The 72,089-nt window shown below is 42.6% G+C and overlaps 1 protein-coding gene across 1 annotated transcript; it reads left to right on the plus strand.

Annotated features, from left to right (window-relative positions):
* The first annotated feature begins 4,638 nt into the window (after positions 1 to 4,638).
* LOC120977257 (wiskott-Aldrich syndrome protein family member 3-like) lies at positions 4,639 to 52,576 on the plus strand. Its single transcript, XM_040405108.1, has 8 exons — positions 4,639 to 4,771; positions 20,359 to 20,493; positions 32,476 to 32,629; positions 38,943 to 39,060; positions 43,999 to 44,174; positions 44,525 to 44,785; positions 50,764 to 51,149; positions 52,419 to 52,576. The coding sequence occupies exons 1-8, from the start codon at positions 4,639 to 4,641 to the stop codon at positions 52,574 to 52,576; spliced, it is 1,521 nt and encodes a 506-aa protein (XP_040261042.1).
* Positions 52,577 to 72,089: the final 19,513 nt, after the last annotated feature.

A 72,089-nucleotide genomic window follows, 5' to 3' on the forward strand; every position in this document is an offset into this window, starting at 1 on the left:
GGAGTATAAATTATATTATTTTTCGTTTGTTTTACATCATAACATACTATTTGGCTAAAAATAAAAAATAAAAAGAATATACAATTATAATATACATTTTTATAAAAGATATAAGATATAAAATTAAAAATATAAAATATGTGTTAAAATGTGTATATCATTATCCATGAACTATACATATGTGAAGGCACAGACATACATTTTAAATATAATATCACAAACACTTTATTATATTATAAGAAAAAATTTATATAAAATATGACAATATTTAAAAAGTATTTGAAAAGATTAATACGGACTATCTTAAAACGGTGTTGAAAGCTGTATTTCATGATCCCTATTTATAGCCAATTTGTAACTTGATTGTAGAGTCATCGGAGAGTCCTCTCCGATGACTCTACAATCAAGTTACAAATTGGCTATAAATAGGGATCATGAAATACAGCTTTCAACACCGTTTTAAGATAGTCCGTATTAATCTTTTCAAATACTTTTTAAATATTGTCATATTTTATATAAATTTTTTCTTATAATATAATAAAGTGTTTGTGATATTATATTTAAAATGTATGTCTGTGCCTTCACATATGTATAGTTCATGGATAATGATATACACATTTTAACACATATTTTATATTTTTAATTTTATATCTTATATCTTTTATAAAAATGTATATTATAATTGTATATTCTTTTTATTTTTTATTTTTAGCCAAATAGTATGTTATGATGTAAAACAAACGAAAAATAATATAATTTATACTCCTATATATAAAGGACAACAAAACGCATATGCACTGGGAAAAACCGCATCTGCGTTTTGTAAAGCAAGAAACCGCATTGCTAACGCACATGAAAATATTGTATAATAAACTTGAGAAATGCTAGATAACATGATTTGCTGAAACTAGAGTTGAAAATCGAAATATGCCAGACAATGTGATGACTATAGTTGAGTTATGCCAGACAACATGATTACTTAGAATGATGGCAAAAACAACACTTCTCTGTATAAAAAGAACAATTATCTGGACTGATCCATGCCAGGATTTATGTATGACCAGATCCACTACCATATTTTCGCTCCACCTTACTTTAAGGGATGTTGGGTATAAAAGGAGGATTAAACCCCTCTTACAGACCACCACTGAGGAAGGGGCCAGGAAAGGACCCCGAAACGCGTTTGGTTTCTGTACACTTTGGACATCAGCTGATGAACATTTATGAGACCCTAACATCCCGACAATTGGATCCTAACTTTGCCGGAACAGTGACACCGTGCAAATACGAACAAAGTAAGACGCCTTGATAATTACCAACTAGGTCCAGGCTTGCAAGATCGGTGAAAAGCTACCAAGAGATCTCTCATGCTGAGAGCTACATGACCACCTTGAGCAAGCGACTAGACCCAGGTATTGCCTAATCTGATTCAGTGAGCCTCGTGGGACGCCACGGTTACACTCACAACAGACGGCATATAACAGGTGCATTCCTATTACTAGACTGTACGTTGATTTGTTCCTATACAAGCGAATCTATCTCTTTAAATACAGGGACATTTATCCGCTTTTATCATCGGACATTATACCTGGCATATTTCTTCACTGGACTGTGTAGTGGTTCATCGAATATATACTGAATACATATCGAATATATAAACCACTTCTACATTTTATATTGTCTTTTATACCATTTATATTACCATAGTTGCCCTTTTTTATCTCTTTTTAGCATTGTCTATGTTATATTATTGTATTTATGCAGGTGTTATTATTACATTCTAATTCGCTATTTGGGTACTACATCATTTTATATTAGCATTGTATTTGATATTTTATTGCTATAAGTTCAGGGCTATTTATCAATTTTCCACTAATAAATTATTCTTATATTATATATATTTGTTCTTGGTCTTCACTTGGTCCAGCTGGAGAGTGCTCAGTCTTTCTACTTACATATACCTTAAATCCCCTTTATGACTGGGTGAGTCATAGCAGACTTAGCAGCACCCACTTCCACAGCTGTGTACAGAGTGAGCCACCATACCTTAATTGCATTAAATATAACATTTCTGTCCCTTGTGAGTAGGAGTAACGCGCACACCAATTGACCCTTGTGTAGTGCCCACGCCTATCTAGTGGGACACTACACATACACGTCGCTGTTTTTCGCCTGCACGATGGCGCCCAGATCACCCACTGTTCAGAGATGCCACGATGCAAATAGCAACAGGACTGACAAAGTGGTGCATAAATACACAATGGCCATCAGTCACCAGTGCCTATACATGCCATTATAAATCCAGTGTATTCTTTGTTAGGCACTATAGGCCAAATGGTGAAATACTTTTTTGTTTGTTAGTTTTTTTGCCATTTGGGCTAACAGTACAGGAGACCTGTCATTGTAAGGGTGGGTTCACACTAGCGTTAGGTATTCCGTTATGGCTTTCCATTATAACATGGTTATAACGGAAAATAACGGAATCCATAAGACGGAAGGACGGATCCGTTCTTCTGCCTATATTATGACGGGATGCAAAACGGAAGCCTTTAAAAGGCATTCCGTTTGCTTTCCGTCCTAATAGAAGTCTATGGGAATCAAAACGGATCCGTCTGGTTCCCATTATGCAAGACGGAAAACAAAGTCCTGTCGTCAGGACTTTGTTTTCCGTCTTGCATAACGGGATCCAGACGGATCCGTTATGCTTTCCCATAGACTTCTATTAGGATGGAAAGCAAACGGAATGCCTTTTAAAGGCTTCCGTTTTGCATCCCGTCATATGTAGCCCGTACGCTAGTGTGAACCCACCCTAATATGTAGCCCGTCAACAAGGCAGCATGTTATGGTGTCAGATCCGCTTCAATTATGTATTCATTTACTATGGATTACTGCCTGGTCCACATTATCTGTAGACTTTTGCTAAATGTAAATTACCTTAGGTAAACGGTAACAGCGACAGTCATCTCTCACATCTCTCTTATTGTCACCCCTGATGTCCTAGAAGATTGCACCCTTTAATACGTGAAGTTAAAGGGAACCTGGCATGTTGAACATGGTGTCTGAGGTGACGGCAGCATGTTATAGAGCAGATTGATATATAGTTTTATGGGAAAACTTGTAAATAATCCGTTCATATCTGTGCTCATTCTGGTCTTTGAAGTCCAGGAGGCGGACCTATCAGTGATTGACAGCTATATCTGTATACGCAGTCATAGAGGGAAGGCTGTCAGTCACTGATAGGACCGCCTCCTCAACTTCAAAGACACGAATGAGAAGGAATTTAAATGTATAAAATGTAAATTTTACTGAATCCTTTCCCATAAAACTATATATCAGTCTGCTCAGCTCCTCCTGCTCTATAACATGCTGCCTGCAGCTAATTTTGCATATTCATGGTGACAGGTTCCCTTTAACTAAGCATGAAGTCCATTATAGCACTCATTTTACCGCCATCTCTTCAGCGTGACCAGCCGTTGTGCAGGACCAAAGATCCTACCGTAAAGATCCAGTCTAGGCTCTGTTTTGCATAATATTCTATGTACTCTGTGTATTATTTCCTCAACATTTTCAAGATCTCCATTTTCTCTCACTGGATTGAAACCTTCTTTGAAGCTGAAAGCCTGTCATGTCATTGTCATGTCCAATTAACACAGTTCATGGCTCATTACATCATATCAGAGGCCTATCTTGCAAGCTGTGACACCAGGAAAGGTTTTAAAAATGGATCTGTCAGCTTAAGGTTGTCCAGAATTAGAAAAAACATGGCTACCTTCTTCCAGAAACAGCCTCACACCTGCCCAAATGTGTTGTGTGATATTGCAACCCAATTCCATTCATTTCAGTGGGTCTGAACGGCAATACCACACACAACCTGTGGGCAGGTGTGGCACTGTTTCTAAATCTGGACTAACCTTTTCATAGCTGCCCTACATAAGAACAGCATATTGCAGCTACAGATCGGTACTACCAATATCCAAAATGGCACAGAAGATGCTATGCTGTTTGACTACAAGGGGAGCTAAGAGAATACACTAGACCCAGCCTGGTATATCCACATATATATCTATGTATATATATTCACAGGATAGGGGATAGCTATTAGATCACTGGAAATCCTGCTGCTGGTACCCCCACCGATCACAAGAACGGGGGTCCCGTATCCCCTGGAGCGGTTGGTCACACATGAGGGTGGCCACTCTATTAATTTCTATGGGAATACCGGAGATAGCGAAGTACATTGCTCGATTATCTTCAGAATTCCATAGAAATGAATGGGGCAGCCACACGCATGCCCGACTGGCTGCACTGTTCATTTCAGGGGGGCTGCAGGGGACACAGGGCCCCTGTTCTCGTGATCGTTGGGGGTCCCAGTGGTAGGACCCCCACCGATATGATAGGGGATAACTTCTAACAATCGAAATGCCACTTTAAGTGATGTTATATTAACTGGATTTTTACCAGACAGCAGGGAGTTAATGACATATGCATTATAAAGGTTAGCTGATTAACAAATCTTCTGTGTGAATTTCTATTGTTATTTATAGATTTGCTATTACAGATGGTGGAAACATTGGGTCTCTTTTATTGTCTTTTCAGTTCCCCTTTGATGTTCTGTACATCTGAACCCAACAGCAAAAAATGCCATTGGTTAAGAGAAATATAGAACCGCGGCATTTATGTCGTGGGATAGTGCCCGATGCAGTCACCAGTGAGTTGGAGTGTGTCACCAACAGTACCCTGGCCGCCATCATCAAGCAACTGGGAAGCTTAAGTAAGTGCAGATCTGTTATTCCGTGGGCATCTGTCAGCAGATTTGTACCTATGGCACTGGCTCACCTGTTACATGTGCACTTGTTTCCATGGTTACCACTAGTGTTGAGCGAACTTCTGTTTTAAGTTCGGCATCTAAAGTTCGGCTTCCGGTTAGCGGAGAATCCTGATATGGATTCCGAATTCCGTTGTGGTCCGTGGTAGCGAAATCAATAATGGCCGATTATTGATTCTGCTACCACGGACCACAACGGAATTCGGAATCCATATCGGGATTCTCCGCTAACCGGAAGCCGAATTTTAGACGCTGAACTTATAACAGAAGTTCGCTCAACACTAGTTACCACCACCAAGTAATCCAGCAGCAGTGGCCGTGCTTGCATGCTATACGAAAAAGTCCCAGCCTCTCTCATTACGGGACATGTTTCTATCATAGTTTTAAATTAGAGGGGCAAAGGTTTAAAAGTAATATCAGGAAGTATTACTTTACTGAGAGAGTGGTGGATGCATGGAATAGCCTTCCTGCAGAAGTGGTAGCTGAAAATACAGTGAAGGAGTGCATGGGATAGGCACAAGGCCATCCTTCATATAAGATAGGGCCAGGGGCTATCCATAGTATTCAGTATATTGGGCAGACTAGATGGGCCAAATGGTTCTTATCTGCCGACACATTCTATGTCTATTATAGTGTGCAAGCATGACCACAGCTGCGTGATTTCAGGGTGGTCGTAACCATACAAACCAGAAGTGTATAATGTGATGGAAAAATAAATCAAGCCAGCAAAGAAGGAAATACAGACAATCAGAATACATTAGTACGTGCCTTGTATTAACTTTATCTACATGATAAATGTGATTTGCTGAAGTGACACAACCCCCTTTAATATTAAACTGATTAGATAAATCCCATGCTTATCTATCAAATAGCCTTACAATTCTGGTTGTTAATGTGTACATGAAAATAATACCCATATCATGATGTGTTCTGGTATATTCTTTAAGGGGAGCTCACAGCTAGAGAATCCATGTTTGAAACCCAAAGCTAATAATAATAAGTCTGATAGCCAGGGGCGGATTGGCCATAGACCCTACAGGGAAATTTCACAGTTCTTGCAGGATGTGTATCCTGTAATTTTTAAAGTAATGTTGGGTGTGAAAATAGAATCTGGATTTAGAATTGTCCTATTACATAAGGGTTTTTAAATATAACAATTTTTTTCTTTGCTTTTTACATCATTATTCACTTTTGAGGTACAGGAGATGAAAAATAATTTATCAAATATAACCATATGGGAGTACATAAGGGAAAGAACATCAGGTTTTGTCCTACACTTCTAAAAGAAGAAGGGATTTTGGTGGGTTCACAGATAAGAAAAGTTCTTAAATTCCAGTGTGAACAAGTCAAATGAACTTCTTCAAAATCTGTGATTGCCACATTAGAACCACCCACCATACTTGTTCTGCTGATTGCATGGGTATAGCACAGTGCTTCTCAAATAGTGGGGTGCGCCCCCCAGGGGGGGCGCCAGGCTCCGTAAAGGGGGGCTCGTTCAGGGCCTGGAGCTGGGGGCCGGCAATAGCGGTGGGGCGGTGCGGTCACTGTACTATAGCCCCGCCCCACCGCTCCCTCCAGCCATGCTCCAGCATCGCAGGCTACGATGTATCAGCGGGGAGGGACTGGGAGGAGGAGCTGGGGGCCGGTGCGTTCACTGTGCTCCGGCCCCCAGCTCCAGTACAGTTATAGAATGTGTAAAATTAATAATGATTCTATTCATGAGGCCCCCTCTGTAGTAGAACATTCAATATATCCATCCTACTCACAGGGCTGTTATCGTAATCCAGGCCGGCCGGGCAGACGAGCGGCAGCGTCACTGACTGACGTCACGTGCCTGCGCCGCCTGCTTCATTCATAAAGTATGCCGGGCAGGCACGTGACGTCAGTCAGTGACGCTGCCGCTCGTCTGCCCGGCCGGCCTGGATTACGATAACAGCCCTGTGAGTAGGATGAATATATTGAATGTTCTACTACAGAGGGGGCCTCATGAATAGAATCATTATTAATTTTACACATTCTATAACTGTACTGGAACGGCAATGGGGGGGTCTGTGGATGGCACTGTTATGGGGGGGCACTGTGGATGGCACTGTTATGGGGTGGGGGGTCTGTGGATGGCACATATATAACAGTGCCAGCCACAAATCCCCCTGTAACAGTGCCAGCCACAGATCCCCCCCATAAGTGTCCGTCATCCACAGATCCCCCCATAAGTGTCCGTCATCCACAGATCCCCCCATAAGTGTGTGTCCGTCATCCACAGATCCCCCCCATAAGTGTCCGTCATCCACAGATCCCCCCATAAGTGTCCGTCATCCACAGATCCCCCCCATAAGTGTCCGTCATCCACAGATCCCCCCCATAAGTGTCCGTCATCCACAGATCCCCCCCATAAGTGTCCGTCATCCACAGATCCCCCCATAAGTGTCCGTCATCCACAGATCCCCCCATAAGTGTCCGTCATCCACAGATCCCCCCCATAAGTGTTCGTCATCCACAGATTTCCCCATAACAGTGTCCGTCATCCACAGATCCCCCCATAACAGTGTCCGTCATCCACAGATCCCCCCCATAAGTGTCCGTCATCCACAGATCCCCCCATAAGTGTCCGTCATCCACAGATCCCCCCATAAGTGTGTGTCCGTCATCCACAGATCCCCCCATAAGTGTCCGTCATCCACAGATCCCCCCATAAGTGTCCGTCATCCACAGATCCCCCCATAAGTGTCCGTCATCCACAGATCCCCCCCATAAGTGTCCGTCATCCACAGATCCCCCCCATAAGTGTCCGTCATCCACAGATCCCCCCCATAAGTGTCCGTCATCCACAGATCCCCCCCATAAGTGTCCGTCATCCACAGATCCCCCCCATAAGTGTCCGTCATCCACAGATCCCCCCATAAGTGTCCGTCATCCACAAGCGGCGTCCCACGCGGCGTCAGTTGCATAGCAACTCTACGGCTGGAGAGAGGGAGCCCCCGGCCCCCGACAAATGATACTATTTACAGTCGCGCGGGGGGCGCGAAATGTTTTCTTCTTCCTAGGGGGGGCATGACAGAAAATAATTGAGAAGCACTGGTATAGCAAGAGCCCCTGTTCAATCAGGAGTGGGTCAAGGTTTATAATATACAATTGCGACCCTGCTGTAATGGCGGAGAGCAGAGGAACCTTTGATCTTCCCCATTGGATGCCATGGTCAACAGCTACCAGGGCATCTAAGGTGTTTGAGAAAGGAAGGGGGTTCTCTTGTCAGCCTTTCCACCCCCAATCCCCACAGCACGATTGCAGGTTTTCAAGGGGTTGTTATGGCAGTCAAAGGCCTTACAATAGCCTTTTGGTCTTGCCAACTACGAAAGCCTGTTAGGCCCTGCCAGAGGTAGAGTCAGATAGGCTTCCTGTCAGTGTAAAACTAACCCCTCTACTGCAAGTAGTTTGTTTCAGCTATTGGTGTAATAAGTTCAAGATAAGTCCACTTTTGGGACTGAAAAATAAAATGTGAAAAATGTTTGATGTTGAATGTTAAAGAAACACAAAAATTGCCTTTACAGATTTATTATGTAAAAAAAAAAACAACATAAATCTACACATCAGTGATAGTGTCACATCTGGAATGACCCGAACAGTAAAATTACCCAATTAACCCACACTATGAACAGTGTAAAAAATAGAATAAAAAACAATGTCAGAATTACAGTTTTTTGTTAGACCCACCAGTGCTTCAAAATGGTAATAATGAAAAATCATAAAACAAGCCCTCACGCATCTATGTCAGCAAAAAAAAAAAAAAAAGTTATAGCTCTAAGAATATAGTGACAAAACAAATTTTTTGGTGACGTGCTTTTATTGTGTAAATGTAGTAATACATAAATAAACTATATATCACTGTAATTGTACTGGTCAGCAGAATAAAAACTATACCCTAAAAACAAGGCCCCAAAACGGTGATATTAGTGTTGCTTCCAGCTCCCCCCTCCAAAAAAAATTTAAGTTTTTCACAATATACTCGAAAATGATGGCATTAAAAATACAACTTGTCTTGTGAAAAACAAGCCCTCTTACAGCCAAGTTCGTGGAAAAATTAAAAAAGTTATAGCTCTCAAAATGTGATGAAAAAAATGCCAAAAAATACTGGGTCACTAAGACTCAAAGAGGCCTGGTTGTTAATTTTATTATTTATCGTTAAGGAAACAGAAAAGAGGACAACTGCTATATGTTCCATAGTGAAAGATCTCCTGGCCTGGCGAACTACAAAAAACTACTGTAGGTTGTAGAACGACAAATTCAAAATTTGCTTGGATTTCCACCTGCACATACTTCCACCTGAGACCCTTCCAGTGGGAGTTTATGGACCTATGGGAATACCTGATGGAATGAACAGGGCCTGTCAACTCTCCAGTCCCTACAGTATCTTGGTGGGAGAATTCCCCCAGTTAGAGATCTTTTCCACCGATAACTCAGAATTAGGCCTTATGCACACGACCGTTGTGTCCGTTGCATCCGTGTCCGTTGTTCCGTTTTCCGTGATTTTCTGCGGACCCATTGACTTTCAATGGGTCCGTTGAAAACTCAGAAAATGCACCGTTGTTCATCCGCGTCCGTGATCCGTGTTTCCTGTCTGTCAAAAAAAATGACCTGTCCTATTTTTTAATGATTCACGGACCCATTCAAGTCAATGGGTCCGTGAAAAAACACGGATGCACACAAGATTGTCGTCCGTGATCCGTATCCGTAGGCTACTTTCACACAGACGGATCCGCAGATCCGTCTGCATAAAAGCTTTTTCAGATCAGAGTTTTCACTTCGTGAAAACTCCGATCCGACAGTATATTCTAACACATAGGCGTTCCCATAGTGATGAGGACGCTTCAAGTTAGAATATACTAAGAACTGTGTACATGAATGCCCCCTGCTGCCTGGTAGCACCCGATCTCTTACAGGGGGCTGTGATCCGCACAATTAACCCCTCAGGTGCCGCACCTGAGGGGTTAATTGTGCGTATCATAGCCCCCTGTAAGAGATCAGGTGCTGCCAGGCAGGAGGGGGAAGACCCCCTCCCTCCCCAGCTTTAAATTCATTGGTGGCCAGTGCGGCCCCCCCTCCGACCCTCCCTCCCTCCCTCCCCTGTATTACATTCATTGGTGGCCAGTGCGGCCCCTTCCTCCCTCCCCTGTATTAAATTCATTGGTGGCCAGTGCGGCCTCCCTCCCCCCCTCTTAATTAAAATCCCCCCCCCCATCATTGGTGGCAGCGGAGAGTTCTGATCGGAGTCCCAGTTTAATCGCTGGGACTCCGATCGGTAATCATGGCAACCAGGATGCTACTGCAGTCCTGGCTGCCATGGTTACTTAGCAATTTTAGAAGCATTATACTTACCTTCGCTGTCTGTGACCGGCCGGGCGCTCCTCCTACTGGTAAGTGACAGGTCTGTGCTATAAGCAATGCGCCGCACAGACCTTTCACTTACCAGTAGGAGGAGCGCCCAGCCGGCCACAGACAGCGAAGGTAAGTATAATGCTTCTAAAATTGCTAAGTAACCATGGCAGCCAGGACTGCAGTAGCGTCCTGGTTGCCATGGTAACCGATTGTAGCCCCAGCGATTAAACTGGGACTCCGATCGGAACTCTCCGCTGCCACCAATGATGGGGGGGGGGATTTTAATTAGGAGGGGGGGGAGAGGGGAGGCCGCACTGGCCACCAATGAATGTAATACAGGGGAGGGAGGGGGGGCCGCACTGGCCACCAATGAATGTAATACAGGGGAGGGAGGGGGGGCCGCACTGGCCACCAATGAATTTAATACAGGGGAGGGAGGGAGGGGGGCCGCACTGGCCACCAATGAATTTAATACAGGGGAGGGGGGCCGCACTGGCCACCAATGAATTTAAAACTGGGGAGGGGGGTCTGCCCCCTCCTGCCTGGCAGCACCTGATCTCTTACAGGGGGCTATGATATGCACAATTAACCCCTAAGGTGCGGCACCTGAGGGGTTAATTGTGCGGATCACAGCCCCCTGTAAGAGATCGGGTGCTGCCAGGCAGCAGGGGGCAGTCATGTACACAGTTCTTAGTATAGTCTAACTTGAAGCGTCCCCATCACTATGGGAACGCCTCTGTGTTAGAATATACTGTCGGATCTGAGTTTTCACTATATAACTCAAATCCGATGGTATATTTTAACATAGAGGCGTTCCCATAGTGATGGGGACGCTTCAAGTTAAAATATACCATCGGATTGGAGAAAACTCAGATCCGATGGTATAATAGGGACTCCTGACTTTACATTGAAAGTCAATGGGGGACGGATCCATTTGCAATTGCACCATATTGTGTCAACGTCAAACGGATCCGTCCCCATTGACTTGCATTGTAAGTCAGGACGGATCCGTTTGGCTCCGCACGGCCAGTCGGACACCAAAACGACTTTTTCCTTCATGTCCGTGGATCCTCCAAAAATCAAGGAAGACCTACGGAATAAAAAACTGACATGGATCACGAAACTACGGAACCCGTTTTTGCGGACCGCAAAAAAAAAACGGTCGTGTGCATGAGGCCCTTACATAACTACAAAGGTCTTCCACTGAGGCTGAGGAGCTCATCTGGACAGTCCCGCTGTGAAATGTTCCTCCCAGGAGAGTCTGATGCCCACCGATCTTTGGGAGTTAAAAGCAGTCAGTAACAAGACCACAGCTGCAAGCAAAAGATAATCACACCAGCTCAAATGCAGAGGTCCATGCACGGAAAAACGTGGCACTACAACAAATGCAAACTGAAGAAAAAGTTCATTCCAGCCTCCGGATAAAACAATGGTATCCTTTATTGAAAAATAGTCATAAAATCCAGGTATGCCAAACACATAGTGCACAGAAAAATGCACCTCCTGTGATGCGTTTCGGATGTCAATTCGCATAAAACTTCGTTAGAATACTGTACGGAGCGCTCGCTCAGATGAGCTGAAGTTATTACTTTGCAAAGTCTCGCGAGACTTCGGGTAATAACTTCAGAAATTAATTTCTACTGTTAAAAACCTTTTACCGAACTCAGGTTCGGTTCCATGTTTTATGCGAATAGACTTCGGATGTTTTATCCGAAGTCGATTCGCTCATCCCTATATATAAAACACTCTTAGTCATTTGATTGTTTTATGTGGAGGCTGAAATAAACTTTTTCTTCAGTTTGCAATACCACAGCTGCCTCCTACATCAACAGACAGGGAGGTACAAGATTCTTCCTCTACTGAACAAGGCAGAGATAATCTTTTGTTTGGCAGAGAATTATCCGAATAGCCTTATTGCAGAGTATATTCTAGGCTTAACAGTGTCCAGAAGTGTTCCATCAGATCAGTTCGGAAGTTGGACGTTTCAGTGGTGGTTCTTATGGGGAAATGCAAAGCTTGTGGTCTTCTGCTCCCTGTCCAATGAAGACAGTCTACTGGTTCTGGACACTGTCAATCCCATGGAATTTTCCACTGTCATATATATTTCCTCCAGTAGCAATGATTCAGAGAGTGATACTAAAGCCCTTCAGGATGGTCTTCTCGCTTTGCCATAATCCCTTACTGGCCCAATAGAGCTTGTTTTTCTCAACTAATGCCATTGAGCCAAGGTCAGTTTTTGATACTCTACTCAGGCACAATCTGGTGTTTCAAGGCAGCCAGAAATGACACAACCTGCACAGCTTGAAGTTAGCTGGGTGGAGGTTGACAGAGAGCTCTTGAGATATCAAGGACTTTCTGAAACCCTATTCCAGACCCTAAATCATTCCAGGAGATCTTCTACCAACAAGGTCTATTCCAGAGTGAAGCCAGTCTTCATAAGATGGTATGAAAACAGAGGGATGACATCCAGTCCTCTATGAGTGATTTCACTCCTGGAGCGAACAAGGGTTTGACAGATGTCTTAGTCCATCTATCTTGCAATTCTGGATTGCCACTCTGCCTCCCTTGGCATAAAATATTCTCAAGATCATCTATTGAAGATATTTTATAATGCAGTCTCTAAACTCATGCCCAAAGTACTCCATCCTATCTCCTCCTGGGATCTTCTGTTGATCCTATTAAGGTTGTATGAGGGCTGTATTACACCAATAAATTTTCTGACCAATTTCTGTACAATCAGACCAATAGCTGGTGTGTATAACAAAAAATCTGTGTTTTTAAATGGCCATCTGACTAATGATAGTTCAAAAAATCTGTCAGATAATCTGTTGGTGTAAATGCACCCTAAGTCTCCCTTTGAGAATCTTCAGGAATCCTCTCTTGATTTTCTCTTGGAAGGTTTCCTTCCTGTTGGCAATAACTTCTACCAAAAGAGTTAGTGAACTTCCAGCACTTAGGTCATCAGAGCCATATACAAGGTACTTCTAAGGTTCAGTCTTGTTCAAGAGTATTCTGCACAGGAGGACATTCTGTGGTGTCAAGGTCCTCTACATTCCACTGGGTGGAGAATCTTTTCAAGGCCTCTAAGCCTCCATTTCTACAGACAGTTGATTCTGGACTTTTTTTTCCCTATGGAGTGAAAAAAAGTAGCAAATTACAGCACATGTTATATTTTAGACTTAATTTGTGACTTTTTGGGGGTCATCTATTAGAAATACACCTAAATTAGGCATGTTTCTGGCACAGATTGTTACGCAAAGGTCCTTTGCGTCGCAAGTTTGTGACTTTTCACCGCTCATGCCCATGCAGAGCCTACCTCTCCTCTCCGTGCCTGCTCCCCCCTAATCTAACATATGAATGCATATCTTGCTTGAAGGACAGGATGAATTGGAAGTAATTAAATTATCCTCCTCCATATTGTCAGCTGATGACATCAGTATACTCAAGAGAGGTTTAACCTTTTCTCCTACCTGCCAATTTGATCTGTACAGGACGCTTCTAGATGTCAACAGGCTGGCCCGCGCCCTCACTCTCCGTCGGCATTTTCAGGTGGGTGGTGATGAGGTATGTTCTGCGGAGGTTGGGGGCGCTGATCACCCTGTTGCGTCCACAAGTGGTCCCCTTGTCTTTGTCGATACAAGTACTTTAAATAACAGACACATGAGCTTTCTTGAAATTATGCATATATGTGAGCTTCAGGAGTCGAATACAGTCCTGGAGGATCTGGATTTGTATAATAGGTCCATGCATTTTCATACAAAGAATCGGGATTTCTATCCGATTCAGTCCAGATCTCCAGCACTGGATCGATACCAGAATCCTGGGGGTTGTAACAATGTTACTAAAAAAGAAAAAAAGGCAATCCAGGATTTGAAAACGAGGGTAGACGTTGTAATCAAACAATCTGATAAGGGGGCGGGGTTGTCGTGCTGGAGAGTGGTCTATATAGGACCCTGATTGAATCCATGCTCAGTGACACTACAGTATATGTCACTCTCAGTGACAATCCCCTCCCCTCTTTCCAGAAGGAACTGAGGGACATCTTGGACTTAGGGTTCCAACCAGGATTCCTAACTAACAAGGAATCAGAATATATCTACATTGTATCCCCGGTTATTCCAGTGTTTCACTCACTTCCAAAAACACATAAAAATGTTTTTCCACCTCCCCTCAGGCCAATTGTAGCGGGCATTGGCTCTTTTTCCGAAAGAATGTCACAATGGGTTGATTCCATACTTCAGCCACTTATACCACTAATACCAGGTTATCTCAGGGACACTATGTCCGTCCTGCAAACCATTGATAACATTGAATGGTCCTCAAATTATGTATGGATCACAGCGGACGTAGTGTCCTTGTATACCAATATTCCTCACGAATTGGCCATTAAATCCCTAACCTGGTTCCTACAGATATATGGGAACATTACTGTAGGTTTGCAGGAATATGTCCTGATGGTGGTGGACTTCCTCCTCAGGCACAACTTCTTCATGTTCAACAATAAATTTTACCTTCAGACATCGGGGGTTTTGATGGGGGCCAAATTCTCTCCCTCCATTGCTAACATATTTCTGGCATGGTGGGAGAGGTGTTTTCTCTTCATCGACACCCACCCTTTTTGGCACCACATCAGGTGGTATGGCCGTTACATCGATGACCTGATCCTAATCTGGACGGGCGATGTGGCGGCCATACCATCCTTTTGTGGTTACATCAATTTGCGCCTGAGGGGGGACCCTGCCACCAATCGGGTCTCCACCTGCACATATAGGAAACCTAAGGCAGGCAATACCACGCTATATGCAACATCCTGTCATCCAAAACATATAATTGCCAACATACACAGGGGAGAAATAATCTGTGCAAGAAGGAATTGCACGGAAGAAAAGAGCTTTATGGAGGAAGCTAGACATATCTCCCATAGATTGGGCAAAAGAGGCTATGGCGCAAAACTTGTAGAGGATGCTATAGCACAGGTGTCAACCATTGAAAGGGGATCCCTCCTTTATCCTAGACAGGAATATTTATTGCAAAAGGAGGCTCCATCTTCCGATACAGGCATAAGGCCTCTTTCACACTTGCGTTGTCCGGATCCGGCGTGTACTCCACTTGCCGGAATTACACGCCGGATCCGGAAAAACGCAAGTGTACTGAAAGCATTTGAAGACGGAACCGTCTTCCAAATGCGTTCAGTGTTACTATGGCACCCAGGACGCTATTAAAGTCCTGGTTGCCATAGTAGTAGTGGGGAGCGGGGGAGCGGTATACTTACAGTCCGTGCGGCTCCCGGGGCGCTCCAGAATGACGTCAGAGCGCCCCATGCGCATGGATGACGTGATCCATGTGATCACATGATCCATGCGCTTGGGGCGCCCTGACGTCACTCTGGAGCGCCCGGGGAGCCGCACGGACGGTAAGTATGCTGCTCCCCCGCTCCCCGCTACACTTTACCATGGCTGCCAGGACTTTAGCGTCTTGGCAGCCATGGTAACCACTCTGAAAAAGCTAAATGTCGGCTCCGGCAATGCGCCGAAACGACGTTTAGCTTAAGGCCGGATCCGGATCAATGCCTTTCAATGGGCATTAATTCCGGATCCGGCCTTGCGGCAAGTGTTCCGGATTTTTGGCCGGAGCAAAAAGCGCAGCATGCTGCGGTATTTTCTCCGGCCAAAAAACATTCCGTTCCGGAACTGAAGACATCCTGATGCATCCTGAACGGATTTCTCTCCATTCAGAATGCATTAGGATAATCCTGATCAGGATTCTTCCGGCATAGAGCCCCGACGACGGAACTCTATGCCGGAAGACAAGAACGCAAGTGTGAAAGAGCCCTAAGTAATATAAATATTAATAAAAATAAAAATCATAATATCAAGGACAAGGGCAGAAGAAACAATCTGTTTGTGACACAATACAGTACACAATACCAACAAATATGTCATATTGTAAAAAAGTATTTTCCCGTCCTGTCATATGATAAAGAATGGACTTACATAGTTGTAGATGGGGTCAAATGCGCAGCTAGAAGGGCGCCCACAATTGCAAACTATGTCAGCCCCAGCCTGTATCAAGAAGAGAAAAAATGGCAACCAGTGTGGCTTAGGACCAAGGGGAGTTATAGGTGTGGACATCACAGGTGCATTTGCTGCACACATATGTTAATATCCAAAACTTTCTCTTCAACTGCAAATAACAGAGTTTTCCCAATGAAAGCGTATCTCAATTGCAACACAACCCATGCTGTTTATTTAATTACTTGCACAAAATGTAAATTGCAATACGTGGGCTGCACTATTAATGCAATAAAATCCAGGATACGCAAACACATCTCTGATGTACTCCACCATGGCAGCCGCAATGTATCTGCAGCTAGTCTGCATTTTGCTGTTTGCCATGGTGGGGACACATCAGATATGGTAGTACAAGGCATAGAAAAAGTTTTTCTGCCTAAACGTGGAGGAGATTATAGAAAAAAATTATTAAACAGAGAGTCTTTTTGGATATTTTCATTGAACACGTGTCAACCTGAGGGGCTCAACAAACGCCTAGATCTGATCCTGCAGCAATAATCTAAATACCAATAATTTAGTGCAATAAATCCTCTCCTCCTCCTTTTCCTGGGAATATTATAGGAGCAAAATTTCTGCTGATTTGACTTCCATCACATTCCACCATATTCTACCAAATAACTGTTATGTATCCAGCATACACCTTATGCGTATCCTTTCTATATATATATATATACTTTTTTTTGCATAGTCATTATATATATATCTTTTACTATGTATATGTATGGTCTCATGCTTTTTGTTTTTCCTTTCATTTATTTTTCATGAGAAGAGTTAACTGAAGGTGTGGCACCTTTTCTTGGGGGCGGTTATAGACCTGTGGAAACAATCAGTGAACACAGGTGCACCCTCCCCCTTAAAAGGTCTCACTTTTAATGTCTTTCTGTGTCATGAGGAAGGGCTGGACTTGTCTCTGGTAGCCCGAAACGCATAGACAAGACTGCTATTTTTGTAATTCATGGATGAGTTTTTACTGCAAGCTAAAGAAATCTACATTCCTTTATTCAAGTGGAGCTGGATTTCTTTCAACCTTTTCTTGCATATGCTGCCCGTTACCTGACACGGGTCTTCCATGCTCACAGCTGAAGGAGGGGCAGGTGAGAGCTGCTGAACTTCCCTTTTCTTTATACATATCTTGCTTTGTTCTTAAAAACTATACCTTCTACATGTGCGCCACTGACTGTGTCCCAGCAACTAGTTAGCTAGTGAGCATCAGGAAGGTAGAGGTACGCATTGGCACTAAAAGCAAGTGTTACACACAGGGACACATGTAGGCTGTATAGGTTTTCAGTTCAAAGCAAGATATACACAGTCGAGTCCCATTATTAAGACCACTTCCTACTTTCAACATCGGCAGCTCATGAAGAAAGTCACGTGTGTAGAGCTGGCTTGGTGGATATATAAGGTGTGGATAGACTGTCTGCACACACATCTCTTGTTGCTGTCATGGTTAAAAAGTAGGGATCGACCGATTATCGGTTTTACTGATATTATCGGCCGATATTCAGGATTTTGAACGTTATTGGTATCGGCATCTATTTTGGCGATATTCCGATAACGTATGGGGAACACAGATCGCACTGCTGTCATCGCTCTCCGTGTTCCCTCAGCAGCACAGGGGAGAAGGAAGCAGTGTCTCCCTCCCCCTGTGCTGCCGCTGCCGCTGCCGCCAATAAGAGGAGTGAGGACAAGAGGAGGGAAGGGGCTGTGGCCACTGTGCCACCAATGAAGGTAACTCTCTCATTAATTCATATACAGGAGGCGGGAGCTGGCTGCAGAATCACATAGCCGTCTCCGGACCTCTATGAGGCTCTGAGCGGTAGCTGCGATCCACGGCAGTTAACCCCTCAGGTACCGCGCCCCCACACCCCAGTATTAGACATTGGTGGCGCAGTGCCCCCCCCAACCCCAGTATTAGACATTGGTGGCGCAGTGTCCCCCCCACCCCAGTATTAAAGACATTGGTGGCGCAGTGCGCCCCCCCACCCAAGCTCCCCAGTATTAATCATTGGTGGCAGTGGCCACAGGGTCCCCCTCCCCCCAACTTAAGTAATTTCATTGGTGGTGCAGTGGCAGTTCTGATCGGAGCCCCAGCAGTGTAAGCCTGGGGCTCCGATCGGTTACCATGGCAGCCAGGACGCTACTGAAGCCCTGGCTGCCATGGTCAGCTCCATGCTGCTGTGTGCACAAGGCACAGAGCAGCAGGGACAGTGTGAGATCCTATTTACCCTGATAGAGCTCTATCAGGGTGAATAGGACAAGGGTTCTAGTACCTAAGGGGGCTAATAGTTAGTAAAAAAGAAAAAAAAAAACACCAAAATATGTATAAATGAAAAAGAAAGATTTAAAAAAAAAAACTACACGTTAACAATAAACATTTTCAGCAGATTTGTGTAGGAGTTATTTATTTATTTTTTTTTTTAATTAAAATTCACAGAATAACTGTATAAATTATCGGCTATCGGCCTGAAAGTTCACAGATTATCGGTATCAGTATCAGCTCTAAAAAATCAATATCGGTCGATCCCTAGTAAAAAGGGCGATTTATCAGAGTTGCAAAAAGGGATTATTATTGGCTTTTGGGCCAAGGGTGGCAGTATTTTTAGAGGTGTATAAAGAGGGAACAAATGACACCATGGAAAAAAAAAGATGTGGAAACTACGGTGCACCACGTGCCATTGATGAGAGAGGTGAACGTATGAAGGTGCACAAGGGTGGACTGACACACTACAGGGGAGCATCTCACTACCAAAATGAACCAGGGGGCTGCCAGACATGTGTCTAAAACAACAGTTCAGAAAACCTTACTGTGTATGGGGCTCCGAAACAGACGGATTATCACTGCACCTCTGCTAACGAAGTTGCATAATCATCAAAGGCTTCAATTTTATTGGTTTTGGAATTGGACCTCCGCTGATTGGCAAAGGGTTAACATCTCTGATGAGTTTTCTGCTACATCAAACGGATAGACGTTGGCATGTCAGGTGAAAAACATCAGAAAACAAACACCCTGAAACCATTGCTGGAAGAACACAAGTTGCTGGTGGCAGCGTTATGCTATGGGGAATATTTTCATGGCATTCTCTGGGTCCACTCATCCATGTGGAAGGTATTCTCAACTGATTCATCCTTGCAGATCACGTACACCCATACATGCTGATTGTCTTCCTGCAAGACAATGCAACATGTCACATGGCTAGAAATGTCCTACATTGTTTGGAAGAGAAGTACCAAGACATCCAAGTACTACCCTAGCCCCTTAATTCCCCTACCTGAACCCAGTGGAGCATCTGTGGGACCACCTTGATCATCGTGTTCACTCCGCTCCGTAGATCCTCTGCCACGCACCCTCCAGCAGCCATGATATGCAGTGCAGTCAGCATGGCTCTAGATTCCTGTGACAACCTACCAGGAACTTACCTAGTCACTCCCAGCCCGTCTAGCTGCTGTCTGTGCTGCACACAGAGGTTACTCTGGATATTAGCTGGTGGTCATATTAATGTGACTCGACTGTGTATATGTTAGATGTAGGGAGGCAGCAGGCAAGGAGGGAAGATGCAGGCTGAGACGCCTGCCTCTGCATCTTACAGTTATCTGTATTCAGCGTACAGTACACGCTTTCTTTGGGATTTCTTTGGTAACGCTAAGAGAGTTGCTAAAGGGAACATTTTAGAGTCTGCTTTTTAATAAATGTTTGAAAAATTCCCTAATAAGTTACAGTATTTTACAAAAATTCATGAAATCACTTTTCCCACACCTTTAAAAAATGTATTGACAATTATATTTTCAGAATTATATTCCAAACTGCTGCTAACTCATAGATGCCCACATACTTTGGATGAGTATTAGAACTGCTGCCGTTATATTACCGATGTGTGATTCATAGTTGAAAAATGAGCCCAGTAGAGATTAACTATGATTATATGTGCACAGAGTTTATATGATATGATGAATTTATTAATTGTTCAATTAATTCATTAATTGTTGTAATTCAATCAATTTATTAATTGTTGAATTTCATAGTTTGCTGCACCATTTTCACTTCTGGTAATTGAATGAGTAATTTATGTATTTGCATTGCCCATGATGTAGGCCGACATGCAGAGGACATCTTTGGAGAGCTGTTCAATGAAGCAACCAGTTTCTACATGAGGATGAATTCACTGCAGGAGAGAGTGGACTTGCTTGTCATCAAAGTAACTCAGTTAGACTCCACTGTGGAAGAAGGTAATCAATTCACGTGATATCCCTGCCATTAATTATTATGTAGTAATTATATGACCAGTGATTCATGTAAAAGCTATTTTTACACGTATCTGTACCTTTCCTTTCAGCATTCAGCAATGTTCATTGTGTTAGGAGGGTTTCAGATTCAGATCATCCCTCGATTACAAAAATCCAAGACCATTTAAGGACTTGGTTGTCAGTGATACAATTAACTAAATAGTACTCTTCATAGGGCTATAGTGCGAGTAATATGATATAGTAACAGTGCAGGGGCACAGCACTTCCGACAGGCGGTCTGCACAAGTGACTTTATTTACTGACCCCCCATATCATAGACGGTTACTGCTGGTGGTGGCTCCAAAATGAAAGTGCATCAATAGCGTTTAACCCTTCATCAGCCATGTCCAAGTAGGTAAGCAATTAATTGTATTCCGTGCTGAAATCCACATGAAATCTGTGTGAAACCCATTGTTTACACGGCTATGTTTTTTCCACATGGACGTGAAGTCCACAACAAGAAGAGGAAACTGCAAGAGGTTAGGCTACTTTCACACTGGCATTTCTGTGGTCCGCCTGTGAGATCCATTTCAGGGCTCTCACAAGCGGCCCAAAACGGATCAGTTCAGCCCCAATGCATTCTGAATGGATAAGGATCCGTTCAGAATGCATCAGTTTGACTTCGTTTGGTCTCCATTCCGCTTTTGAGGCGGACACCAAAACGCAGCTTGCAGCGTTTTGGTGTCCGCCTGAGGATGCAAAGCCAACGGATCCGTCCTGACTTACAATGTAAGTCAATGGGGACGGATCCGTTTTCGCTGACACAATATGGTGCAATTGAAAACGGATCCGCCTCCCATTGACTTTCAATGTAAGTCAAGACAGATCCGTTTTGACTTAGACTTTTTTTTTTTTATGAATAATGCAAACGGATCCATTCTGAACGGATACAAGCGTTTGCATTATCGGTGCAGATCCGTCTGTGCAGATACAAGACGGATCAGCACCGAACGCAGGTTTGAAAGTAGCCGCATGCTAGTTGGCCCCACTGAATGCCTCAGATTCCATGTAAATACTAGTATTTCCACTATGTGAACATACCCCAATACCTAGCTGCTATCTACAGAACCCTATCATTGTGCCTCAGTATTGGTTGCAAATAGTAGTGCATAGAGCGGACTGTTGGCAGATATTACCGACACAGTGGGTTAAATCAATGGAGTAATGTCAGAAGTGTATTACGTTATTAACACAAAATAACAAATGTTGTGTTAGTTATTCTTTATTAACCACCTCAGCCCCCATAGCTTAAACACCCTTAATGACCAGGCCACTTTTTACACTTCTGCACTACACTACTTTCACCGTTTATTGCTCGGTCATGCAACTTACCACCCAAATGAATTTTACCTCCTTTTCTTCTCACTAATAGAGCTTTCATTTGGTGGTATTTCATTGCTGCTGACATTTTTACTTTTTTGTTATTAATCAAAATTTTACGATTTTTTTGCAAAAAAAATGACATTTTTCACTTTCAGTTGTAAAATTTTGCAAAAAAAAACGAGATCCATATATAATTTTTTCTCTAAATTTATTGTTCCACATGTCTTTGATAAAAAAAAAAATGGTTTGGGTAAAAAAAAAATGGTTTGGGTAAAAGTTATAGTGTTTACAAACTATGGTACAAAAATGTGAATTTCCGCTTTTTGAAGCAGCTTTGACTTTCTGAGCACCTGTCATGTTTCCTGAGGTTCTACAATGGCCAGACAGTACAAACACCCCACAAATGACCCCATTTCGGAAAGTAAACACCCTAAGGTATTCGCTGATGGGCATAGTGAGTTCATAGAACTTTTTATTTTTTGTCACAAGTTAGCGGAAAATGATGATTTTTATATATTTTTTTGTTTCTTACAAAGTCTCATATTCCACTAACTTGTAACAAAAAATAAAAACTTCCATGAACTCACTATGCCCATCACGAAATACCTTGGGGTGTCTTCTTTCCAAAATGGGGTCACTTGTGGGGTAGTTATTCTGCCCTGGCATTTTAGGGGCCCAAATGCGTGCGAAGTAGTTTGAAATCAAAATGTGTAAAAAATGGCCGGTGAAATCCGAAAGGTGCTCTTTGGAATGTGGGCCCCTTTGCCCACCTAGGCTGCAAAAAAGTGTCACACATGTGGTATTTCCGTACTCAGGAGAAGTTGGGCAATGTTTTTTGGGGTGTCATTTTACATATACCCATGCTGGGTGAGAGAAATATCTTGGCAAATGACAACTTTTCCCATTTTTTTTATACAAAGTTGGCATTTGACCAAGATATTTATCTCACCCAGCATGGGTATATGTAAAATGACACCCCAAAACACATTGCCCAACTTCTCCTGAGTACGGCAATACCACATGTGTGACACTTATTTGCAGCCTAGGTGGGCAAAGGGGCCCACATTCCAAAGAGCACCTTTAGGATTTCAAAGGTCATTTTTTACACATTTTGATTTCAAACTACTTACCACACATTAGGGCCCCTAGAATGCCAGGGCAGTATAACTACCCCACAAGTGACCCCATTTTGGAAAGAAGACACCCCAAGGTATTCCGTGAGGGGCATGGCGAGTTCCTAGAATTTTTTATTTTTTGTCACAAGTTAGCGGAAAATGATGATTTGTTTTTTTTTTTTCTTACAAAGTCTCATATTCCACTAACTTGTGACAAAAAATAAAAACTTCCATGAACCCACTATGCCCATCATGAAAATACCTTGGGGTGTCTTCTTTCCAAAATGGGGTCACTAGTGGGGTAGTTATACTGCCCTGGCATTTTAGGTGCCCGAATGCGTGAGAAGTAGTTTGAAATCAAAATCTGTAAAAAATGGCCGGTGAAATCCGAAAGGTGCTCTTTGGAATGTGGGCCCCTTTGCCCACCTAGGCTGCAAAAAAGTGTCACACATCTGGTATTGCCGTACTCAGGAGAAGTTGGGCAATGTGTTTTGGGGTGTCATTTTACATATACCCATGCTGGGTGAGATAAATATCTCGGTCAAATGCCAACTTTGTATAAAAAAATGGGAAAAGTTGTCTTTTGCCAAGATATTTCTCTCACCCAGCATGGGTATATGTAAAAAGACACGCCAAAACACATTGCCCAACTTCTCCTGAGTACGGTGATACCAGATGTGTGACACTTTTTTGCAGCCTAGGTGGGCAAAGGGGCCCACATTCCAAAGAGCACCTTTCGGATTTCACCGGCCATTTTTTACAGATTTTGATTTCAAACCACTTCTCACGCATTCGGGCCCCTAAAATGCCAGGGCAGTATAACTACCCCACAAGTGACCCCATTTTGGAAAGAAGACACCCCAAGGTATTTCGTGATGGGCATAGTGAGTTCATGGAAGTTTTTATTTTTTGTCACAAGTTAGTGGAATATGAGACTTTGTAAGAAAAAAAAAAAAATCATCATTTTCCGCTAACTTGTGACAAAAAATAAAAAATTCTAGGAACTCGCCATGCCCCTCACGGAATACCTTGGGGTGTCTTCTTTCCAAAATGGCGTCACTTGTGGGGTAGTTATACTGCCCTGGCATTCTAGGGGCCCTAATATGTGGTAAGTAGTTTGAAATCAAAATGTGTAAAAAATGACCTGTGAAATCCTAAAGGTGCTCTTTGGAATGTGGGCCCCTTTGCCCACCTAGGCTGCAGAAAAGTGTCACACATGTGGTATCGCCGTACTCAGGAGAAGTTGGGCAATGTGTTTTGGGGTGTCATTTTACATATACTCATGCTGGGTGAGAGAAATATCTCGGCAAATGACAACTTTTCCCATTTTTTATACAAAGTTGGCATTTGACCAAGATATTTCTCTCACCCAGCATGGGTATATGTAAAATGACACCCCAAAACACATTGCCCAACTTCTCCTGAGTACTGCGATACCAGATGTGTGACACTTTTTTGCAGCCTAGATGCGCAAAGGGGCCCACATTCCTTTTATGAGCGCATTTTTAGACATTTGGATCCCAGACTTCTTCTCACGTTTTAGGGCCCCTAAAATGCCAGGGCAGTATAAATACCCCACATGTGACCCCATTTTGGAAAGAAGACACCCCAAGGTATTCAATGAGGGGCATGGCGAGTTCATCTAAAAAAAAATTTTTGCCACAAGTTAGCGGAAATTGATTTTTATTTTCTTTCACAAAGTCTCCCTTTCCGCTAACTTGGGACAAAAATTTCAATCTTTCATGGACTCAATATGCCCCTCACGGAATACCTTGGGGTGTCTTCTTTCCGAAATGGGGTCACATGTGGGGTATTTATACTTCCCTGGCATTTTAGGGGCCATAAAGCGTGAGAAGAAGTCTGGAATATAAATTTTGACACAAGTTAGTGGAATATGAGACTTTGTAAGAAAAAAATATATAAATTCCGCTAACTTGGGCCAAAAAAATGTCTGAATGGAGCCTTACAGGGGGGTGATCAATGACAGGGGGGTGATCAATGACAGGAGGGTGATCAGGGAGTCTATATGGGGTGATCACCCCCCTGTCATTGATCACCCCCCTGTAAGGCTCCATTCAGACGTCCGTATGTTTTTTACAGATCCACGGATACATGGATCGGATCCGCAAAACACATACGGACGTCTGAATGGAGCATTACAGGGGGGTGATCAATGACAGGGGGGTGATCAGTGAGTCTATATGGGGTGATCACCCCCCTGTCATTGATCACCCCCCTGTAAGGCTCCATTCAGACGTCCGTATGTTTTTTACAGATCCACGGATACATGGATCGGATCCACAAAACACATATGGACGTCTGAATGGAGCCTTACAGGGGGGTGATCAATGACAGGGGGGTGATCAATGACAGGGGGATGATTAGGGAGTCTATATGGGGTGATCACCCCCCTATAAGGCTCCATTCAGATGTTCGTATGTGTTTTGCGGATCCGATCCATGTATCCGTGGATCCGTAAAAAACATACGGACATCTGAATGGAGCCTTACAGGGGGGTGATCAATGACAGGGGGGTGATCAGGGAGTCTATATGGGGTGATCACCCCCCTGTAAGGCTCCATTCAGACGTCTGTATGTGTTTTGCGGATCCGATCCATGTATCCGTGGATCCGTAAAAAACATACGGACGTCTGAATGGAGCCTTACAGGGGGGTGATCAATGACAGGGGGGTGATCAATGACAGGGGGGTGATCAGGGAGTCTATATGGGGTGATCACCCCCCTGTCATTGATCACCCCCCTGTAAGGCTCCATTCAGACGTCCGTATGTGTTTTGCAGATCCGATCCATGTATCCGTGGATCCGTAAAAAACATACGGACGTCTGAATGGAGCCTTACAAGGGGGTGATCAATGACAGGGGGGTGATCAATGACAGGGGGGTGATCAGGGAGTCTATATGGGGTGATCAGGGGTCAATAAGGGGTTAATAAGTGACAGGGGGGGTGTAGTGTAGTGGTATTTGGTGCTACTTATTACTGAGCTGCCTGTGTCCTCTGGTGGTCGATCCAAACAAAAGGGACCACCAGAGGACCAGGTAGCAGGTATATTAGACGCTGTTATCAAAACCGCGTCTAATATACCTGTTAGGGGTTAAAAAAATCGCATCTCCAGCCTGCCAGCAAACGATCGCCGCTGGCAGGCTGGAGATCCACTCGCTTACCTTCCGATCCTGTGAACGCGCGCGCCTGTGTGCGCGCGTTCACAGGAAATCTCGCGTCTCGCGAGATGACGCATATATGCGTGACTGTGCGCAGAGCTGCCGCCTCCGGAACGTGATCCTGCGTTAGGCGGTCCGGAGGCGGTTAAAGGGGTTTCTGGGAGTTTGATAATGATAGTATATCCATCATCTGATTGTGTGTCTCCAACTTCCGGCACCCCTTCCAGTCAGCTGTTTGATGAGACTGCAGTGCTCCAGTGAGCGTCACGGCCTCTTCCTAGGACAATGGCGTCACGTTCATTGGTCACATGGCATATTTACAGCTCAGTCCCATTCAGGTGGGCTGCAATACTAAGCACAGCCACTATACAATGTACGTTGCTGAGATCCACAGCCTCTTCAAACAGCTCATTGATGGGTGGACCCCCACCATCCTGATATTGATGAACTCCTGAAAAACCTATTAATCTGCTACCAGCAATATCAGATTGGCAGGGGCCCGACGTCTCACACTCAGCACTGGGAGTCTGCTCCAGAACTACAGTACACAGCTCAGTCCGTTGTGTAGTGGATGGGGCTGGTAACTGCAGTGTTGCTCCCATTCAGAGGAATCAGCGCTGCAGTTACCAGCTCCATCCGCTACACAATGGAGAGAGCTGTGTAGTCCCAGCTCCAGAGCTACATAGAAACATAGAATGTGTCGGCAGATAAGAACCATTTGGCCCATCTAGTCTGCCCAATATACTGAATACTATGAATAGCCCCTGGCCCTATCTTATATGAAGGATGGCCTTATGCCTATCCCATGCATGCTTAAACTCCTTCACTGTATTTGCAGCTACCACTTCTGCAGGAAGGCTATTCCATGCATCCACTACTTATTGCCTTTTTTCACTAACTGGGCTCATTTCTCTTCTGCCTGTGCTTTAGAAGCTCTTATAACTTGTTTGGCCTCTCTCTGCCTAATACATATAAATTTGATATAAATTTGCCTGTCATCCTCGTTTTTTTTATTTTTATAATTACTAAATGCTATCTTTTTTGTTTTTAATGATTTTGGCCACTTCTGCTGAGTATCACAGTGGGGGGATAGATGCCCGCCGGTCTAATATTGATGGAGTATCCTTAAGACAGACCATCCTGTACAACCCCTTAAAGTTGTCTTAATTCTGTATCATGTGTGATTTGTGTGCAGATTTTTCATGCGTATCTGACGCATAATAATAATAATATTATTATGCAGTATGTTTTTTATCATAACTTTGGAGTCTTCATTTGCCTCTGAAATTAAACTGTATTTTTTGTATTAGTCAAATGAAATGAATTCTGGCACGCCTCTAAGAGACGATTGCTAAAATATCTTAAGTAAACTAAATTACCCATGTATCTTCAAAGCCTGGCAGTAATTGATCAGATGAGAAGTTCAATTAACTGAGGCACTTCTGCCCTTTTGGCTCAGAATCGGTGGTGAGACCCAGGCATTTGTTTCTGGCATGCTCCATTTTCCTGCTATGGGTCCCGTTCTAAATGAATTAATCAGACTATGTGTTCATTAATTGGAAGATGAGTAAACTGCTATAATGTAATGGCACTTCTTAAGGAGAGACCAAAATTAGCAAGGTTGTGTCATCGGCACATTACAGATCATAAAACCTTCTCTAGATATATCCCTGTTTGATATGTCAGGGCGCTGTAAGATACCCAGCGCATCATTGCTCCACAATTTGTTGTCTTTATGTGTTATACTGTACATCTTTATTGGACTGATGTAGGATACCTAAATGTAATCCATCCCAAACAATTGTCCAAAATGTTAGAGAGATGGTTGCAATGTGTATAATACCACCCGGGAGCATTTGATTCTAGGAAAAAGGAAAGAAATGCTAAAAGGAATGTCACTAGGATAATTAGTATCAAACCAGGAACCATGCCTGGTAGAGCTTCCTCAGTAAAATCGATGGATACCTTTCTCCCTTCTCCCATCTGTTGCACCAGTTCAGAGAAAAACAGCTATTAGTAGATATGGTAATCAGATCTAAAGTGCACTGAGGTCGGGACGTTTTTCTATAGAAACGACACAACAGATGGAGGGGAGAAAGGTATGCTAATACTGTGTAATAGTAAGACAGTATCAGATCGGTGGGGGTCCAACTCCCAGGACCCCCGCCCATCAGCTGTTTTAGCACTGCATACTCTTCACTGTTTATCTGCACACAGTCTAGCTTGTATCAGCAGACGGTGTAATTGTCACTGAATTGTAGTTACACTGCATCACCGCCAGGGGCGGATTAAGTGCATCATAGGCCTGGGGCTGTTTCCCTAACTTGGGCCCCTTTCCTCTATTTATCTATGACCCGACCCGACCCCCATTCTGTGTTCTGCCCCATAGTTAATTCTATTTATAGTAAATATTTAAGAAGAAATATACAACATAAAATTCTTTCCAAACTTCAACCCTTTATTCAAGTTTTTATAACAATGGTAAATGGTCATTCAAATAATATATTAAATTAAAAAAAATTTATTAGAGGGGAAGATTTAGCAAAACTGGTGATAAAGGAAAACAATTGAATTCCACCTTTCATTTCCCAAAGGAGATCTGAAAAATGAATGGTGGAATCTAATTGGTTGCTAGTGACAACAAAGTCAATTTTCCGTAGAACCAGTTTTGAAATTTCTCCTCACACATGCCCAGCCCGGCGAGTGTTTGACCATCAAAATGGTGGATTATTAATCCCTGTGTCATTCAAAGATTAATAATTCACCATTTTGATGTTCTAAAACTTGGTGTGCTGGCCTGGGCATCTGTGAGGGGCTTTGGCCGCAGTACTCACTCTGGCATTCCTGGCTGCTGGCAAGATGGAGGTTGCTGGTTGCTGTTGCCGCTCCCGCACTGCACACAGACCCAAACCACGGTCTGATGAAGCTGGCTGGCGCTGAGAAGGAGGGGCGGGCATTAGTGAGGTCACAGATGGGGTGGGCATGGCGGCTGGCGAGGATAATCAGCTTCGCCTTCTGTGCTGGAGGAGGTACAATGAGTCACGTGCCCTGCTTCGAGACCTCACTCTTCTCACTCTTGTTCATGTTCTCACTCTTCCTTACTCCTGGCTTCCACCGCTGACGGGGACAGGGCCCTGCTGTTACTGCAGCAGGCAGCGCATCAGCGTATTGCCAACTGCAGAGCGCAGACATATTACTTCATGTGGGCTGTGTTGTTGAACTTTGTGGTGCAAATGGGACGTTAGGGATGGCGAATTGGCGATGGGCCCTTCACTCACCCTGGGCCCGGGGCTGCCGACCCAAACGCCCCTATTATAATCCGCCACTGATCACCGCAACAAGGGAGACCACGTGCAATGAAGACAACGCCGTGGCCTATTGAAATAGCTGATCAGTGGGGGTCCAGCTTCCTGGACCCCACCGATCTGATTTTGGTGACATATTCTAAGGATAGGTCATCAATATGATAACACTGCTCAACCCCTTTAAACTGTGCTAAACTTGGTATACTTATAGCCTGCCTAGTCAAACTTAACCCTAGTGTTGGCACATCTTTTGGCACACGGTGCCACATTTAAAATTGTTATTTGCAAATACAATTAACCTTTAGCATTTTACAGGTCAAAATTGTAATTTTTTTAATTGTCACAGACTTTCTGATATTATACATAGTGTCATAAGGCAGTGGGTGTCTTCAATTATAAAATGACTAAAATTATGTTTGACTACAAGGCATTTTCTGTACCTGCACTATACTAAAAATCATTGTTTCCTAAACCTGTCTTCCGGGAACCCTAACATTCATATATTAAGAATTTCCTATGGAGAAATTAACTATCTAGTTAGTCTCATTAAATCATTGGTGCAATTTTAAAAGGGGTTGTTCAACTCACAAAATGAATTAAGGACTGGAATGCGTTTAAAAGAAAGAAACCCACTTACCTATTTACTGCTTGCTCTGTTCCAGCACGGGTCCCATCCGTGCTGCTTCTGGTCACCTGTGGACGTATGATGTCCCATCTGTGGTCACATGCAAGGCTGGAGCCATTCACTGGTGATGTGTCCCTAGTGGCCGCAGAGGGTCAGTGGTGAAGTCCTTCTAGGAAAAATGTCACCGCTGTTGTCAGTGAATGGCTGTGGATGGTAGCGCATGTGACCATGGACAGACATCACACTTCTGTACCACAGGAGACCGGAAGCAGTGTGGGACAAAGCTGAGGATCAGAAGGGAGATTATAACTCACAACTACAGTCTTTGGTAAGAAGATTACCTTTTCTAAAGTTTACATCATTCACCTTTCTAACAGGTCAGAGAATAAACATTTTTGTGGGAGTGCTTCTTTAAGCAAATCTTCAGATTTGAACCATAGAACCAGTCTTAAACTGAACCCATCACATTGTACATGCAGGTCAATCGGCCAGCAGCATGTCATAGAGCAGGAGATGCTGAGCAGTTTGATATATAGTTTTAAAGCAAAAGATAACTTGTAACTTATTGTTTGACACCCCTGCATTCTTTGGGCTTAGGGGTCCAGTGGGCGTTCCTATCAATAATAGGACTGCCCACTGGACTCCCAAGCCCAAAGAGAGCAGTGATTTCGATCAATAAGTCACAAAATTATGCTGAATCATTTCCCACAAAACTGTATACCAATCTGCTCAGCCAATCCTGCCCTATAACATGCTGTCTGCAGATTGGATAACATTTTCATAGTGTCAGGTTTCCTTTAAATATTGCATCAACATCCACAATGAAATTTACATGTTTTTGCACTGCAATGAATTAAATCTCTGGGGAAAATCCACGGCATTCCCACAAAAGATAGGGCATGCTGCAGATTTGCTGCATGCCTATAATTATGCCCACTTGTTAACATTCCACTGTATTTGGTTGTGGAAGTACGCAGTGTGTGAATCTGCTCCAAAAACATGGCCTATTGGGGTTCTTTGAGGACTTGGTTTGGAAACACTGCTCTGATTGAGTAGAAGTTGAGCAAAACTAAGCATTATTGCACGAGAGACATGCATTTATGTAACATTGTTTTATATTGAAAGATAACTGTCATATTTTCATTAAAGAAATTTTTTTTTGCATGTTACTGCTGCAGCAGCATTATGCATAAAGCAATCTTTAGTTTCTTCACTTACCACTGTTTTCCTTGAGTTTTCCCCTTAGTTACAGCTGTTTTGAATCCTACATTATGAGGATCTTTTCAAGATGGCTCCTCTGCCAGTTCTCTGAGGCCAAAACTGCATTCCCTCAGGTCACATACAAACATGCTGTAGCCGGCAGCATATCAGATTGGATTACTGAGAGACACCCCCCCCTCACTCTGAAGCCTAATGCAGGCATGCAGTGTGAAGGACCGCCCTCTGTCTTCCTAGCCGGAGACAGATGAGCCATAGCAATGGTCTTTTAAGAGAGTAGTGGAAAGGGACAGGAGACATTAATGAAAGCTGTTATTCTAAGGTAATTGCAGATCTTTTGGCCATTATTGACAGACTAACTCAGGTATACATGCATAGGTCTAATAAACTAGCAAATAAATAAAAATATGACAGTTATCCTTTAAGGCTGTTAAGGTGGCCATACACATTAGATAGAAGTTGGTTGATGATTGAACCGCAGTTGAACAAACAAACATCTGGTGAATGATGATTTCACCGACATGGCCATACATACTTCAGTCCATACTGGCCATTACAGTTATTCAAACTGGCCATACATGTTCAATGAAACCAGTTGATGGACAAAAGATCTTCTGAGAACAGTTCTTCCCTAGAAACATCTCGTTCACAAACAATCTTTCTTTGAATGAAAGATCTTTTGTCTGACTGCAGAAAATGTCAAACACAGCTGAATTCTTTTCAGACGATGATGGTCTGTCACCTTATTTTTCACCTGACAAAAGATTGTAATGGTTGAAATCTTTAGGCTCATGTGTATGGTTAGCTTTAGAGAAGTTCTACTGTACATTTGGCTGATGCAAAGCCATAAAGTTAAGCTGGGCATACACATCCAATAACTGTTGGCTTATCTCCCCCGACATCATCTGTCAGGGAGAGTTGATGGCTCCCCATACACATCAGAGTGTTGGCCGAACCTGACGTTCTCGGCGGGATGGGTTGACAATACACTAATGCGTATGGGAGCCTTTAGTTGAAGCTTTTTAACAGCTGTGAGCTGCTTTAGTTATTTCATATGTACAGAATTGTTATGATATGTATTGTTTTCATTCTGCAACTGTATGCAGTAGGATCTTGTGTAACACATCTCTTTCTCTTTGGGCTTCTTTTGTGCTTACAGTATCGTTGCAAGACATAAATATGAGGAAAGCATTTAAAAGCTCCACAGTGCAGAATCAGCAGGTGGTATCTCGAAATTCCATACCAAATCCAGTTATGGAGATGTACCAACGAGGTGACAAGCCTCCACCACTCAACATCCTGACCCCATACAGGTGATATATAGAATATAAAGCCATGAGGCATTTCCATTTGTTTATATGGCACCAACATAGTCCGCAGTGCTGTACCAGAGATATACCAATCGTATACACATGTATACACAGCACATGATGTATGGTACTATTATGGTATATGGTATTGTTATAATACTATGACTACTATATGGGCTCTTTAGACCCAAGTCAGCCATACACTGCAGTTCAGGTGTCCCTAAATCCTATTACACTACCCGATGTTTGGGTAGGACAAGCACCGATTGTTGATAAACTTATTGATTGCCGCTTGTTTGCACTGGCTTGGCTGTGTTTATTGGGAGGGGGGATGGTTGCTACCACAATTTTCCTCCCCCATTTAGTTGTGCTGATTATCAGCAGCACATTCCTGATTACGCAGAGCAATGTGATAATAGGACATGCTTCATGAAAGATGCAATCAGCCGACAATCAGGCGTTCGTTCGCTCGTTTGTTGGCTGATCTGCAGCACAGTTGCACTGACCAATCATTGGGAGCAAGTATTTCCCCTAATTGGCCCGAAAATCAGGAGGGGAAATAGACCCTTTACTACAAGGCCAGCCAACCATTTTTAGGCAAATACGACTGCACACTCACTAGCTCATCGGGCCACAGTAACAGCCCTGGTTTTCTCTATGGACTGGTACAGTCCACGTACAGTAAGTGTTGCACAGTAGATATAATAGAGACATGTGTAAATATCTGTCTGTAGAGGTGCGCTGTGCATTTTCCTACACAGATGAAGATAAAATTGCTCTTCATACATCCTGAGAATGCTTAAAGGGGTTGTGCAAGAATGGGGTGGTTTTTGGTAAAACCCTCAGTCTGCCAGACCTACAAAGGGAAAATGACTTACCTGCTTCTCGGCACTGCAAGCTCCTTCTCCTGCAGGACTACAATGCTCCCCTGGGCTCCATCGATGTCAGTTTCTGCTTTGACATCGCTGCAGCTAATCATAGGCCACAGAGGTGTCCGGCTCCCCTTGTAACATGACAAATGTTGACTAGTTGATCAGTGGACCCCAGTGGAGCATTGCAGGCCTACAGGAGCAGGAGGGGGGAAGCAGGTAAGTTATCTTCACTTTGCAGGTCTGGCAGAATGGAGGGGTTTGCCAAAAAAAAACTCCATTCTTGCGCAACCCCTTTTATGGGGTTTTCTGGGATTTTCTGAAAGTTTGCTAAAAGCAGGAAATGGTTTAAAAATAAAAAAAAGTAACCATTATTTACCTGTTACATCTGCTGCCGCACTGAGGTCCTCTCCGATGATCCTGCAGTGATGACCATAATTGACATGACCACTGCAGCCAATCACTGACCTCATTGGCCATTGCCGTTCCTGAAAGCATCCCCACTTGGGCCAGTCATAGCTTGCAGTGGTCATGTGAATGATGTAGATAACATCATTTCTGCAGGATCAGCAGGGTCTACAAAAGCAGTGGCACTACAGCAGTAGGATGTAATGGGTGAGTAATGGTTATTTTTTTATACTATTATCTGCTCTTGACCAACTTTTTTTTAAATTCTGGAATCTCTTTCAACATAAGTTCAGAGTTCATTCACTTCATACTGCTCAAGAAACATCTTTTTCTATCATTTATTTATAAAGGCCAAGCATATTCAGAAATTCTGTTGCAATGCAATTAAAAACTGAGCAGGCGTAAAAATTGTAGTGAGATCCCTGCTAATGAGTGAAAATGGAAGAATAAAGCAAAATGTAGCCTCGTACACAGCAGTGGCCGATAGTTATTAATGAGGTTAGCTGGCGAACTGATCAGAGCGGCAGAGACTCTTAGCCTTTTCATTTTCTGCAAAAAGGGCAGGTATTATGTTTCATGTCGTCTCTGCGAAGTGGCATTGCGGCAGCTTCTGACTTCTTCTATAAGGTATAGGAATTAGAAGGGCATTAGGTAGCTGCAGATACTATAGTAAAATGTATAATGTGCACTTTGAAGTCTGTTAGAAATAATGAAGGACACATAAGTATAGGCTGCTTCTGGTCTGCAGGCCTTTGATAGTCATACTGCTTTTACAAGTATATCAAGGGCAGGATCAATAACTTACACAAGGGGAGACCCCATAGAAGAAATAAAAGAGTCACCTTCCTGATGTGGCTCCTAACTACCTTTTCCCTATGTAACCAGAACTGTCATAATGTAAAGAAGCATGAATACTTTTATGAAAGCACTAATGGCAGGATGGAAAGTAGTACCTGTAGATAAAATAGTATGTATGGTGGGTAACCTATTTAAAGGGAGTCTGTCACCTCCATATGGCCATATACAGTGCGTACATGGCTCTGTAGCACACCTATACAGGATTGTAACGGTACCTTTGTTCTTTTCTTTAGACTTGCACCAGCAGGAAAAAAACGAAGTTTAATTCATATGCAAATGAGCACTCACAAGTGCCCAGGGGCGGCGTTCAGTGTGTAGGTGCCCAGGCTGCTCTGCCTTCTTTTCACTTTACTCCTCCCCAGTCTCTTCCTTTGCCCGCCCTCCTATTCTCTTGCCTCATCGATAGGTCTGGACTTGGAGGGCAGGCAAAGGCAGAGGCTGGGGAGGAGTAAAGTGAAAAGATGGCAGAGCAGCCTGGGCACCTACACACTGAACGCCGCCCCTGGGCACTTGCGAGTGCTCATTTGCATATGAATTAAACTTCATTTTTTTCCTGCTGGTGCAAGTCTAAAGAAAAGAACAAAGGTACCATTACAATCCGGTATAGGTGTGCTACAGAGCCATGTACGCACTGTATATGGCCATATGGAGGTGACAGACTCCCTTTAAACAACTGGAATTAAGGTGCTTTGCTATATGGAGCTTCATCCAAAAGCTATGGAGGTACTAATAGTGGCTGATTAATTAACAAGCACTCCCAGCATTTGAAGTTAAAATATTAATCATAAAATTAAAATTGTAAAAAAAATTGTCCAATTGGAGTTAAACGAGAATGCACCAACAGTATATTATCCTCAGTAATTCATCAAATTATATCACTCATTAAATTATCAACATAACATCACATAATTTCATATAAAACTTCATAAAAAACTCATATAATTGTTGTCAACATAAATTATCAATCTCATTTTTCTTTAATTGTATGAGTTTTTTATGAAGTTTTATATGAAATTATGTGATGTTATTTTGATAATTTAATGAGTGATATAATTTGATGAATTACTGGGGATAATATACTGTTGGTGCATTCTCGTTTAACCCCAATTTGACAATTTTTTTTACAATTTTAATTTTTCATTTGCAAATTTTTATTTTATTTTTTTAATGCAACTTCAAATGCTGGGAGCTGGGAGCTAATCAGTCACTATTAGTACCTGTAGCTATAGATGTTCTTGGAAGGAGGCTGTGTTCCGTCAGCCTCTCCGCCTTAAGCCTAATTCACAGTCAGTGTCAGTAAGGCCTCATGCACACGACAGTATTTTTTCATGGTCCGCAAAACGGGGTTCCGTTGGTCCGTGATCCGTGACCGTTTTTTCGTCTGTGGGTCTTCCTTGATTTTTGGAGGATCCACGGACATGAAAAATAAGTCGTTTTGGTGTCCGCCTGGCCGTGCGGAGCCAAATGGATCCGTCCTGATTTACAATGCAAGTCAATGTGGACGGATCCGTTTGACGTTGACACAATATGGTGCAATTACAAACGGATCCGTGCCCCATTGACTTTCAATGTAAAGTCAGGAGTTAATATACCATAGGATCGGAGTTTTCTCCAATCCGATGGTATATTTTAACTTGAAGCGTCCCCATCACCATGGGAACGCCTCTATGTTAGAATATACCATCGGATTTGAGTTACATAGTGAAAACTCATATCCGACAGTATATTCTAACACAGAGGCGTTCCCATGGTGATGGGGACGCTTCAAGTTATAATATACTACGAACTGTGTACATGACTGCCCCCTGCTTCCTGGCAGCACCCGATCTCTTACAGGGGGCTGTGATCCGCACAATTAACCCCTCAGGTGCCGCACCTGAAGGGGTTAATTGTGCGTATCATAGCCCCCTGTAAGAGATCAGGGGCTGCCAGGCAGCAGGGGGCAGACCCCCCTCCCTCCCCAGTTTAAATATCATTGGAGGCCAGTGTGCGCCCCCCCCGGCCCCCCTTCCCTCCCTTTATTGTATTATCATTGGTAGCCAGTGTGCGTCCCCCCCCGGCCCCCCCTCCCTCCCTTTATTGTATTATCATTGGTAGCCAGTGTGTGGCCCCCCCTCCCTCCATTTATTGTATTATCATTGGTAGCGAGTGTGCGCCCCCCCGGCCCCCCCTCTATTGTATTAATATCATTGGTGGTCAGTGTGCGGCCTCCCCTCTTGCCCCCCCCCCCCTCCGATCATTGGTGGCAGCGGAGAGTTCCGATCGGAGTCCCAGTTTAATCGCTGGGGCTCCGATCGGTAACCATGGCAACCAGGACGCTACTGCAGTCCTGGTTGCCATGGTTACTTAGCAATATTAGAAGCATCATACTTACCTGCTGCGCTGTCTGTGACCGGCTGGGAGCTCCTCCTACTGGTAAGTGACAGGTCTGTGCGGCGCATTGCTTAATGATCTGTCACTTACCAGTAGGAGGAGCTCCTGGCCGGTCACAGACAGCGCAGCAGGTAAGTATGATGCTTCTAATATTGCTAAGTATTAGGGGGGGGAGAGGGGAGGCCGCACACTGGCCACCAATGATATTAATACAATCGGGGGGGGGGGGCGCACACTGGCCACCAATGATAAACCAAAAAAGGGAGGGAGGGGGGGCCGGGGGGGACCGCACACTGGCTACCAATGATAATACATTAAAGGGAGGGGGGGGTCGGGGGGGCCGCACACTGTGCCACCAATGATATTAATACAATAGAATGGTATGAAAGTAGCCTATGGACACGGATCACGGACATGGATGCCAATCTTGTGTGCATCCGTGTTTTTTCACGGACCCATTGACTTGAATGGGTCCGTGAACCGTTGTCCGTTAAAAAAATAGAACAGGTCATATTTTTTTGACGGACAGGATACACGGATCACGGAGGCGGATGACAAACGGTGCATTTTCCGAGTTTTCAACGGACCCATTGAAAGTCAATGGGTCCGCAGAAAATCACGGAAAACGGAACAACGGCCACACAACGGTCGTGTGCATGAGGCCTAAGTGTTTGGTCAGTGATTTCCATCAGTGATTTGTGAGCCAAAACCAGATGTGAAGACTCCACAGAGATAAGGTATAAGGGAAGGATATGCACCTGTTCTGTATTTAGACCTGCACCTGATATTGGCTCACAATCATTGATGGAAATCACTGACCGAACACTGACAGTGTGAATGAGGCCTTAGGCCGGATTCACATGTCTTGATCTATGATGCATTGTTAAACCCAAGCAGGGAAATACGTCTGGAATATGGACTTGGGAATCCAAACATATGAATCTGGTCTTATAGCAGATGCTACAAATGTAGTTCCACCCATGTGCCTATGTGCACCTTCAGCCACATACAAGACTTAGGCCTCTTTCACACGACAGTATGGCTTTTTCAGTGTTTTGCGGTCCGTTTTAAACGGATCCGTTGTTCCGTTTTTTGTTTCCGTTGTGTTTCCGTTTCCGTTCCGTTTTTCCGTTCCGTTTTTCCGTATGGCAAATACAGTACACAGTAATTTCATAGAAAAAATTAGGCTGGGCATAACATTTTCAATAGATGGATCCGCAAAAAACGGAACGGATACGGAAGACATACGGATGCACTTCCGTATGCATTCCGTTTTTTTGCGGACCCATAGACTTTAATGGAGCCACGGAACGTGATTTGCGGCCAAATATAGGACATGTTCTATGTTAAAACGGAAAAACGAAAATACGGAAACGGAATGCATACGGAGTACATTCCGTTTTTTTTGCGGAACCATTGAAATCAATGGTTCCGTATACGGACCGTATACGGACCGCAAAAAACGGCCCGTAAACGGGGGAAAAAAACGGTCATGTGAAAGAGGCCTTATACTCACACTCCTTAATTTGTGATGATTAAAGGGGTTGGAGGATCCTAGGAAATGAATTAAATGAGTTTAGCCCAGTAATAGCTGTCTATAAATGCCATCTGCAAAATGTACTGTGATTCCATCATGATCTCTTCTAAAAAAAAATATATACACTTTACAGCAGTGCATCTTGGTAGCCATCTTCATCACTATGTGCTTGCTGGTGGGGTCTATCTATATCTGACACTAGTACGTTTACCCCCAATGATTTCCAGATTTGTGTTTGGTTCACCTAAAATAATTGTTTTCTATATTTTAGAGATGATCGGAAAGATGGTCTTCGATTTTACACAGATCCTTCATATTTCTTTAATTTGTGGAAGGAAAAAATGTTACAAGCTACTGAGGACAAGAGGAAGGAGAAGAGAAGACAGAAAGTAAGTGTTACAAAACCTGCGCTATTTTTTCCAATCTCATCTACAAAATCTTTAGATTAAGGCCTCTTGCAAATGACCGTAGTTTCTGTCTGCATCAGATTTGCATGTCTTGCGGATTGGATGCAGACCTATTCATTTCAATGGGGTTGCAAAAGATGAGGACAGCACACCGGTTTCCATCTGCACTTCCGCTCTGCGGCCCCGCAAAATAAATAGAACATGTCCTATTCTTGTCCATTTCTCAGACAAGGATAGGACATTTCTACAGAAGTTAGAAAATAAATGGTGGCATGCACTCGGCCGGGATCCATGTTTTTCGGATCCGCGATTTGCGGACCACAAAACACTTACAGCTGTTCGCAGGAGCAGACAGAGTTATTCCACCCAGAAGCATTCGTCCTCTGTCTCTGAAGCCGTCGGCACGTTTGCTTCCGGGTGGAATGACTTTTTTCGGCCCCAGCGCACTGTGAGTGCAAGCACTGAGTTTATGAGGCACAGCGTAGGTGTCAGAAGACAGCGCAAATAATTTAGCATTACTGTTCCCAAATATAATTGGGGTTCTGTGGCCAAATTTGTGAACACCATAACTAAATAATAAAATTTCTGTGCTCGAACTATGATATGGGCATAATAACAGATACACCCAATATATACAACATATACATGTGATACATAGACCATTACCACACATTCACCCTGTGCCTGGGTCATTTTCTAACTTGGCATGAGTGGTGCTATGTATGAGAAGACAGGCATGTATTAGTGGCAGTGCAGCACCAACTGGACACTTTAGTAGGCCTATCTTGCACTTACACTTTAAAGGGGTTGTCCGGGTTCAGAGCTGAGCCCGAACATACACAGAATTTCACACAGGCAAGAGCATCCTTTGCATTTCATCCCCTGACAAGAGCATCCTTTGCATTTCATGCTCCGATACTCTCCTTTGCTATGGTAAATAAAAGAGCCCTTTCCCTGCGCGATCCTGCGCACGGCAAGGGAGACTCCGGAGCATGACATGCTTCGATGCTAACATAAGAGGGCTGCCTGAGTGAAAATATGGGTAAGTCCGGGACCAGATCTGAACCCATACAGCCCCTTTAACTTATGGAGCAGTAGGTGGCAGGCTGTACCTGCCTTTAACTGCTTCTATCAGACTGGCCCCTCAAGTAGTGACCAAATGTGTTCAGACTGCCCCTCTTTTACATACACTCACCTAAAGAATTATTAGGAACACCTGTTCTATTTCTCATTAATGCAATTATCTAGTCAACCAATCACATGGCAGTTGCTTCAATGCATTTAGGGGGGTGGTCCTGGTCAAGACAATCTCCTGAACTCCAAACTGAATGTCAGAATGGGAAAGAAAGGTGATTTAAGCAATTTTGAGCGTGGCATGGTTGTTGGTGCCAGACGGGCCGGTCTGAGTATTTCACAATCTGCTCAGTTACTGGGATTTTCACGCACAACCATTTCTAGGGTTTACAAAGAATGGTGTGAAAAGGGAAAAACATCCAGTATGCGGCAATCCTGTGGGCAAAAATGCCTTGTGGATGCTAGAGGTCAGAGGAGAATGGGCCGACTGATTCAAGCTGATAGAAGAGCAACGTTGACTGAAATAACCACTCGTTAAAAAGGTATGTGTTTGAGGTAGTTGCTTAGGGTGAATGGCTTGATAGACAGGAGCAGTCCTATGGAAAATTTTCATTGACAAAACAGTTCTCCCATTACTATGCTGATGATAGAGATCATGACAGGAACAGAACAGTGTGTATTGTGCAGGGAACATATGGCACAATACTTTCAGTCTGACAGTCCTATTCTACTTCTTCTAATAGCACAGGAACGCTGACACTTTTGGGGCGGGATAATAACAACCATGAAATAAACAGTGCGGATCTGTGTGGCAGAAAGTGTAGTGCGCATCTCTCTGATGATTATATGTTGTGACGTGTTAGCGTCTTGTCACCTAGACATGTCACGCAATGCCATTAGGAACATTGTCTCCAGCTTATCTGTGTGCAAAAAGGAAGCAGTGTGGATTTCAGCTCCAGGGTCTTGTCTATCTTATCTTTTTACATGAATTTTAATTTAGAAATAGAGATGATGAGATATGTATATTTCCAACATCTTAAAGACTGCACCACTTACAGTCTTTGTGTGCTGAAATGTGCATCCTGATCCTATCCTTTTCTTATATGAGGGTCTAAGAGCTAGAATTTAGCCCACAGACGCCATCGTTCTGGCTCAGTTTGTGACAAATCATTGGCGCACATGTCTTGTCCCACTGTTATTATATGTTTTAGGGAATTTTTGCACCTTGCTAGACAAGCGGCATGATTTAAAGGGGCTGTCGCATCTCAGCGTTACTAAGGTGAGATGCGACTAAGTAGGAAACAGCGGAGCGGCCCAGCGCACTGTTGGATCAGTAGCTTCTATTGCAGTGCATTGGAGCTATGGAAACAGTGCAGTGCAGCACAGCTATACCGTTTCCAAGTTAGGATACATTCACATGACCATTAAAAATGGATAAACTGTCAGTTTTTCATGGCCATTTTTCATCAGTTTATGGATCCATTTTCTGGCCGTCCATTTATCCGTTTTTAGTGCCCGTTTTAGGGGGGTACTATCTCTCTTTAGGGAGAGAGCGCCTTAATCAGCGTGAGGAGTCTTATAGGACATACATGCTCCTCTGGAATTCTGGGAGAAAAGGGATGCAAATGAGCTCTTAACAAGCTCCGCCTCTAATGCCACCAGATGTAAGGCAGATATCCTAGAAGTCAATGTCTTAGTGCCCGTTTTGCATCCATTTCTAACAGCCATTAAAAATTAATGAATTTCATATGCTTTTATCTTTTTTTAACATCCCCACCCCTGCAGTGCCCTCACAGTATACATAATGCCCCCCTAGTGCCCCTGGAAATCAAATGACCACCATAGCCCCCCAATGTAAATAATGTACTGTACTGTGCCACCCAGTATAAATAATGCTCCCAATTGTGGCCCCCCCTCCCAGTATAAACAATGCAGCCTATAGTGCCCCCAGTATATATAATTTCCCCCTCTCAGCTGCCCCACCCCGGTAGTGCTGGCAAAACAAATATATTAAAAATTCTCACATCATTCACTTGCACGCAGGGAACACTTGATTCGCACTGAAGTGACCAGGACTTGCCTCTTCCAGCGTAGTGATGTCACGTCACGGGAGCTTCAGATCCTGCTGCCTCCAGTGTGGATAAAGCGTTCGCTCGAGTGCAAGTGGTTGAGGTATTTTTTTGAACCTCTGAAGGGCCCTTTTTAACATAGTGTACCTATTTTTTATGGTCGTTAGACGGGTGTCAAGTGGAAAGTATTCAACAGTAAATAATGTCACAATAGCAAAATGACAATGACTTGGGTAATACATGAAGAACATCAACACCAAATATACAGAATAAGAAACAATCATGTAAATGCAAAACGTGTTATAAATATGTTGTACCATAAATGATGGTTGTGGAGGGAAAAAACACAGGGCTAAATAATAGTGCCACAGTAAATCCCAGCCTGGTCCAAGTTTACGATGTCTAAATCAGGGATCAGCGAACTCCGGCTGTTCTGACACTACAACTCCCAGAATACTCCATTCACTTCTGTGGGAGTTACAAGAATAGCTGAGCAAATGTGCATGCTGGGAGTTGTAGTTTCACAGCAGCTGGAGTGCCGAACGTTGGTGACCAATGATCTACTGTACATATTAGACAGGATTAGTAAATCCGTCCTAATGTATGGAATCCTGACAGGGCAGCACAAATACATGGTAATCTCTGAAATCATAGCTATACAATGATGCAATTCTTATTGTCTGCAGCCACCACTGAATGTGTACAGCTTATATTAAACTCAGGGAAAGCTGTATAAATTCATATGCAGTAACCTCTCGCTATTGTTGGCTGCAGGTAGCCTGCATTTTATAATTTAACTCTATGGACAAAATCAGTAGAGCAGGGGTGCACAACCTGCAGCTTGGGGGCCACATGCATTCTGTATGGCCCCCAAACATTTGGACATAGAAATGCTTTCCTATGTGTGGGTTCATGTATGGTTTCCATGTCAGAGAGTAGTGGAAAACAGCTCAGGAGCCGGGACCGGCAGGTACTGATGGTGCACTGTGTATATGAGTTAGTGACTCGACCATATATACAAGTGACTCTCTCCACTGTAGTTTATGGAAATTGTAAAATGTTAGGCTGTTAACACAACACCCTTAGGGTCCATTTACACATCCGTGGAATGGGTCCGCATCCGTTCCGCAATATCCGAAACGGGTGCGGACCCATTCATTCTCAATGGGGCAGGAATGGATGCGGAGAGCACACTATGTGCTCTCCGCATCTGCATTTCCGGAGCGCGGCCCGATCTTCCGGTCCGCAGCGCTGTAAAAAAATAGAACACGTCCTATTCTTGTCCGCAATTACGGACAAAAATTGGCATTTCTATGGGGGTGTCGGCAATTTTCGGTTCCGCAATGCACTACGGACGTCTGAATGGAGCCTTATCTACAAGAGCCACTTGCATGCATGGTCTTCCCACCTCTAAATTGCTGACTGGGGAGAAGGGGACCCCCATTCTACTGAAAGATGGGAGTCCAAGAAGTGGAGCCAGCACCAATCAGACATTTATGGCATATATTCTTGATATGCTATAAATGTCTAAGATGGTAATACCTCTTTAACGTTTACTGTGGCCCTTGGGGTTTAATCTGACAGTGCAGCCCTCAGACCAGAAAAGGTTGGGCATTCCTGCAGTAGAGCTTCTGAGCAATGCATGTCCAGGTTGAGAAAGACTGCTGTAGCCTGCGCGCCCTGTCTCTCTGGTTCTGATGTGGTTTCTGTCAAACAATATAGTTTACAACTTTCCTTATCACAAGATGTGTATGAGTAACCTCTTGTATGTCTCCAGGAGCAGAGGCAAGTGGAAGATCCCACCCGGGAAGTGAAGAAGGTTCGGAAAGCTCGGAACAGGAGGCTAGAATGGAACATGATGGCCTATGATAAGGAGTTCAGGCCAGATAACAGGTTCTCACCATCTCCATATCATGTGACTTCATCCGAGGGATCACTATCCCCTGATAATAGGCAGGTTCCACACACAATATGTCCACACTGAAATATCTTTTGGCTGTGAAACAGACGGTAGTTTCATATTTTTGGGGTTGTTGGAGGGGATACGCTCCTCATCATGTCCCAAAACATATGTTAAAATGTAAGCAACGTTTACCATGTAAATGCATATGTGTATGTTCTAGTCCTACCTTTCTATAAAATATACATTTTGCTGTTGTATTCCCAACAACATGCATTTTATAAATAATCTTTTCTGTATTTGGAGCGTAGCATATTTATTTAACCCCTCTCATCCTGGGTGGGACGTCAGCACCATTAGATATAACTGATCCTATGTACTTCCACATATTGTATTTCTGCAGGTCGCATGCTTCAGATCTTGATCACTCGTATCCGGCCAGTCCCAATCACCCCACTCAGCAGATCCTGGCTGCTATCCCTCACCTGACCGCAGAGAACAAAGAGATCATACTAATGGCCAGTCAAGCACAAGAGCATGGCTACCGCTCATCCGCCCCGGGTAGCCGGCAGAACAGTCTGAACAGAGCCCAGCAGGCGCATGTACCACAGCCACCAGAGGCCATTCTCAATGGCCCACGGCCTCAGGTCTTGAAGGATTATGGGTAAGTGACACATTCGATCATGTCTGAAGAGAGGAAGGAGACAGCTATTTTTATTAACTGCTTCAGCACTGAAACAAACCTACGTGTAGGTCCTTGCAGTAGCTGAATTTGCTGGATAGTTGTGTTCCATTTATTATGAAGTACATTTGCATCTTCCTATTTTCCAAATCTGAAGTTTATTACTGATGTGTGATTTGCAATCTGTGATATTTAATTGTTAAGGATTTCTTCATTTCGTCTCATAGATGTTAGATATTTTAAATACCGTGACCAATAGATCCATTTATTTCAGGCCATAAGAGACCATTAACCCCTTGAGGACCTCCGACGTACATGTACGACGTACATTTACGACGGAAGTCCGTATCGCACGTGCAGCAGGCACCATAGCCGCCGGGTTTCTGCTATTTTAAATAGCAGACACCTGCGGCACATGTATGTGATAAGCCCTTTCAGATGCCGAGGTCAAATGTGACCACGGCATCAGAGCAGTCCGGAAGTGGAAGGTAACAGCTTTCCCCGGCTGAGATCGGGGAACCTGTTACAGTATTCTAATAGACCGAAGCCTCAAGCAGGTTTCAGAGTCTATAAGATGAATATACCAATACATGCCACTAGGTGGCAGCACTGTATTGTTATATTGAAAATTAAGTGTTCAATGACGGCTATATAGCCGTCAATGAACACAATAAACAATCTAAGGATTGCCAATTATAGTCACCCAGGGTGACTTAAAAAGAAAAAAGGAAAAAAAAGGTTTTACAAATAAAAAAAAATATATAAAAGTTCATATCACCCCCCTTTCCTTAAAATAAAAATACTTACAGGTGTGGTAAAGTTGTAACCGTACTGATCTCGAGAATGAAGATTGGTCAATTTTAACGCATAGTGTACAGTGTGGAACAATAATTCTACCTCATTTTGAATATTTTTTTTCCACTTCCCACTACCTGGTATGCAACCGTAAATGGCGCCATTAGAAAATACAACTTGTCCTGCAAAAATTAAGCCCTCATAAGGCTATGTGAACAGAAAAATAAAAAAGTTAGTACTATGGGAAAGCGGGGAGTGAAAAACAAAAACGCTAAAATGGAAAATCTCAGGGTTCTCTAAGGGTTAATGTTTACTCCCAAAAAAATAAAACAAAAATGCAAACTATATTAACTACCAGGTAATGTTATAAGACTGATAACACATGGTTCCTCATATAATATTTTGCCCCTATTTTTTTCAGCAGCTCATCAGTGTGTTGTTTTTACTACATCCTATGTCTGACAGTTCTTCTGACAGAATACAGGTTACCATAAACAGCAGCCTGCCATCTGCTGAAGGGTCCCTTTTCTCTACATCTCTTGCAATTCTTCCTTAGAGTTCATTCACACAACCTTCCTTAGGGTTCAGTCACATTGATTTTAATGGGTTTGTGATCTGCAAGATGCAACAAAAAATAGGATGTGTTCTATCTTTTGAGGCATGCAGGCACAGACCTGAAAGCACGTGGAAGGGCTTCCATGTGTTTCCACGTCCCTGCCTCCACGCCGCAAAAGATAGGACATGTCCTATCTTTTGTCGCATATTGCAGATCACAAACCCATTGACGTCAATGGGTCCTCACTGAAATGCGGAATGAGCACTGCCAGTACCCATGTTTGGCGGATATGCGGTTTGCATTCCGCAAAACGGTCATGGCCGTCGCACAGTCATGTGAATGTGACCTTACTAAGGGTTCCGCGCATTTTTCAGTATACTTAATAGGAGGAGAAGAGGGGAAAGGTAGAGGCAGAGAGAGCAATGAGAATCTATCCAGCATCTGTGCGGTGACCTCAACACCACTGGACAGATAACCAATCTCCGCATACCTTTCTCTACCGCTCCCGTCTAGCTGCTACATGAGAGACCATTTTATGCGCCTCATAAACACATAGACACCATCTGACATATTTTCATGTATTCCATAAAGTATGGACATCAGTGGCCGAAGAGTTGTGCACCCCATAGACATACAGCCCTATCTCTGCAGCAGTGAGAATGGAGCTCTTGCCATATCTTAAAAGCTATGGACAACTTTGGGTGTAGTTTTATCATTGCATACTACTCATTTTGAGCTAAAATCTTTTTTTCAGTTGTTTTTTATGTTAAAAAAAATGCCAACAGTTTTTCCTCTACAGCGTTAAACTTTCAGTGCATTTGCAGACTATTGTTTCCTATTTCTCAGTGAATCCATCAGAGAGCTGCCCTGATGGCACTACCTGTAGCCCTTATCTCTGAACTGACAGCTCATAAACCCCTATTTTAAAAGGGTTGGCCCATCTGGGACATTGATGACATATCGCTAGGATATGATAGGTGCATGTGCAGTGTCCTCTCCTTCACTTTGTGGGGCCCCGTTCCCTATATACAGGTACGACTTGACATTGATGGTATATCTTAGTGATATTCCATCGATGTCCCAGATGGGCCAACCCCTTTATGCTAAGTTCCTAAACTGATAAGTATTTAGTGCTTATGAGCTGTTAGGAAAGTACAGAAAAGGGCTACAGATTGATCCATTAGCGCAGCACTGGTCTGTAAATGCACTGGAAGTGAAAGCTGTTGAGGAAAAACTGTTGAAAATCTTTAAATCAAGACCAATTGAAATTACCCCTAACATGAGCGGAATGAAAAGATTTTCAAAAAATCCCCTTAAAGGTGTCCATAGGCTTTAAGGTACAGTAAGGGCTCCATTCTCCCCGCTGCACAGATAGGGTATGTCTGAAGATTGTACGACTACTCTGCCACTGATGTCCATAGTTCACGGAATTCGTGTTAGTCCTGTAGGAGACAAGTCTTCAGCACCTTGGAGAGCTCACTACCTCTTTCTACAACCTGTGACAGCTGTAAGCATTAAAGGGCTTTTCCAGGATTTTAATATTGATGACCTATCCTCAGGATAGGCCATCAATATCAGATCAGCAGCACCCCCGCCGATCATCTAGTTAAAGAGAAGACTGTGCTCCATGCCAGCGCAGCCTTCCCTTCATTCTTTAACTCTTCGCCGTCGACAGCGCAGCGGCGAGCAGATGTAATTACATTCACTTCTATGGAAGGGCTCTGTAGTATACACTTGAATAGGAACGAGTCGTCCGATTGAAATTAATGCGATGGCTTGTAATTACTCCTGCTCGCCTCTGCGATTTGCAGGTAAAGAATGCGCTTACACAGAGAGCAGCCTTCTCTTCAACCAGCTGATCGGCGAGGGTGCCGGTGTTGGGCCACCGCCAATCTGATATTGATGACCTATCCTGAGGATAGGTCATCAATATTAAAATCCTGGAAAACCCCTTTAAATCCCAGAACGAGAACCAGATGCCATTCAGACTCATTACCAAGAGGCATTTAACTAACCTCAGTGACAGATATAGAAATTTGAGCGTGATGAAACCATGGGCCCATAGAGAAGACTAGTGCACAAGACGTGGACTGTGTCCGTCTCATTCAGTGTAATATTTTATAGGATGTCACATATTGTCCGTTTCCTGCTTTATTAATAAATCGACTTGAGAAGTTGGGGCATATATCTATATTATTATTAGGCAGTCTTTTGTCTTATGCATGTTGGCTGCTGGCGAGCAGGGACGTGGTCGGTCTGTTGTAGAAAGGGCTCTATTTGTATGCATATAGATATGCTGTAGGGTCCCTTCTACCTGCAGAAGCTCAAAGGACAGCCTTTAACCTATGGGCTCACTACTAGGGATACTCACCAAGGCAAAGCTAGGCTTAAGAGGACCTGTCTCTTTCCTGACATGTTTTAGGAAATACTTTCTTGAGCATCTTTCCTTAGATCTCTGCATTGGGTATGTTTTTCCTCCCAGAGATGTATAAATATATTGTGATCTGGATGTTCTTGTAAAATAATACACCCCCCAAATGGTAATACTGTACCTTGTTATCAATGAATTTTTAAAAGGAATATGTCACCAGCTGTTTGCATAGACACTGTGGTTCACCTGGTTAAAACAACGTTTTTTTTTTGTGTTGATCCAATGCCCATTCCCGAGTTTTGATGCTTTTTCGTAATATGCAAAATAGGCCTTTGGTGCAATGAGGGTGTCGCCCCTTGCTCTTGTTGCACCCAAGCTTCACTCCTTTCTGTGGTCAGCCCCTCCCTCACTGCTTTGATTGACAGGAGCAGGCAGCGGCAAAGCAGCAAGGGAAGCGATAGCCACAGAAAGGAGTGGAGCTTGGGTGCAACAAGAGTGACGTGATGCCCTCATTGCACCAACAGTTTAATATGCATATTAAGAAAAAGTATCAAAACTCAGTAACGGAGCCTGGGATCACCTGTTTTAGTCAGGTGAACTACAGCTATGTGTCTATACAAATAGTTTGATAAGGAAGTAGCTGGTGACAGATGTCCTTTAAGTTTCTAGGAGGAGTAAGAGAGGAACAGCACAATGCAGAGTTAAAAAATATGCTCCAGAATTGTCATATTAGTACACAATAATTTATTAAAATAGACATGTGAGAAGAGATGACTGGTCCTCTTTAAAGGAAAAACCTGGACACAACTGATACATTGTTGTAGGGATGTAGGCTTAGTGCAGGGTCTGAGGGTGCGGTGCATGACACGGGGATTATTTCTGTGCTGTTATTGTCTGTTGTGTCATGCAGCACCACCTCAGATCCCACATGAGGCATAACCCATGGGTGTGCCCAGGATTTTGATATTGATTGCCTATGCTCAAGATAGACCATCAATATCAGATTGGCGGAGGTTCCAACATCCTTCTCCCCTGCCGATCAGCTGTTGTAGCTCCAGCATCAGAAGTCTTCGCTGGGACTACAGCTCTGTCTGCAGCACTGCTACCATTCACCAGCTCCATCCACTACACACTGGACAGAGCTGTGTTGTTACAGCAATGATGCTACAACAAAACAGCTAATCTCCAGATGTGTGGGTGTAAGACCCGCTCCAATCCGATATTGATGGTCTCTCCTGAGGCTAGACTATCAACATGAAAAGCCTGGATAACCCCTTTAAGTCTTAGGCTAATTTCAGACAAGCTTGTCCACTGTGGAAAACATGCTCCGCCATGGACACTGCTCCTTTCACAGGACAACACAGCATTATAATGATTTATAATGCTGTGCGTCTTTGCCCGATCTTACATCTACTGAATTGTGCTGACATAATGCTGTCAGTATAATTCAGTAGATGCAAGGTCGACCAGAGACACACAGCATTATAAATCATTATAATGCTGTGTGGTCCTGTGAAAGGAGCAGTGTCCATGGCGGAGCATGTTTTCCACAGTGGACAAGCTTGTCTGAAATTAGCCTAAGGAGTCCTGTACACAGCCTTAGCTTTGGTCCACATCCAATCCACATTTTTTGTGGATCAGATGCGAACCCATTTATCTCAGTGGGGCAGCAAAAGATGCGGACAGCACACCCATGTGTTGTCGCGTCCGTAAGTCCGTTCCACGGCCCTGCAGAAAAATAGAACACGTCCTATACTTGTCTGTTTTGCGGATATGGTCGTGTGCAGGAGCCCTAACTCAGATAGTTCCTTGAAAAGGTCGGTGTCATGCATCTTGCTCTGCTACATAGCCAGGCTAGGCAGTATTTTTGGAGAGACAGTTATAGCTGAGCTGTGTAGGTAAACAAGAGCGGGATGAATTTGCAAAGACAAGAGGGGAAGTTTTACGCTGATATCCCCTGCAGTGCCAGAGGACGCTCCTAATTTATGACGGGCTAATACCCTCATCATAATTTAGCCTCATTTCCAGCAGTCCGTGCGTCTAAACTAAAAATCTATGCCAGCTCGGACATGGGGTAGATTTTAGTCTTCTTTTATGTAAGACACAGAAGATAAATGTTTCTAAAAATAGTGACTTTATATATGAATTATGGCGCCTACATGTCTAATTATATGGCTATATTACAGAATACTGAATTATTCACTCACAGGAACTGTAATGTGTTTTTTTTTCTTTCAGTGGTCAACAAGGGACAGTGATTGAATATTTTGTGCCTCCTGCCCCTCCACCGCCTCCTCCTGTAATTCCTTCTGCACAAACAGCTTTCGACAGCCCAATCGCTGCCCCCACTCCTGTAGCTCTCAATGTAGCTGCCTCCATGTCCTCATATATCCCTGCCCCACCTCCAGCTCCCCCCTGCCCATACACTGGTTCTCCTCCTCAAATTGGTTCTTTGGGACCACCCATAGCCCCTCCCCCACCGCCCCCAGGTCCTCTAACTGTTACCGCTTCCCCTGTTCATTCCGCTTCCCCACTCGCGGTCACTGTGGAACCAAGGAAACCTCAGATTCCGCTCATTCCTATGAGTGATGCCAGGAGTGACCTCCTAGCTGCAATCCGCAGAGGTAAGTGGTCTTTTCTCTGTCATCATAATTAAGAGTCCTCTTTTTGTGTTCTGACCTGGGTATTTATGGAAATACTTGAGATGCATTATTGCTTGGTTACTTGTAACCAAAATGTTTTCTATGGAAACATTTGAGAACTGATTTCCTCTCACGTTATTCTGAGCTCTGAATTTAATGCTCATACAGTAATATAGTGGGCATCTAATAATACGTCTGCCAGGTTTACCATGTAGATGTGTAAGAAAGCCGACGCGATGAGGCGGTAGGTTTGGCCCTGTAGTATATTACAGGGTTGATGTACTAGAGTCACCATCTGAACCACAGCCAGTGAACCCAAAAACTGCTATCAGCCTTCCCAAACCACTGTGGGAGGTATGAAACTAAGGCTACCCCTAGGTTTTCACCAGTCGTCTGCAAGACAGGATGGATTTGGATGCTAGGGACCCAGAATACTTCTGAGGATTAATGTGGACACACAAGTAGCAGACCTTACAGAATGACCAGGGAGGTGCAACAAAAACAAGAAGGGTCAAAACCAGGAAAAATACATACACAGTAAATGCAGAGCACGGGTCAGTTACTAGGCGAGTCGATATAAACAGGAATAGCAGGCATAAGAGTAAATCCAAAAAGCAAGACAGAAATCAGATCTCCAAGAATATCAGCATGAAGTCACACAGTGTAGAGCCTAGAATACTAACTGCAATCTCAGGCATGGTTGAGAGGAAACAGCGGTCTTAAATCCTCCGCCTAGCTCTGGGATTGGACACAGAGTCAGAAACGGAAACCTGATTGGCTTGGTTTCCAGTCACTCTGACAAGTCCAGCAGCTGGGACTTGCCTGGGAGGAATGGCAACCCTCACAGTACAGCACTGCATAGCGATGTGATGTGAACGCCTGACACTTCTCCAAAGTGAGTGGAAACGTAGGCGTGGTTAGCAATTTTAATGAATTTCAATCCATGTTTTTTACAAAAAAATCATAAACTCACTCCAGTAGGGAGGATGGCGTAAAAAAACGGAGCATTTCTAGATAAAAGTTTTAGTTTTAAAGATGAGCCAGATTTAACAAACAACTTGCAAAGTGCACCAGCACAGCCTCAAGCAAAACTGACTTCAGATATTGCCATTATGATCGATTCCCCCAGTTATATTTTTCAAGAACCTTGTTTTAATCTCAATGAAAACTATAGAGCAAATTAGAAATCGGTTTCCTCTCTCGGCACTCGTATTTTTAGTCTTAAAGGCTGCGTTTCTGGTTGTTGTTTAGGTATCCAGCTTCGGAAAGTCCAAGAGCAGAGAGAACAGGAGGCAAAGAAGGAGCCGGTTGGAAACGACGTGGCTACAATCCTATCCCGCAGGATTGCTGTGGAGTACAGTGAGTCTGATGACGACTCGGAATTGGATGAGAATGAATGGTCTGATTAAAGAATTGGAATCTCCGTGTTTCTTATATTGTCAATGCCGACTCTCACATACCTTCTGCAGTGGACACAAAATGGACACAAGATGCATTCATTATACAGTGTAACTCACTAGTGCAGCTACCAATATCACTGAGCTCTGCCTGTTGATGTCTGTGTATATACATGCCTGAGAATCTCCACTTGTGTAGATGTGTCAAATTTACTATTATATTTAAGATTATAGTCAACTGCTGTGTCCTGTTGTTGTTACTATGGGCCATAGTAATAAATGACAGTCTACAGAAACATGTCGTATTTGGACAAGGGATACCTGAGCTGCACAAGTTTGGCCTTTTATGTATTATTGGCTGTAAGTGGCAATATAAGAGACAAGAAACTGCGCCATGTTATATTAAAAGCACAACCCTGCGTGCCATAGGACGTTATCTGACAGTGCTACAGATGTAGCAGGGTTAACACACAAACGCTCTCAAATTTCTTAACTCATTGCGTTATCTTGAAACAAAAGCCATTGAAAAGCAATTGAAGGTGTTTGCTTAACGCATTTATTTTAGATAACACGTCTCATAAAGCATGTGTGTTAACTCTACTACATCTGTACAATATAGCTAGAGGGTTTATGATTTAAAGAGAAGAGTTCATAGACATGAAATCTTTCAAGACTCTAAAAAAATGGCATTGGTGACTTACTCAGATCTGCCGACCCCATACAGCTCGGCGTAGGACTACTATTTTATGTGTCCCCAGCTTCTCCGTCTGTGAGATCCGGGCCACCTTTAGTTAAGTTATGACTGACTGTACAATATTCATTTGGAAAATTTTCTATATGATTTCTTCATCATATTTATTATGTAGAGGTTTTTATAATGCTACTTATAATGCTCCACTCTAATATGACAAATTCCCTCTCTATGAGGGTCCCGTGTCTTGAAATAAGGCTCATCTAAGAATGTCAAAGCTAAAGTATATGGATAGCTTTTGTCTTAGGCTTCATGGACATCTGTTAGTCTGTTCCAGCAGAGGAGCAGACCAGGAATTACCAGCATAGCTGGACACTGCCGAGGCCCACTAGATCCCCTCCATTCATGTCAGATATTTGCTGGAAACCTGACAGATCACACTATAGTGAATAGGGATCCAGAAGGCCCTCGTGGTATCTGGCTATAACGGATATGATAATTCTGGTAGTCTGCTCCTCTGCCAGAACAATCTACCAGAATCTAGCCTTGCCCAGTCAGACTTTCCTGTTTCTTTGACTTAAAGGGTTTGTCCGGCCTAATTAAAAAAAAACTTATGTCTGGCAGCAGTGTGTTAAACAAATCAGAAACTCTCATTTAGCTTTCTAGATGCTTCACTTGAAACAACATTCCGGTCTTGCATATATAACCATTGAGGCCATTGATTGTCTACATTGGTTTTTTCACCAAGAACAGATCCCCATAATTAGACAATATAACCCCTTTAAAAGAAACCAGTCTCTAGTTCTTTGGATTAAAGTGCTTTTTAATTTTAATATCACAGCTCAGTGCCCATAAAAACCCAAAATTTCGATCAGGAGGCTTCATGATAGCTCGGAACACATTCCTCCACCCAAGACCCCTCTTGGAAGTTTAGCAGACGCAAGACCACTGGCTTTAATGACCAGTACAATTTTGCCAGTTTTTTCATGCACTGGTCACACTTCTATAAATTCATCAAAGTGATTTTTGCATCGTTTTTTCTTCTTGACTAATATGGATTTAATTTTTTCATTCTTTTTTACCAAATCGCAATAGTTTTTTTTAGTAATATTGGCATTTTATTCTGTGACAAAAATTTGTTTTTGCACATTCAAACAATTTTTTTTTAATGAGATAAAATAAAAATTTGATAAAAATGTACATTTTTTTGCAACAGTTATTTTGATACGTGACATACCCTAGTTAGAGTCACTGTGTCCGGGGAAGGGATTTGCATATTATTTGGAGGGGATTATTTTATTATTATAATTATTTATTATGCTTTGTTAATTTTACAGCTTAAATTTTTGGTTGTAAAATACCTTTTGGTGATGGACCTTTTGTCTAATAGCATTTTTTTCTTAATATGTTTATTTCTCTTATAACTGGAGTTGCCATAGCAGTCCCATTTGCAGAGAAAAACAGCTCTGACAAGTAACAACTGTCACAGTTAGGGCTTTGCTGATTCTAGTTGGACCCAGCTGCATGTTCATGTGACCTGTCACCCGGTAATCACGTGCCCACCGTGACCAAAGGAGGCAATGACAGTGATGGCATATGAGTCCCATCCACTGAGCATTTGGAAAGGCAGGAAAAGTAAAATACCACTTCTCCCTTATTATGTTGGTGCCTGACTGTTTCTCCAATGCAGCTGATATTCTAGAGCTCCATAAAAACACAGAGCTCTAGAATAAGGCCAGTTAGTAACCACCAGTAACAAGACATATCAGTGGTCATTAAGGGATTAAAGCCTCGTACACATGGTTGGATTACAGATCTGTGTTGTATGAAGCCACAATGGTGCACCTATAGAGGTGCATGGGGCCCTACTGTACCTCTCATGTCATACAGTGGTTACCCAAAATACTGTATCCGAAGCAACACACAGAATCAATCCCTGTGACTACGGAGTACAGAACTGCACGGGACTATGTAGCCACAGTGCATATTTTGTTGCTCTTTATCTAATGCAGTTTTTGCCACAGGAAACCGTCCTCTACATTACCTCTACGGTAATGTAGAGGTTAATAATTAGTGGCAAGTGGCTTACTAACCTCCTCAGGCTCCAGGCATGTCCTGTCTCCGATACAGATTAGTGCAGAGCAGGGATAAGGAGTGTTAATAAACAGCAGCACTGGAGCAAAAGGAGTGTGTACCTTCCTTATGCCTAAAAATTTACCCATTATAGTTATACATGTGTAAAAAGACAACAACTTCAGAACAATATGTGCTCTTATCTCTTCAAGAGGACCCGTCACCTTTTCTGATATGTCTTTCAGCAACTACTTGCATTCTCTGTGTAATAGAAATTCTGTACACCTTTTCATATAGCTCAACGTTATGCCATTCCTCCATTATTTCTTCTAGAAGTTTATGAGTGAACTGCCATCAGTCTGCAATAAAGGTCCTTGTGGGTGTTACCAGTTGGAGGTGTGTCTCTGCACCTGACAGCACTGATTGGATAGTGTCAGGCTATGTAGGGACACACCAGAGGAACCTTTATTGCAGACTTCTGGCAATTCATTCATACTCTTTAAGCGGGAATACTAGAGGAATGACACAACATAGATTTATATGAAAAGATGCTCCGGAATTGTTATTACTAAAACAGACATGTCAGGAAAGGTGACAGATCCTCTTTAGTATAGTGTCTACTAAAATTTGTCCCAAATCATCACATAAGAAGGAAGTATGATGTGAGACATTTCCTGCCCATTTGGATAAGATGTAAGCAATTAATACCATTCTCTTCCTACAGACATCTTATGATATAAAGAAATGAGTGCATGTTTATCGCTCAGTAAGAATCTCTAATAAAAATGTCTTAATCAAAGGACAACAACAAGTTTCATTAGGCATTAAATGAGAAGACTGTGGATGTAATTCAGCCCCATGCAATGGAATCTGCATTGTGCGAGGCTGTGATGCCTGAGTGCTATGTAAGCGCAGCCTTTATTAGTAATCAGACACTCAAGATATTTTCTATATCACCCACTTCTGAGACGGCACGGGCCGACTCCTCCTTCTCATACAGTTCACTTCATCTAGTCTCCTTGGAAACAATATTTCAGCTGCAACATCAAAGCTTTTCCCTTGATTTCCCCTTTGCATCTTGTTGCCGAATCATACAGCACATCCTAAAATAGCAAGCCCCCGCCAGTTATTTATATTTTTCTCATTCACATTAAATCCTCATTTCCTGTATTCAGAGCCCTGATAGATGAGCAGATGTCACCTTTATTATTAATATTAATATTTCCCTTTTCTGTACATACTCTGTATATTAGAGGAATTCTAGGGTTTGCAACAAGTTGGCTTCAATCAATACAAGTTAAAGGGGGTTCTTATAACTCACTCAAATAAAACGATGGCTAGTTGAGTCAGATAGGCTGTGGTTTTAAAAGATCTTTACCCCATCACTGAAATAAATGAAAGTTATCAAAAAAACTTTCAATAAAACTCAAGACCTGGACCCACTTGCCATAGAGACTATTAACCAGGTAATGCATTTATGACAAGTGTTGGGGGAGGTGACACCACTTTAAAATATGTAAATGCATTCTGTGTTACCATTCATGACCCTCCAAGAAGTGTGTACCTTTTATCGATAAGTTCACAAATGCCCGTGGGTCGCTTTGGCCAGAGTCATACTGGACCTCTAGAGTACCAGAGAACCCTTTGGTGGACTCAGTCTCTGAAGCCATGGTGGACCCATAACTCCAGGAGGCAAAAAACCCACTTGGAGCTGCATTTTGAGCCAATCACTTGCCTCTAGGGAATATTTCTTTGATTCCAAACCTATTAGATTGTATTGATGATATATTGGTTAGGCCCTGAGAATAATTTTCTCTGGTGGGCCCAAGGTACCCCAGTCTAACGCTGATATAGGCAGGGACTGGGTGGAGAAAGGTAGTGTTCCCTCTAGTCTCCTTATTCAGTGTCTGAAAGGCAGGAAGCTGATTGATTAGACCATGGGACACCTACAATAGCAGTCTACAATGCCAACCACCATAAGCAGGCCCCCAAATTGAAATATGGACAATGTGATGGGCATATTTATTTTCAATTTTGCACAGATCTAGGCCACATTTTAGAAACTAAACTTCCCCCATAAGTGTAGAATAACGGCTTCTTCAGCCATCTCCCATCTACATTTCCAGTAAAACTTCCAGTTTGCTACCATACAGTATATGAAATGGGATGTTTCTAAGACCCAAAACACAGGGGTAGCCATAACATTAGCAATATTGATTGTCACCTATCATTGAAGAGTAGCTAATGAGCCAATAATAGCTGAGGAAAGATTCAGTACGTGTCAGCCTACCTTATAGTTATGAGAATCCTTAGAAAAAAAACAGCTCTCCCAGTCTGAATGTTGGTTCCCAAAGAAAAAATGTAAATATGCTGCAAAATCTGCGCCTTGTTCCTAAAAGCTTACTTTATTTAAGAGGCCTCTTGTCACTCACTGAAGACTTATTCACAAACTAGAAATGGGAAGAAGAGAAACCAAAGAAAAACTTCTTCCCCCTGCTGACCTATTTTCTGTTTTGTCAAATAAAAAAATATGTGAAAAAGTATGGAAGGGAATGTAGAGGTATGTGCTTATGTATACAAGCCCTTAGAATGTAATGGATGCTAGCCACCAGGCAGCCACTTTTTTCAGGAGGTCCTGATCAGCTGACTCCTCACTATTACCCACATGAGATCTGGTGAGAAAGGGGTTGTCAAAATGGACAAGCCCTTTAAATGCACTAGTTATTAAGATATGAGGTTTCCTTAAATAATATGCCTCCATCTTTCAAGACAGATAGTAAAAGTCCTGAACTGTGCCTGACATGAAAGGTGAAAAATTGGTTCAGCTTGTCCTTAATGTAAGCCATACTTTATCTCAGAATGTCAGAACTATGCTATGATGTTTACGTCACATTCCTTTTGAAAGGTTAGCTTTAGCCAAAACATAGCGTGCCTCCTGACGGGTATAACAGGCCATATTACAGTACAGCCAGTGGGTCTGTCCAGGCTTTCTTTCCTATGTTGTACTGCACAATACTGTTGCACTTTTATGTGTTACAATGTACATTTAAATGTAATTTGGGCAATGAAGTGCATAATGCTCATGCAGATGTTTATGTATTTGGTGAGATAATATTTTGGAACTATAAAGACTAATACAAGCAGAGTTCATCACATACAGTACTTAAAGTTCTATATTAGAGTAGTAGGGTAGAGAGATATACCTGTATTAATTCTGGATATGTTTGTCTTGCTTAGATCCATGCAAAGCAATGGGTATATTTTGGGGAGGATGTTAAAGGGCTTCTGTCAGCAGATTTGTGCCCATGAAACTGGCTGACCTGTTGCATTGGCGCTTGGCAGCTGAAGACATCTATTTTGAGCCCATGTTCTTAGGTGCCCGCGTTGCTGAGAAAAATGATATTTTAATATATGCAAATGAGCCTCTAGGAGCAATGGGGGCGTTCCCATTGCAGAGAGAGACAAATTTGCATATATTAAAACATAATTTTGAACATGGGACCAACACAGATGTCTTCAGCTGCCAAGCGCACATGTAACAGGTCAGCCAGTGTCATAGGTAAAAATCTTCTGACAGATGCCCTTTAAGGTTGAGAAATATTATACAATTTGTGATATGATGGACTATTGGGCAAGTGCCTAATGTTCCCTTATAGAAATTATAAATTTGCCATTTCTAAAATTAAATAAAAAACACCTTTAAATTTAAGCCATAGACTTAACTATACTATAATCAGTAAATTTAAAGGAGTATTCTACAGGATAGGGGATAACTATTAGATTGGTGGGGGTCCTACCACTAGCCCCATATTGTACTTGGCTATCTCTGTAACTCCCATAGAAATTAATGGAGCGGCAGCGCACATGCCTGACCGGCCGCTGCATTCGTTTCAGGGGGCTCCACATGGTACAGGGTCGCCGTTCTTGTAATCAGTGGCAGTCCCAGTGATAGGACTCCCACAGATCTAATAGCTATCCCCTATCCTGTGGATAGAAAATAACTTCACATAAAAAGTAAGCCAGTTGTTAAAAATTCCATTCATCCATTTGTTAGCTATATTTATGAGTTGGTGGATTCCAATAGTGATAGTTTAGATGCTAATGGCAACAAATGGGTTGTCTAGTAGTACAGTAGTATTGGAGTAGTATTTATTGCTGCACAATTAGGCAGAAATCTGATATTGATCTATAGCTAAGCAGTGGCTGAAGGGAATTTGTAACAAGTTGAAGAATTTACAGATGATTTTTTACATTTTATTTTAGGTGTACTTACATTTTCAGCTATTTAGTATGTAGATTGAGGATTACAGGGTGGGCATTTTTGTGAAAGTTATAAAATAGCATTTGCTGTTAGAAAAGGTCCTGCAGTCCAGCATTGCTAGAAATTACAAAGTGTCTGGAAATATGAACTCTCTTGAAGGTTGAAGGTTTTCATGAAGGTTTTCTCACTGTGGTTATATATGGCAAATGCACAGGTGTCCTTCCTCTGGTTCAGCCCCAATGTTTCCATCACACCCTTAAAGGGATTGTCCACTCCTTTACATGTGATGGCCAATCCTCAGGATAGGATATCGATATGTGATCAGCAGGAATACAGGAAGCTCCCTCCAATACAATGTTGACGGTGCTCTGTAGCTCCACTGCTGACTTCAAGTGACGGAACTACAGTACACAGCATTACACAGAACAACTGATCAGCAGGGGTGTCAAACCCCCGCCTATCAGCCAGTGATGGCTTACTACTTAAAGAGTCACTGTTCTTTCACACAACTTTACATAATTCAATAGTACAAGTGACTACTAGAAACTTTGTAATATGTTTTATCAGTGAGAAATGTCTATTTTTCATGTTATCACCTGTTTTCTCCCACCCCACCCTTGCTAATTGCCTTTCACTTTCAAAAATGCTTTCAATTCATCTCCAGAGAAGGATCATATTACTTATGTCAAGACAAATCTATGGAGAGGGGAGGGGGAAGGAGTGAGCAGGACCACATTGAGACAGAGGAGACAGGCACAGACTTTACAGCCTGCATAGGGAGCTCCTCATACACAATTCAGTGCTTGATCCATTTATTCTCAGGTGAAAGTTACTGCACATAGTGTGTGGCATAGGCTTTCTCCTCTCTCCTCATTGAAAGCACCAACACACTGTATGTGGGGTGGGGGTTGGAAGAGAGAGCTGTTGAAGGTGTCTGGACACCTTCAGACTTGAATGGAGAGCTGTATACCAATTCTCCATTCAATTTCCTTCTGCATGGTATAGATATCAGCCAACTCATCTGGCTGAACAGGTTCAGAGAACTACTGTGGGTGTCACAGAGTATAGACCACTACCTGTTTAATATTTATAGCACCCAATGTCTGTGATTCTGTATCATTTATGCCACCATATGGTGCTCCGTACAGCATTTCGGAGATATTCTCTGCTAGAAGTAATTGGGGAGAATAGATTTCTAAGGCTACTTTCACACTAGCATTTTAGTTTTCCGGTATTGAGATCCATCAATGGGGACAAAACTGAACTGAACAGAACGGAATGCTCCAAAATGCATTGTTTTCCGTTTAGTTGTGTTCCCAGACCGGAGAGCAAACCGCAACATGTTGTATTTTGCTTTCCGTCCTGGGATGCGGAGCAAGATGGATCCGGCATTACCCCCAATGCAAGTCAATGGGGACGGATCCGTTTTCTCTGGCACAATCTGTCACAATAGAAAACGGATCCGACCTCCATTGACTTTCAATGGAGTTCATGACAGATCCGTCTTGGCTGTGTTAAAGATAATACAATCGGATCCGTTCATAACGGATGCAGATGGTTGTATTATCAGTAACGGAAGCGTTTTTGCTGAACCCCGCTGAAAAACACTAGTGTGAAAGTAGCCTAAGACAGCTCTGCACAAGTACATGATGTGTATGCACATGTACATAAGTCCTAAGAGTATCCTTAAGCCGGGGTACACTTAAAGCAAGACCCATATAAGGGCATCATGAAAAAAAACTTGCAATGACGAGCAATGCATAGAAAATCAACTTTCTGCTCTTCAGCTCCTGGTGTACTACATTTCACATAGGCTTCGGAGAGCTACGTCATGGATGATGTAGCTGGACAAACACGATACTAAGAAATTTACCAATTCTAGAATAGACTTACCTCAAGAGACCAAGTGGACAAAGCCAAAGTGAGAGCCAGCCCTTCCATCAGTGAAGGAGTGAGCACATTCACTGTCTGGTGGATCTCACGTGATTTTTGGTATATATGTTGCTGCCTGTATTTCTATCTTACTGTACACAGCTGTTATCTGTAAGTAAGTGCTCCGTGTAGTGGACGGTGTAGTGTATGCGCACACTAGCCCAGGACACATACAGTATCAGTATAAGCTTTATTACTATAATATTGTCCATAGGACCACAATGAAATGCTGCTTGTTATTACAGTATTTAAAGAGATTGATGTATTTGTATTAATACCACAGAGACAATGGCACTGATTGCATGTGTTCATTCATGACAATAAATATATTGAGATGGTGTGTGTGGCTTCATATAATAGGGTAATGACTCCTGGGCCGCACCACAACTGGGGGTCCAAATGATGGCTGATCTGTCCATAGACTGCTTCATACTGTACCATGGAGTCACAGGTTTCCTCTTACTTGGGGAGAAGACATTATTTGGGTCTGTTCTTGCCACCATTTATATTAAGCACAAACCGAACAGATCCCAGAAGAGAAAAACAAAAATCTTTGGAAAGTTTTTCCTTCGATGTACTTAATTTTTGTTAAAAAAAAAAAACATGGGATCCATATTATTCACAAGCATCAGATTCAGGGAATGGGAAATCCAACACTGAAGTACAATACAATGCACATGAATGGAGTTAAAGGGATTGCTGTCCGGATATTGCTGCTTCTGGCCACATCTCTTGGCAAAACACTGTTGAGCCCGTCTCTTAGGCCTCATGCACACAACCGTATTTTTCTTCACTGTGCCAACAGTCTTTAAAACACTGACCTATAAAAGTCAATGGAGCTATGCACACATCATAGGAACATAGAAGACTGATGGTCCAACGATCAGCAACCTCTGGCACTCCAGCTGTTCCAAAACTACAACTCCCAGAATCCTCATTTCACTTCTGTGGGAGTTACAAGAACAGCCAAGTAAGTGTGCATGCTGGGAGTTGTAGTTTCACAGCAACTGGAATGCCGAAGGTTGCTGTTCCCTGCCTTGGCCCATTCAGTCTTCCCTTATATTATTTCTTATTTAGGATAGAAATGCTTTTATACCAGGCATGTTTAGGGCCCGTTCACATGGTGTTTTTTGCTGATGGCTGCGCGTTTCCTGCGTCCTATTCATTTCAATAAGAGGCAGCACTGAAGATTACAGAGTGGCGGTTTAAAATCGTGGCCATGCAGAGAGCGGACATTACCCTTCTCAGTGCGGCCGTGGCTTTAAACCGCTTCTGCGCTGCTTCCAATTGAAATTAATGGGAGTCAGAAACCAAGCGGTCGCTGCTCCAAAATTCTTGTTTGAATGGGCTCTTAAATTCACTTACTATAGATTTTCCAACCACATCTGATTTACTACTGTACTCTTTCAGTGTAAGGGCCAGTTCACACTGAGGTTTTTGGCACATTTCTGTTTCAAAATAAACTCCAAAAAAGTCTCAAAACAGGCTCCCTTTCATTTCAGTGGAAGCGGCACTTGGAGAAAAGAAGCATTGAAAAAAGAAGCCCTATCTTGGGGCGGAATCTGCAACAAATATCACTTTAAAATGAATATGTTGTGTTTTCTGTATAATTTTTGGTGCAGATCTGCTTTGTACTGAAGTAAACATTCATTGGTTAAAAAAAAGTGTCGAAAAACTGCATCAAAAAGTCACCAGCTCTGCAGCTATTATGGCAGCCCAGTCCCTTCTCCACCTCTTCCCCAGAACTTATCTGCACCCCTGACCTGTCCACACATGCTCTTCTTCTCCCTGCATTTGTTGTACTACGCTATCATGGCAGTCCGCAGAGCAGTCAGTAAGATCTGCTGTACAAGGACTCCCACACCGTATGGGCAGAGGGAACATCTCCTGCCTGCTGATGCCAGTATAATCATGTACCAGTGTGCAGACAGGAAGGTGTGTGCCTACACATTGTAGGGAAAGAGAGCTAGCCCTGGCATGAGCACTGATTCCTGGCACATGGGCAGTCTGCAGACTCTAGAGGCATACCCCCAGAGCAGATGGAGTGGCTGCAAGTATCCTGTCTGACATCAATCCTGAAGGATGTCTACAAAAGTGAACAGAGCAGCGTGCTGTGCATAGGAAGCACATGTAGCTGCTGAGCCAAAACTCTACAAAGTTTATAAACATAGTCAATTGGAGAAATCATTAAAAAACAAATAGTTGGCGAAGGTGTCCATAGCCTAAAATTTCAAATGCACACAAAAAATTTCCCCCAAAGGTGCACATAACGTTTATGTCCAAAATTTGCTTCATTCATAAGGGGTTGATTAAAGTTAATTGTAATGCAAAAACAGTGCTATGTGCTTTTTATTTTATTTTTTAAATATTGCATTATAGGATATGGACACTTTCAGGGGGAATTTTTTTATTATTGCATTATACTTTTAGGTTAAAATATATATTTTTTCAATTGCTCTTTATTAAAAATCTTCAGCCACTTTCCCAGCATAACAGTGTATTTGCAGCGCAGCAGGGTCCTATGTTTACACTGAATCCAGTCATCTGACGGCTCATGTGTATCCCTTATCTGTGATCTCCTAAAGCTCATTAACACTTATTTAAGCTATATAACTATGAGTGCGACAAGAATTGAGCTGTAATGACTATTTATGAGCTGTCAAGACTTCAAAGAACAGATACACTGTAAATTAACCCCTGTACTACAAGTACTGCAGGTAATTTTTTATAACGACCAATTGAAAAAATAAGTTTTTGCCCAAAATGAGTAGAATAAATAATAAATATTATAATAAATAATTTAACAAAATGGCCCCAATGGTGTCCAAAGCCTTTTTTTAAACAACATATTCAGATTGATAAATATAGAAGAGAACTTGGAAAGGGCACTTTTTTTTGTTTTTTGTTCTTTTTGTATTTTATTTTTCTTGTGCTTGTGGATATGCTATAAATGCCTGAGATAGGAATATGCCTTTAAGGAACAAAGTTATTCAGCACTCATAAGACCCATATGACAAATAAATTGTCCGCTTATACATTATAACAAAAAAAAAAGTGAAGCAGTTACCATTGTGCGGAAGATCAAGGTTTACAACACCATTACCTCAAATAGAGAAGACCTGAAAAAAAGTTGACTCTTCCCATCAGTGGTTTACATATTGTTAAGATCTTCCATGACATTTTGATCTATGGGGGTTGAACCTCTGGGACCCCATCCATCCTGAGAACAATGGAACAGAGATCCCGACATCTCTCTGGTATTGATATTTGCTATTTATCCTTCATAGCGTAAAAGCGGGTTTAGATGAAACGCCAGATTGTCGGGAAGGAAGCGTTCCTTCCCGACAGTTGGCTGCTCGATCAGTAAAGGAGACCACTGCATTTACATTTACATGTACAGTATGAGGACGAGGGATAGCTATAGCGATCCCTCGCCCCCATACAGAATCATTGTTTCTGGGCAGCAGATCGCTGTTCAGCTAGCACAATCTGCTGCCCAGGAACGATGATTGATGTGCCTGCATGAACGACAGGATCACCCCTTAACCCGTCAAACATTTTGCTCATTCATCGGGTCATGGGAATCACATTTAGATGGCCAGATTATCAGGACTGTTTATAGGAACGATCGTTCCCAATAATCTGGAAGATTATTGGTTTGTCTAAATCCACCTTTACTCTCACCCACCTGTTGTCGAGAATAGGGCTGTACTGACGTTCCTTGCCTAAAGTGAGTGGCCAGGATTGTCACCATGTATCAAATAAACTCTGAGCACTTCTGAGGATTGGTCAGACAACCCATAATCAAAAAATGTGGGCATATCCTAGCAATGTGTTATCACTTTCTAAGGTGGAAAACTCCCTTTAAAAAAAGGAAAACCTAGCGGTGTAACATGTCTACTGATGGTCAAAGATGTGTTCAGAAAGTAAAGTAATACAATTAAAACAGTAGCTAAACAAGGATTAAAACAATTTTAGCTAAGTTGCAAGTTACGAGGCTGCACTGGACTCTTCTTTGGGCTCAGTTCAGGCTTCCCCTGATAATGAATGTACGGTAGCATTGCCAATAACATGAGGTTGGATTTAAAGGCTATGTACACCTTGAGAAGCAAAATTTGTTTATGATTGCATACTATTTTTGGGCTAAAAATCATCTTTTCAATTGGTCTTTATTAAAAATATTGAGCCGTTTTTTCACACAAACTGTCTGGCTGTGTGACTGCTACTTTCACTTTCACTTTGTGCCGATCTAATAAACCTTATCTCTAATTTAGTGAGAGGTCATAAACCCCTATTTTAAGCCACATTCTTATCAGAACTGAGCTATAATGAGTGTTTGAGAGCAGAGATAAGGAGTCTGTCAGATTAGCTGGCTGACAGAGCAGAGAGAAAATTCTGATCCCTCTATTAGAGCATCTCATCCCTGTACAGAAAAAAGGGCTCCATATTTGTAATAAAGACCAATTAAAAATATTATTTTAGTTCAAAATTAGTGTTGAGCGAACTTCTGTTTTAAGTTCGGCGTCTAAAGTTCAGCTTCCGGTTAGCGAAGAATCCCGATATTGATTCCGAATTCCGTTGTGGTCCGTGGTAGCGGAATCAATAATCGGCCATTATTGATTCCGCTACCACGGACCCCAACGGAATTCGGAATCCATATCGGGATTTTTCGCTAACCGGAAGCCGAACTTTAGACACCGAACTTAAAACAGAAGTTCGCTCAACACTACTCAAAATGAGTACAATGCAATACAAAAAATTCCTCCCAAAGCACATAGCCTTTAAACAGAAAAATGATGGAGCGTAACTCTGAAGCTTCTCTCATTCATTTCAATATCTGTGGATGTCTTAAAAAAGGCCACACAGCTGATTCATAAATTGTGTTTGGTTTGAGGACCCCACTGTCATGTAAAACAGCTCCAGGAATATTGTTGCCTCAGATAGGTGCATTTGTGATATGACAAGCTAAACTGATGGATGTTTATAAGTTATAGAGTGATTTTTATATGATCGCTCCACTTCCTATTGCTTCCACTCGAAATGCATCATCACCCAAATATAACAGGCCCATATTTCCATACTGAACAAAACTTTTTTCATCTTGGAATTCAGAAAATGGGCCAGTCGAGCAAAAATCTGGATTCTTGGAAATCATGCCTGACATTGTATTTTGAAAGCATCCTAAACGTGAGAGGTACACACCTTATGGGTATCAAAGGGTAAGGAACAAGAAAAAAAATGTGGATAAACAGAAATGTAATGAAAGCAAATAATGAAAAAAGGAAACCATTTAAATCACTAAAACAGGAGGGTAGCGAGGAAGCATTGAAGAACTATAAGAAAAAATTATAGAATATGTAAAAGACAAATAAAAGCAGCCAAACTAGAGACAGAGAGATTCACTGCCAAAGAGAGTAAAACTAATCCTAAAATGTTCTTCAATTATATAAATGGTAAAAGTATAAATCTGAAGGTGTCTGCCCTTTACAGAGTGAAAAGGGGGGAGTTGCAGACAGCGACAAGGAGAAAGCAAAGCTATTAAATATTTTTTTCTCCACTGTATTCACTGAGGAAAATAAACTGTCAGATGAAATGCAGAATGTAAAAGTAAATTCTCCATTAAAAGTGCCCTGTCTGACCCAGGAAGAAGTGAAGCCGCGTCTTAAAAAGATGAAAATAGACAAGTCACCAGGACCAGATGGCATACACCCCCGTATCTTAAGAGAATTAAATTATTTCACAGCCCTACCCTTATTTCTGATATTTTAGGACTCTATATTGACAGAGAGTGTTCCACATGATTGGTGCATAGCAAATGTGGTGGCAATATTCAAAAAAGGTCCAAAAACAGAGCCTGGAAACTATAGGCCGGTAAGTTTAACATCTGTCATGAGTAAACTGTTTAAAGGTTTTCTAAGAGATGCCATCTTGGAGTACCTCAATGAAAATATGCAAATAACGCCATATCAGCATAGCTTCATGAGGGATCGGTCATGTCAAACTAATTTAATCAGTTTCTATGAGGAGGTAAGTTCTAGACTTGACTCGTATATCTTGACTTCTCCAAAGCATTTGACACTGTACCACATAAAAGTTTAGTATATAAAATGAGAATACTTGGACTGGGAGAAAATGTGGGTGAGTAACTGGCTCAGTGATAGAAAACAGAGAGTGGTTATTAACGGTACATACTCAGATTGGGTCACTGTCACTAGTGGGGTACCACAGGGGATCAGTATTGGGCCCTATTCTCTTCAATATATTTATTAATGATCCTGTAGAAGGCTTGCACAGTAAAATATACATTTTTGCAGATTACACCAAACTGTGTAAAGTAGTTAACACAGAAGAGGACAGTATACTGCTACAGATGGATCTGGATAGATTGGAGGCTTGGGCAAAGAAGTGGCAGATGAGGTTTAATACTGACAAATGTAAGGTTATGCAAATGGGAAGGAATAATGCAAGTCACCAGTACATACTAAATGGTAAAACACTCGGTAACACTGACATGGAAAAGGACTTGGGAATTTTAGTGGGCAGCAAACTAAGCTGTAGAAACCAGTGTCAGGCAGCTGCTGCTAAGGCCAATAAGATAATGGGTTGAATCAAAAGGGGCATAGATGCCCGTAATGAGAACACAGTCCTGCCACTTTACACATCACTAGTCAGACCGCACATGAAGTATTGTGTATAGTTCTGGGCTCCTGTGAACAAGACAGACATAGCAGAGCTGGAGAGGGTTCAGAAAAGGGCAACTAAAGTAATAATTGGAATGAGTGGACTACAGTACCCTGAAAGATTATCAAAATTAGGGTTATTCACTTTAGAAAAAAGAAGACTAAGAGGCGATCTAATAACTATGTATAAATATATCAGGGGTCAGTACAGAGAGCTCTCCCATCATCTATTTATTCCCAGGACTATGACTGTGACGAGGGGACATCCTCTGCATCTGGGGGAAAGAAGGTTTGCACACAAACATAGAAGAGGATTCTTTACGGTAAGAGCAGTGAGACTATGGAACTCTCTGCCTGAGGAGGTGGTGATGGTGAGTTCACTAAAAGAGTTCAAGAGGGGCTTGGATGTATTTCTGGAGAGTAATAATATTACAGGTTATAGTTACTACAGAGGGGTCATTGATCCAGGAAGTTATTCTGATTGCCTGATTGGAGTCGGGAAGCAATTTTTTTCCTACCTGAAGTGAGAAAAATTAACTTCTACCTCACAGTTTTTTTTTTTTTGCCTTCCTCTGGATGAACTTGCAGAATAACAGGCTGATCTGGATGGACAGATGTCTTTTTCCAGCCTTATAAACTATGTTACTAAATTATTTTACTAAGGCTAGTTTCACACTAGCATTCGGGAGATCCGGCAGGTTGTTAAATCAAAGAATAGTCTGCCGGGTATCTCTGGATCCAGCATTGCTGGAGGCTATGTGAATGCAGTCCAGCCCCATTAACTATAATGGGGACTGGCGGAAATTCGAGCGCAACCCAGCAAATAGGTAACTGGTGAGTTGTTTGTGAGTCGGCCTCATGCTCCTGTAATTCACCCACTGGCTCCTGGTAGAGCCCATACGGCGCAGGTAGGTGAGTGTTAGGTTCCCGAGCTACTTGAGAAACCTTGGCGCGGTGCTCGGGCTCAGACATGTCCTACACTGTAGGATATGTTGGCTAATCTCTCAATTTTAACATCAGTTTGAGGGTTTAGTAAGACCGCAGAGTGCACCTATCTTTGCTATTTTGTTATAGTACTATATGAATGGACTGACAGCCTCTCTCCCTCAGACAGAGCAGTGTGTAAGGAATTCATCAATGTGAAGCAATCCCTACTGATGAAGCAGTGAAAGTCTTAAAACATTGTCAGGTCCTGATGTTTTCCAAGTAAAAATGAGGCGCAAGGGCTTCCTAAATATGACTTCCAGTATTTTTTTCTGTGCTTTCTTTACAACTGCAGCATGTCCTATATCTTTTGGTTCCCAACTCTATGAGTTAGAGCAAGGGTCAGCAACCTCCAGGACTCCAGCTGTTGTGAAACTACAACTCCGAGAAGACATACTTGCTCAGCTGTGCATGCTGGGAGCTGTAGTTTCACAACAGCTGGAGCTGGAGTGCCAACGGTGCTGACCCTTCAGCTAGAAAACAGTAGCCCTCTCACTGTCCCTACCAATGCACAGAAAGCAGAACCTTCAATAAAACGAAGAATAATTGACAAAGAACCTCAAAGGACACTATGTGACGGATACAGCAATAAAGTGGATCTTGTCCATCTCCACCCTAGTTTGTCCTAGGTGCCAATGCAGCCAAGTCCCATTCTTTGCCCATTATTCTTCATTATTAACCAGACAGATGCAAAGAACAGTTCTAACTCTAAAGAGTAAAGTGAGAAAGTGGAATTTAAAAAAATCTAAATTGATTGTTATACTGTGTATATAGCAGGATAGAGTTGACCCAGGTTGAACTCCTATCTTCATAATATAGGGTCAAGGAATTTTCCCCTCCCCCAAACATAAATCTACAAGGGTTTTCTTCACCTTCTTCTGGATCCTTGGGCCAGTCAGTGGCTCTCATCTCAGAACATTTTTTAAACAATTATGCATAGGTGAGAATGAATGCAGAAAGTTTTATGGTTGTCACCAGATCTGACCTGACAATTACTATAGTCATTAATATTTTAGAAACATAGAAACATAGAGTGTGTTGGCAGATAAGAACCATTTGGCCCATCTAGTCAATACATTTGGCCCAATATACTGAATACTATGAATAGCCCTTGGCCCTGTCTTATATGAAGGATGGCTTTATACCTATCCCATGCATGCTTAAACTCCTTCACTGTATTTGCAGCTACCACTTCTGCAGGAAGGCTATTCCATGCATCTACTCTCTCAGTAAAGTAATACTTCCTGATATTACTTTTAAACCTTTGCCCCTCTAATTTAAAACTATGCCCTCTTGTAGCAGTTTTTCTTCTTTTAAATATTCTCTCCTCTTTTACCGTGTTGATTCCCTTTATGTATTTAAAAGTTTCTATCATATCCCCTCTGTCTCGTCTTTCTTCCAAGCTATACATGTTAAGGTCCTTTAACCTCTCCTGGTAAGTTTTATCCTGCAATCCATGTACTAGTTTAGTAGCTCTTCTCTGAACTCTCTCCAAGTATCAATATCCTTCTGGAGATATGGTCTCCAGTACTGCGCACAATACTCCAAATGAGGTCTCACTAGTGCTCTGTAGAGCGGCATGAGCACCTCCCTCTTTCTACTGATAATGCCTCTCCCTATACACCCAAGCATTCTGCTAGCATTTCCTGCTGCTCTATGACATTGTCTGCCTACCTTTAAGTCTTCTGAAATAATGACTCCAAAATCCCTTTCCTCAGATACTGAGGTTAAGACTGTATCACTGGTTTTATATTCTGCTCTTGGGTTTTTACGCCCCAGGTTCATTATCTTGCACTTATCAACATTAAATTTTAGTTGCCAGATTTTTGACCATTCCTCTAGTTTTCCTAAATCCTTTTCCATTTGGTGTATCCCTTCAGGAACATCAACCCTGTTACAAATCTTTGTGTCATCAGAAAAAAGACACACCTTACCATCGAGGCCTTCTGCAATTTCGCTGATAAAGATATTAAACAATATGGGTCCCAGAAAAGATCCCTGAGGTACCCCACTGGTAACAAGACCATGGTCTGAATATACTCCATTTACTACAACCCTCTGTTGTCTGTCCCTCAGCCACTGCCTAATCGATTCAACAATATGGGAGTCCAAGCACAAAGACTGCAATTTATTGATATGCCTTCTATGTGGGACAGTATCAAAAGCCTTACTAAAGTCTAGATAAGCGATGTCTACTGCACCTCCGCCATCTATTATTTTAGTCACCCAATCAAAAATATATATACCATATACCTTCCTTCTTTTGTTTTTAATTTGGTAATTCCTTGTTTTAGTTTCCTTTTTTCATTTATGTATCTGAAGAATGTCTTATCGCCTTTTTTCACTGACTGAGCTAATTTCTCTTCTGCCTGTGCTTTAGAAGCTCTTATAACTTGTTTGGCCTCTCTCTGCCTAATCTTATAAATTTGTCTGTCATCCTCGTTTTGTTTTGTTTTATATAATTACTAAATGCTATCTTTTTGTTTTTAATGATTTTGGCCACTTCTTCAGAGTACCACAGTGGTCTCTTCCTTTTTTTGCTTTTACTGACAAGCCTAATGCAATTATCTGTTGCCTTCAATAGTGCCTCTTTTAAGTAATCCCATTTCTCCTGCACTCCATTGAAACTGTTCCAATCTGATAGGGACTCGTATACCACTAATCTAATTTTAGAAAAGTCAGTTTTTATAAAATCTAAAACTTTTGTTTTTGTGTGGTGTGACTCAGTCACTGTACTTTTAGTAAACCACACTGACTGGTGATCACTAGATCCCAAGCTTTCCCCTACAGTAATATCAGATACCAAATTCCCATTTGTGAATACTAAATCTAAAATGGCCTCCTTCTGGGTTGGCTCCTCAACTACTTTAAGTAGAGATAATCCCTGTAGGGAATTTAGAATAT

Source organism: Bufo bufo, chromosome 8 (genome assembly GCF_905171765.1).
Source record: "Bufo bufo chromosome 8, aBufBuf1.1, whole genome shotgun sequence".
Taxonomy (NCBI): domain Eukaryota; kingdom Metazoa; phylum Chordata; class Amphibia; order Anura; family Bufonidae; genus Bufo; species Bufo bufo.

What these genes read in the sequence shown, in the direction of transcription:
- LOC120977257 (XM_040405108.1), top strand. Translation starts at nt 4,639, where the DNA reads ATGCCATTGGTTAAGAGAAATATAGAACCGCGGCATTTATGTCGTGGG. An exon ending in AACATCCTGACCCCATACAG is followed by an intron (nt 32,630 to 38,942) that starts GTGATATATAGA and finishes TCTATATTTTAG; the next exon opens with AGATGATCGGAAAGATGGTC. An exon ending in AGGAGAAGAGAAGACAGAAA is followed by an intron (nt 39,061 to 43,998) that starts GTAAGTGTTACA and finishes GTATGTCTCCAG; the next exon opens with GAGCAGAGGCAAGTGGAAGA.